This window comes from Nerophis ophidion, linkage group LG16 (genome assembly GCF_033978795.1).
Source record: "Nerophis ophidion isolate RoL-2023_Sa linkage group LG16, RoL_Noph_v1.0, whole genome shotgun sequence".
Classification (NCBI taxonomy): Eukaryota; Metazoa; Chordata; class Actinopteri; order Syngnathiformes; family Syngnathidae; genus Nerophis; species Nerophis ophidion.
This window is the reverse complement of record NC_084626.1, coordinates 52,973,341-53,037,018: the sequence shown is the minus strand read 5'-3', so window position 1 is coordinate 53,037,018 and position 63,678 is coordinate 52,973,341. Positions and strand designations below refer to the sequence as shown.

Below are 63,678 nucleotides of genomic sequence, written 5' to 3'. Positions count from 1 at the left end.
GTTCTGCCATCTTACTGTTCTGCCATCTTACTGTTCTGCCATCTTACTGTTCTGCCATCTTACTGTTCTGCCTTCTTACTGTTCTGCCATCTTACTGTTCTGCCTTCTTACTGTTCTGCCATCTTACTGTTCTGCCATCTTACTGTTCTGCCATCTTACTGTTCTGCCTTCTTACTGTTCTGCCTTCTTACTGTTCTGCCATCTTACCGTTTTGCCTTCTTACTGTTCTGCCATCTTACTGTTCTGCCATCTTACTGTTCTGCCATCTTACTGTTCTGCCATCTTACTGTTCTGCCTTCTTACTGTTCTGCCTTCTTACTGTTCTGCCATCTTACTGTTCTGCCATCTTACTGTTCTGCCTTCTTACTGTTCTGCCATCTTACTGTTCTGCCATCTTACTGTTCTGCCTTCTTACTGTTCTGCCTTCTTACTGTTCATTCAATCAACAATTGGCCTTTTTGTCAATATGTAAAGTTGGCCTATTTGTCAATGTGAACAGTTATTAGAAAAATTGAGTCAAGTATACCTGATGGCAACATGCATGCTGCATAATGATCACATTTAACGTCATTCTTTAACCTCTTGTTCCGGCCTCAAAATGATTAGCTATACTGCTTGTGTATGTTGGAGGATGCGGGACGAACTGTGGATAACATCGGACTGTCTGCCCTGCAGGATGAATTTGAGGACCAGTCATTGAAAATTTAGAGTGAAAAGCAAATTTTATTTTCACTCGCACACACAAAACATTCTAACTTGGATTGTTTCCCTGGCTTCGAGACTCTACTGAAGGACAGTGCGGCGAAGACACAACAAAGTCCCTTTTTGTCTCTCATGGACACACACCCGTTGTTGTTGACTCTGGACTGACTGGCAAGAACACCAAGGCCGTGGAACAGACACGCGGCAGTCTTACACACATACACATCCACAAAAAAATATACGCCACACACATAGCCCCCATCCAACACCCTTGACGTGAATCCCTTAGGGTTGATGGACGGCTGGGCAGCGCCTGAAGAGCTGCAGCCTGCCACCATAGATCCCACTCCCTCCCCTCTGATTCAAGTCTCCATATGTATGTTGTAATATGTACATGTGCTTTATTACGTGTTTTTTCCCCACTCCAGACTGGGCTCCAAACTAGATTGTATTTAATTATTCATCCTACCCCAGCATTTACCTTTTTCCCCATATTTTACAGGGTGTCTTGTGGCGACCTTTCAGCATTCCTTTTCTGTAACCCTGAACACTGTTTGTTTGTCTAATCTTGAACGGGTTTTTGCTGAAAACAAAGTTCTGTTGTACTTGTGCAATGACAAATACCTACCTTATACAGTAGCTACGTTTGGCCGCCATTCTGTAGTTGTTGTAGAGCTCGTCATTGAGATCTCTGTGAGAAAACTACAGATTTTGGCCATTTAGCAAGCTATGCACGTAATCTGTGAATAAAAGTAGAGCTGTGATTCCTAGTCAAAGCACAAGCGAGACATTTTGCCGCCACCAATCAAAGGAACTCTTGTAAAAAGTCTGTCCATCCATCCATTTTCTTCCTCTTATCAAAGGTTGGGTTGCAGGGGCAGCAGCCTAAGCAGAGAAGCCCAGACTTCCCTCTACCGAGCCACTTTGTCGAGTTCCTTCCGGGGTAACCCCAGGCGTTCCCAGGTCAGCCAGGAGACAGTCTTCCCAACGTGTCCTCGGTCTCCCCAGGGAGGCGTCCGGGTGGCATCCTTACCAGATGCCCGAACCACCTCATCTGGCTCCTCTCTAAGTAGAGGAGCAGCAGCTTTACTCTAAGCCCCTCCCGGATGACAGAGCTTCTCACCCTATCTCTAAAGGGACAGCCCCGCCATCCGACGGAGGAAACTCATTTTGGCCGCTTATGCCCCTGATCTTGGCCTTTCAGTCATAACCCAAAGCTCATGACCATAGGTGAAGATTGGAACTTAGATCGACTGGTAAACTGAGAGCTTTGCCTTCTGGCTCAGCTCCTTCTTTACCACAAAGGATTGATACAGTGTCCACATTACTGAAGACGCTCCACCGATTCGCCTGTCGATCTTACGATTCATTCTTCTCTCACTCGGGAACAAGACTCCGAGCTACTTGAACAGCTCCACTTGGGGCAAGATCTCTTCCCCAACCCGAGGAATAGATCACTCCACCCTTTTCCGGGTGAGAACCATTGACTAGGACTTGGAGGTGCTGATTCTCATCCGAATCGCTTCACACTTTGCTGCAAACCGATCCAGTGAGAGCTGAAGATTCTGGCTTGATGAAGTCATCAGGACCACATCATCTGCAAAAAAGCAGAGACCTGATCCTGCGGCTCCCATATCCGAGTTCTTGCCTCCGTGACCGCCAAAGCCACACATCGCTCGGCCTGTCCGCTGCCTCCGTAGTCCCATAAGCCAAAAGTACCCGTTACGACTCACTACTGGTGTCCACCAGCAGGTTTTAGGATTTCCGCCACCAACCACCTTGCAGCCAAAGCTCCAATCGGCCGCCTCAACAATAGAGGTACGCGACATGGTCCACTCGGACTCAATATCCTCTTGTGACATGTTCAAAGTTCTTCCGGAGGTGTGAATGAGAAACTCTCTCTAACAGGAGACTCTGCTACACGTTCCCAGCAGACCCTCACAATGTGTTTGGGCCTGCCAGGTCTGTCCGGCATCCTCCCCCACCATCGGAGCCAACTCCCCACCAGGTGGTGATTGGTAAAAAGCTCTGCCTCTCTCTTCACCTGAGAGTCCAAATCATGAAACTTCAAATCCAAAGACACAACTACAAAGTCGATCATCGAACTGCGGACTAGGGTGTCCTGGTGCCAAGTGCACATATGGACACCCTTATTTTTGAACATTGTGTTCGTTATGGACAATCAGTGGCGAGCACAAAAGTCCAGTAACAAAACACCTGTTGGGTTCAGATCTGGGCGGCCTTTCTTCCCAATCTCGCCTCTCCAGGTTTCATGGTCAAGGGAACAAGGGAATCGTCTGAGGGAGCACTCTCCAGTACTCCGTCGAGTGAATCCAAATAGGGTGTGTACTCTAAGCTGCTGTTTGGTGAGTAAGCACAAACAACAGTCAGGACCTGTCCCCCCCACCCAAAGCCAGAGGAAAGCTACCCTCTCGTCTACCGGGTTAAAGGGGAACATTATCACAATTTCAAAAGGGTCAAAAACAATAAAAATCAGTTCCCAGTGGCTTGTTGTATTTTTTGAATTTTTTTTCAAAATGTTACCGGTCTCGGAATATCCCTAAATAAAGCTTTAAAGTGCCTTATTTTCGAAACCACTATCCATTTCCCTGTGACGTCACACAGTGCTGCCAATGTAAACAAACAATGGGAATACCACAGCAAGATATAGCGACATTAGCTCGGATTCAAACTCGGATTTCAGCGGCTTAAGCGATTCAACAGATTACGCATGTATTGAAACGGATGGTTGGAGTATGAAAGTATTGAAGAAGAAACTGAAGCTATTGAGCGAATAGCTATTGACGCTATTCATAGCCATACCATGGCTGAATAGCTGCATTAGCATCGCCGGTAAAATGTGCGGACCAAACGATCAGGACTTTCGCATCTTGTGACACTGGAGCAACTTAAATCCGTCGATTGGTAAGTGTTTGTTTCGCATTAAATGTGGGTGGAAGGAAACGTAATATAGTTGCAAATGCATCTGCAGGTTATCCATACATCTCTGTACCATGTCTGCTTTAGCACCGCCGGTAAATAGCATGTTAGCATCGATTAGCTGGCAGTCACGCCGCGACCCAATATGTCTGATTAGCACATAAGTCAACATCAACAAAACTCACCTTTGTGATTTTGTTGACTTTATGATTGCAAATGCATCTGCAGGTTATCCATACATCTCTGTGCCATGTCCGTCATCGCCGGTAAATAGTATGCTAGCATCAATTAGCGTAGCATGTTAGCATCGATTAGCTGGCAGTCACGCCGCAACCAAATATGTCTGATTAGCACATAAGTCAACAACAAAACTCATCTTTGTGATTTCATTGACTTAATGGTTGCAAATGGTTGACTTAATGGTTGCAAATGCATCTGCAGGTTATCCATACATCTCTGTGCCATGTTTTGATTGATTGATTGATACTTTTATTAGTAGATTGCACAGTACAGTACATATTCCGTACAATTGACCACTAAATGGTGACACCCGAATAAGTTTTTCAACTTGTTTAAGTCGGGGTCCATGTCTGTCTTAGCATCGCCGGTCAAATGTGAAGACACTTTGGTACATTCAATGGGGGTCTGGCGGCAGACATTTTCGCATCTTTGGGCCAGTGGTGCAACTTGAATCCCTCCCTGTTAGTGTTGTTACACCCTCCGACAACACACCCACCAGGCATGATGTCTCCAAGGTTCCAAACAATAGTCGAAAGGACGGAAAATAACAGAGCTAAGACCTGTGTGTAATGTGTAGAAAATGAAAATGGCGGCAGTATTACCTTGGTGACGTCACGTTCTGACGTCATTGCCACCAGAGCAATATTTAATTCCCCAACATTCACCCATTTAGAGTTCGGAAATCGGTTAAAAAATAGATGTTCTTTTTCCTGCACCATCAAGGTATATATTGACGCTTACATAGGTCTGCTGATAATGTTCCCCTTTAAACTCCAATGTGCAGGCTTTGAGCCGGGGGGGCACCAAGAACTGCTACCCCAGCCCGTTGTCTCTCACTGCATGCAACGCCAGAGTGAGAGTCCAGCCCTCTCGAGAAACTGGTTACAGCCCTTGCTGTGCGTCGAAGGGAGTCTGACTATATCTAGCCGGAACTTCTCCACCTCGCGCACTAGCTCAGGCTCTTTTCCCCAAAACGAGATGACATTCCGCATCCCAAGAGCTAGCCTATGCAGCAGAGGATCGGACCACCAAGTGCCCTGCCTGCACCCGACCTCTAGGCCCCCTCTGTGAGTGGTGAGCCCATTTGAGGGGGGTCCAGGTTGCCTCTTCGGGCTGTGACCGGCCGGGCACCATGGGGACAAGCCACCAAGCCCTCGCCATCGAGCCCGGCATCAGAAGGGGGCCCCGGTGACCCGCTTCTGGGCGAAAGAACTCTGAGTCCTCGTTCTTTTTTCTTCATAAAGATCTTTGAGTTGCTCTTTGTCTGATCCCTCATCTAAGAACTGTTAGTCTTGGGAGACCCAAGACAAAATAGCTCCAAGGTTAATAAGGGCAAAGTCCTCTACCAGGATAAGGTGACAGCTCAGAAAGGTGTATAAAAAGTTGAGTTTTCCAAACTAGGTGACGACTTGTGCCAGGAGGCCAGGTGCATTGTTACTACGTGAGTCACTCAAACCGACAGCGTTTCAAAATGCAATGTTTTATTATAAGTAATGCAGGAAAAAAAGATGTTTGGAAGGCTTAAAATGACAGACACACTTGTAAAGTGTTTTAATTTCTATATATTAATAAGTAACAGCAATCGATTGTTAAATACATTTTGCAAGTCCTAGAGGCATGTGAAGGATCACTTGTAGGATATTTACAGAAACATTTTCACCGGTTTTTAGACGCTATTTTACTTCCATTTTTTTAACGCAGCAGCACGGACATTAGGTACATTTATCATGTACAAGCCTGCAACATGTCTAGTAAACAACTATCTACATGTCAAGGCAAAGCATTTTACCAAAAAAGTAAAATAACAGATTAAGGAAAAATCCTTTGTCTGTACAGTGATTCTTAAAAATCAAGTCAGAGTCATCACATCAAAAGCAAACACACACGCTAACCATTAGTGACATTCTGCCAGTGTACAAACAAGTTGTCAAATTCACCAAATCTGGGTTTTTAACGAATCTCAAAATGTACCAAAAAGACAATGACTTATAAATGTTTTTTTTTAACCATCCAAAAACGTGATGATAGTTGATGTAAAAGAAGGAAAATATACAGTGTACCTTTCTTCCCCGTGCACAATTTTGCTGCAGCTTTCATATGCCGTCTGTTATTGGACGGCCAAACATTGCACATAAAGTAGTCCATTTTCTCACCAAACATTCCAAGGAATCGAGTCCCTAAACACAGAATTCAATCTTTGGTGAGTTAGTCTGTGCTTTTTATTAACTGAGCAATGATGCAAAAAAAAATTTTACCAAAAGGACTCGTGGCAAAGTACCAAGTGTCAGCTTGGCTCCACCCTCTCTGCTCGTCAAAGTATTTGTCGAAGAGTCTTCAATAAAAGCGATGTTAAATCTTCGATATAATAATTACATGTAATATATCGTAGTTTTGGTTGTTAATTCATTAAACCTGAATTTTCATGAGTGTTACTTTCTTGTTAGTTAAAATGGTCATGCCCAATCCTGTCACAGGTGAATGATACACTGGCAGTTATTGCACAGAATTCCAAAACCAAACGGACACGAATGTCCATTTTACAGAAGGCATTAAAACATTTTAGATTTATTTCAATACATTTTTGATCATATGTCTGTCAACTTCAGTTCTAAACAAAAATACCAAACATCAAAAGTTATTGTAATTTTTTGAAGGAACTGTAATCAACTGATTCCAATGTTTTACACGAGTAAACATTGGTCTAGCATGAGTTGTTTCCCTCATTTAAAGGGGAACATTATCACAATTTCAAAAGAGTTAAAAACAATAAAAATCAGTTCCTAGTGGCATGTTGTATTTTTTGAAGTTTTTTTCAAAATTTTACCGGTCTCCGAATATCCCTAAAAAAAAGCTTTAAAGTGCTTGATTTTCGCTATTTACGATGCCACTATCCATTTCCCTGTGACGTCACACAGTGCTGCCAATGTAAACAAACAATGGGAATAGCACAGCAAGATATAGCGACATTAGCTCGGATTCAAACTCGGATTTCAGCGACTTAAGCGATTCAACAGATTACGCATGTATTGAAACAGATGGTTGGAGTATGAAAGTATTGAAGAAGAAACTGAAACTATTGAGCAAATAGCTATTGACGCTATTCATAGCCATAGCATGGCCGAATAGCTGCGTTAGCATCGCCGGTAAAATGTGCGGACCAAACGATCAGGACTTTCGCATCTTTTGACACTGGAGCAACTTAAATCCGTCGATTGGTAAGTGTTTGTTTCGCATTAAATGTGGGTGGAAGGAAACATAATATAGTTGCAAATGCATCTGCAGGTTATCCATACATCTCTGTGACATGTCTGCTTTAGCACCGCCGGTAAATAGCATGTTAGCATCGATTAGCTGGCAGTCAACATCAACAAAACTCACTTTTGTGATTTCTGTGACTTTATCGTTACAAATGCATCTGCAGGTTATCCATACATCTCTGTGCCATGTCTGCTTTAGCACCGCCGGTAAATAGCATGTTAGCGTCGATTAGCATAGCATGTTAGCATCGATTAGCTAGCAGTCACACCGCGACCAAATATGTCTGATTAGCACATAAGTCAACAACATCAACAAAACTCACCTTTGTGATTTCGTTGAATTTATCGTTACAAATGCATCTGCAGGTTATCCATACATCTCTGTGCCATGTCTGTCATCGCGGTAAATGGCATGTTAGCATCGATTAGCTGGCAGTCACGCCGCAACCAAATATGTCTGATTAGCACATAAGTCAACAACAAAACTCATCTTTGTGATTTGGTTGACTTAATGGTTGCAAATGCATCTGCTGCAGGTTATCCATACATCTCTGTGCCATGTCTGTCTTAGTATCGCCGGTCAAATGTGGAGACACTCTGGTACATTCAATGGGGGTCTGGCGGCAGATTTCTTGCCAGTGGTGCAACTTGAATCCCTCCCTGTTAGTGTTGTTACACCCTCCAACAAAACACCGTAGAGACATGATGTCTCCAAGGTCCCAAAAAATAGTCGAAAAAACGGAAAATAACAGAGCTGAGACCCAATGTTTACAATGTGTTGAAAATGAAAATGGCGGCTGTATTACCTCGGCGACGTCACATTCTGACGTCACCCCCTCCAGAGCGATAAACAGAAAGGCGTTTAATTTGCCAAAATTCACCCATTTAGAGTTCGGAAATCGGTTAAAAAAATAGATGGTCTTTTTTCTGCACCATCAAGGTATATATTGACGCTTGCATAGGTCTGCTGATAATGTTCCCTTTAAACCTAAGTCATTGGCCGATCAATAGGCCTTCAAAAGGGTAAATAAATAAACATACATGTTTAATATTTTGGTTTTGGACTGAAGTTCTAGCAAAAAAAGACGATTAAAATTGAATGTAACCAGAAGGTTAAATATGACTTCATTTAAATTTGGACTGAACCAAACTGATGACACAAACTTACTCTAAAATATTCTAAATCAACGAATCCAATTTGCTGTGAATTATTGGCTTGCAAAACTTTCCCATGATTTGTCACATTACAAACACAAACAGATTGTATTGGAATTTCATGTGAAAGATCAACACAGAATGTGCATCAGTACTCAGACAAAAGTACTCAGTCCCAGTTTCTCTAATTGCCTTCAAAAGTTGCCTGACGGTTGCTGATGAATCAAAACAGTCCACACGTCTGCAATCTCTTCTCAGTAGTGAAGTGAATTATATATTTATATAGCGCTTTTCAAGTACAGCTGCTGTGTCACAGCCTCAGAGGTTGGTTCAGAGAATTTTGGAGCGCATACAGCATTATGAAGTCCAAGGAACACACAGAACAGGTTAGACATAGAGTTGTGGAGAAGTTTAAAACAGGCTTAGGCTATAAAAAGGTTTCCATCATGGTAGACTTCCTACAAGACAAGACCATCCACCTAAACTTACAGACCGAACAAGGAGAGCACTGATCAGAAATAAAGCCAAGTGACCCACGGTGACTCTGAACCAATTGCAGTGATCCACCCCTCAGGTAGGGGAATCTGTCCAGAGGACATCTATTAGTCGTGCACTGTGCAGATGTGTTTTTTTTAATGTAAGAGTGGCAAGAAGAAAGCTGTTGTTTAAATAAAACCACAAGAGGTTTGCCAGAAGCCATGTTGGGGACACGGCACACCTGTGGGAGAAGCTGCTTTGGTCACACCAGACCAAAATTGAACTGACTGAAAAAAACAAAGCAAAATGTGTGGCAGAAAACCAACCCTGCACATACCTCTGAACACACCATCCCTACTGTCAATAATGGTGGTGGCAGCATCATGCTGTGGGGATGTTTCTTTTTAGCAGAGACAGGGAAAATGGTCATAGATGATGGGAAGATGGATGGAGCTAAATACAAGGAAATCTTGGAAGAAAACCTGTTTGGAGATTGTTACTACAACAGCCTTCTTCCATCTCGGTAATATCGCTAAAATCCGTCCCATTTTGTCCACTACGACGCTGAGATCATTATTCATGTATTTGTTACATTTTGTAAGCAACGTATTATTTTCAGGTCTCCCTTTGTCTAACATAAAAATATTTCAGTTGGTAAAAAATGCGGCTGCTAGACTTTTGACAAGAACAAGAAAGTTTGATCGTATTACGCCTGTACTGTATATACCTTTATATACATATATACATACATATATACCTATACTATGTATACCTTTATATACATATATACATACATATATACCTACACTGTATATAACTTTATATACATATATACATACATATATACCTATACTGTATATACCTTTATATACATATATACATACATATATACCTATACTGTATATACCTTTATATACATATATACATACATATATACCTATACTGTATATACCTTTATATACATATATACATACATATATACCTATACTGTATATACCTTTATATACATATATACATACATATATACCTATACTGGCTCGCCTGCACTGGCTTCCTGTGCACTTAAGATGTGACTTTATGGTTTTACGACTTGCGTAAAAAATAATTAACGGTCTAGCTCCATCCTATCTGATTGTAGTGTACCATATGTCCCGGCCAGAAATCTGCTTTCTAAGAACTCCGGTTTATTAGTGATTCCCAGAGCCTGCAAGAGTATTTTCTAGTCGGGCTCCAGTTAGAGATACTACCTCAGTGGAAGCCCCACATCTGTGGTCCCTACCAAGGCTTCTCATTGTTCCCTTTGGCTTAAGTTTTTTTCTTGCCCTGATATGGGATCAGAGCAGTGGATGTTGTTGTGGTTTATGTAGCCCTTTGAGGCATTTGTGATTAAGGGCTACATAAATAAACTTTGATTGATTGAATGGAGTCTGCAGAATACTTGAGACTGGGGTGGATGTTCATCTAAATGGAGGTCTACAAGGGAATGGTTTAAAACAAAACATTCATGTATTAGAATGGCCCAGTCAAAGTCCAGACCTAAACCAAATGAAAATATGTGGCAAGATCTGAAAACTGTTTTTCACGAATGCTCTCTATCTAATCTGACTTGAGCTTTTTAGCAAATAAGAATGGCCAAACATTTCTGTCACTACAGGTGCGAAAATTGTCTTTGTAAAAAAAAAAAAAAAGCCATACCGTATTATTTTCTTTCATTTTCAAATGGTATACTATTTTATGTTGGTCTTTCACATAAAATATATTCATGCTTGTCCTTGTGACCCCGAGAGGGACAAATGGTAGAAAATGGATTGATAGATAAGTTGTAATGTGACAAAAAATGGACAGGTTCAAGATGAGTGAATACTTTTGCAAGCCCCTTTATATCAGTGATAAACATTGTTTAGTGCAAAAGCATGATCTTTTAATATGTTTTATTTGTCTGCAAAACTTAGCAGGTTACCAAGAAAAAATCCTGTAGCTAGTTACCTTGGGTCAATAACTTTTATATTTCCTGTGATACAGGAGTGAGGAACTGAAGCTCACCTGGTAAATTATTCAACTCGGTCCATTAGAAGTTCAGAGCTGAGGGTTAAAGCTCAATAAGAGTGTGATGCCTCTCCTTCTTTGAGTGTATTGTCTTCTCATATCCAATAGTTGAGCTCGTTTTACTTTCTGTACTCAGAAAAAAACTTCTCGGGATTGGGAAATGGTCACAGAGTTGATGCAGAGGGATTTGAGATTGCTTTCAAAAAATTAGAACAACAGAGATGTCAATTAATTAATTGTGTAATTGTGGTGTGATGGTTATTTTTAGATGTGCTACCGGGTGCATTCACACTACTTTTCTGGTCTGGATCAAAAATATATTAGCCATCGATTTTGTGGGGCTCGGTTGGAGTTCAGAAAAAGTATAAAGCAAGCGTACTGAGAATGATCTCTCGTTATGTCTGGTCCCTGGTTCACGCTTCCAACCAACTGCACCCGCATAAAAACTATACTAGGGTTAGTTTTAACCCAAAATAACAAGAGTGAACAAAAATTTAATAATTGATTAAATTAATCGGATACAGGTGAAACAAAAAAAAAAAAAAAGAATATCGAGTAATGGTTCGTTCATACCAGCAATTAAGTTTACAAAATGGTACTAATATATGACATAAGCTCATAACATGCAACTCAAGATATTTCAAGACTTTGTTTGATTTAATTTGAATGATTATGGCTTATAATTTGGAAAAAACTCAAATTGAAAATTGTGGGTTGTCAAAACTGTAAACGATGATCATCAAAATGATTAAAAAAAAAAAAATTAACCCAGCAGGCACAAGACATTGATACAGCGTTGATTATACATACCATATTTTTCAGAACATAAGTCGCTCCAGAGTATAAGTCACACCTGCCGAAAATGCATAATAAAGAAGGAAAAAAAAAAAAAAATATATATATATATATATATATATATATATATATATATATATATATATATATATATATATATATATATATATACATATATATATATAAGTCGCACTGGAGTATAAGTCGCATTTTTGGGGGAAATCTCTTTGATAAAACCCAACACCAAGAATAGACATTTGAAAGGCAAATTAAATTAAATAAAGAATAGTGAACAACAGGCTGAATAAGTGTAGGTTATATGAGGCATAAATAACCAACTAAGAACCTGCCTGCTATGTTAACCTAACATATTATGGTAAGAGTCAGTCAAATAACTATAAAGTTAAAGTACTAATGATTGTCACACACACACTTGGTGTGGTGAAATTTGTCCTCTGCATTGATCACCAGCTGGGAGGTGAGGGGAGCAGTGGGCAGCAGCGGTGCCACGCCTGGCAGTCATTTATGGTGATTTAACCCCCAATTCCAACCCTTGATGCTGAGTGCCAAGCAGGGAGGTTATGGGTCCCTTTTTTATAGTCTTTGGTATGACTCGGCCGGGATTTGAACTCACGACCTACCCATCTCAGGGCGGCCACTCTAACCACTAGGCCACTGAGTGGGTTATAATATATAAAACATGCTATACGTTTACAAAACAATCTGCCACTCCTAATCGATAAATCCCATGAAATCTTATACGTCTAGTCTCTTACGTGAATGAGCTAAATAATATTATTTGATATTTTACGGTAATGTGTTAATAATTTCACACATAAGTCCCCCCTGAGCAAACTATGAAAAAAAACGCAACTTGTAGTCCAAAAATACGGTACATGTCCTTTAAAACTGACTTTGAAACAACACTGCAAAATAGTTGTATTTGTAAATTGAGACAATGCTGATGTTCAACGTTGGATTGACGTTGTTGGTCGGGAAGAACCAAATGTCAATGTTCAATTTAAAGTCTCAACCTGACATTAAATAAACATTGTCAAAAAGCATGTTATTTCAACTTTGTCTTTGTGTTATTGAATACTGGTGAGCAAAAGACCAAAATTCAACAGTCAACTCACCATCAGAACCCAACTTGGAAACGTGGACAAAAAGCATGTTGATCCAATGTTAAGTTTTGAGTTGTTTGAAACGTTGTTTCAATGTCTTGTTCCTGCTGGTGAAAAGCTTGACATACTTCACTTTGCATTTAATGAGTTTATCGCACATTTTAACATTTGAAGTCAAATTTTTACATGAATGGACTTTTACACAACATTGTAATCTTTTATATTTCACCTGTACTCAACGGTTTAGTTTTCTGGAAATCCGGTAACTGTCCCTTTCTTAGGTTTGGAATGAAAGAAAAAGAAAAAAAAAATTCACATTAATGAGGAAACCGACCATAAAACAAAAAGCAGTCACGATTCAAAATTGACAAATTTGTGTTTTTTCCCAATCATACTGTATTTTTCCTGCTGATTGCATTCAAAATCCACCTGACTTGGAGTCATTATTCAAACGTGTCTGTGATCAAGTCAAAAGGTTGACAGCATTTTGGGGTTTGAGTATGGAAAGGACATGAAGTCAAAGTGAAAGAGGTGGAGATTTTCCATGGAAAGTTTAGATGGAAAGTTCAACAAAGCGGCTCAAAGCGACCATAAAAGTCAAGAAGGTGTGGAAGGAAGCAAGGGGTCGTGAGGGTCGGATAAGTCCAATCAAACCTAGTGCATCCCAAAACTGAACCTGAGATGTTGAACAATCCATTTAGTCCTGAAATAAATAAGCAAATAAACTATTTTCTCTTCCATATTCCCAAAATTCAAGGAAAAACCCGACAGTGACAAGCAACAGCAGTTCAGCTTAAACTGCTAAGAGCACCAGAGAGGAGGTAACGGATGACACCTGAACCAGTGTCACCACACAGACTCTCGTCTTGAGTCTGAGAAATCCCACACAAATGTAACCGTTCAGTTTCCACTACTTCTTAATAGCTGCTGAGGCACTGGATCAAAGTGCATTCAGCACTAAAGATGCTACACAACACTTTTCCACTGGCATTGGTCTGAGTACCTTTCAGTGGAAAATCTGTATTGATGTTTGTTGCAATTAGCATCAAACCAATCAGAGGAACTTCTCCAGTGGATTTGACTACCAGGAAGTGACAGCAAATAGCCAGTGAGATGTCTCCCAAACTCAAGACTCTGCACTGGGCTCAGTCGCCTGGAAAGAGGACAAACCGGCGTTTAAAGTTTAACACGCACACAAACATCCACACTCATCTCAGAAAGCTCTCAAGCTAGACACATTTGAGCTACTTCAAGGAGGAATGAAGGAGAGTTTAAGGCTTGCTGAAGAGAAAAGTGCCATGTAGAACATTTGATGGTCCAGAAAATGTGCTGGGCTCAGTAGAAGAACCCAGACATCCTTCCATCCTGTCACTCTGGAATCTGTAAGGCCATCACTGTGGGCTTAATCTTGAAGTATTGGTTGAAACGCAACACAGCGTACCTGCGAGACAACAAAGCAACCAGGTCTCAGATCAAAACGTGGGAGATTTGAAACGCAGCTGGAAATGAAATACAAATGCATGTTGTAGCAAATGTATCGTCTCTGATATGCTGAGATCAATGTACACAAACCTGGATTTATGAACCCCTCGTTGTACAAACTTTTTTATTTACAAACAACCAATCGCATACATTTTTCTTTGTTATACAAACCTTGTCTCAGGGTAGGAACGTTTCCTCCACCTTTTATATGATTGCGGCACTTCCAATGTGGCAGAGCTTATCCATTAGCTACTTTGCCACTAATTTCTCTTTTGTGTGCTTTCTTAAGTGATTTTCAGCTTTTCTAAATTTGCAAGCTCAATATCAGTCCAAAGAAAGCTATGGACAATCAATGTTTTACCTTTTTTTTTTTTACCATTTTATGCATAAGATTGAGGAAGTATCCACAGCGTTATTGACACTGCCTTTCCCCCAAAGTGGATTTGATGTTTTATTCTTGATCATTGTAGCCACCTGGCTGTTAAAAGTTAAGGACAAACTGTAAGTGCACAACAGGGCTAGTGAAAGTGTGTGTGCGTGTCAGTAGGGGGACTGCATAGAACAGGGGTCGGGAACCTTTTTTGGCTGAGAGAGCCATGAAAGCCAAATATTTTAAAGTGTATTACCATGAGAGCCATATCATATCTTTTAACACTGAATACGACTAAATGCATGCATTTTTTAAGAAAGACCAACATTTTTAGAGTATAATAAGTTTTTTTTTTTTATATCATTTTTATTCTGAAGCTAACCAATAATAAATAAAATACTTCTTACTATTGATGCGACTTCTTGAACAGGTGCGGTAGAAAACGGATGGATGGATTAAAATGCATGATACTGTTTTATATGTTGTACGTTATTTTTAACACTGATTACCAGCGGAATTATTTATTACTAATCGTGTTAGGCAGGTCTGGGCAATTATTTTAACTCGGGGGCCAAGATTTAGAGAAAAAAATGTGTCTGGGGGCCGGTATATCTGATTTGTAGGAACACTAATACAAAAACTCACAATAATGTCTGATTGAATGCTAAAAAAAGTTATGAGAGACTCTCTTAAAAAACAGAATGGAATTTTACATTTTTTTCACTGAACGAGACACTCAGAATGTACATGAAAATAAAGAATGTGGGATTTACAATATTAACTATGAATGATAAAACAAGGAATATTGACAACACCATCTTTCAATCGACATGTTTTACAATCAAGCAAAACGCAACAAAAGTGCAACAAACACATCAAAATATGAAAGTGGGGAGGAAAAACCTCACTTACAATCTGATATATCTGATATATATCACTAAGCTTTAGAACTTTGTTGTAAAAATGTATTTCCGCATCTGTCCCTGCATTTCAGGTTGACTGCTCTCTGTGGAAACGCTCCCCACCCACACTGCTTGGTCCCTCATCAGAGTTGCCGTGACTTACATTACCATAGTAACAAATTAGATTAGCATAGTAACTAATTATATCACCATAGTAACTAGTATATCATGCAAAAGAGCAGATTCCAACCATTGAATCACTTTGTATAGTTCAAGATTCAGGGTCATTAGAAAACATGAGTGCACATCATGACGGCAGCTACAATTTACATCTTGAAGATCTGAAAAAATTATTTGGGAATGTCCGGTGGTCCTGATTAAAAAGCATAACGCATGTGGCCCCCGGGCCTAATTTGCCCAGGTCTGGTGTTAAGCAATATCAGCTATGATGTATCTGAGAGCCAGATGCAGTCATCAAAAGAGCCACATCTGGCTCTAGAGCCATAGGTTCCCTACCCCTGGCATAGAAGGACAGTTCTACTAGTTGTTGTTTTGATTTTGTTATTAAATATTAAGTTGATCCATCACCCCTTTGGTATGTTTGTTGGATATACAGTACTGCTTTATATTGTGTTCAGAGGGTACAAATCTTTACTAAAATATGGACTTTAGTCAAGGCTGGAACCCATAATCAATGTTTACATTTGTTTATGGAGAAATTTACTTCAATACACAAACTTTTATAGATTGTGCTTTGGCCAAATCGATGGTTAGTATCTACTAGTTAGGCAGTTAAGATTCATAAATCGCGGTGCCATTGTATCTACTATACAAGTTGAGAGAAACTCAGCGTAGGTTTCCACTAATTGGATTCATTTTTGTAATTCAACCGACCAGCCACAGCAAGGGTTTGGGGAAAAAAAAGTCGATTTAATCGGTTTGAAAATGTTGCGATATCGATTCACAGAGCACGATATTGATTACCTTCACTTCGCCCTCCTTGATGGTCTAGTGCAGGGGTGTCAAACTCAAATACAGAGTGGGACAAAATTTAAAACTGAACAAAGCCGCGGGCCGAGGTTGAAAAATTAATCCTTTAATAGGGACCCAAACAAGTTTTGCATTGAATATTGACCTAATAAGGCTTATATAACTTTATAGTGACATGCAAAATCCAGTTTCAAATAGTAATAATGAAAAAATATCAATGGCATATCAAATAAAATAAAAACACAAATTTAATGCCTTTTTTCGGCGGCCGGTTTGAGTTGGGGCGGGGTTTGGTGGTAGCGGGGGTGTATATTGTAGCGTCCCGGAAGAGTTAGTGATGCAAAGGATTATGGATATTTGTCCGGTTGTGTTTATGTTGTGTTACGGTGCGGATTTTCTCCCGAAATGTGTTTGTCATTCTTGTTTGCTGTGGGTTCACAGTGTGGCGCATATTTGTAAGAGTGTTAAAGTTGTTTATATGGCCACCCTCAGTGTGACCTGTATGGCTGTTGACCAAGTATGCCTTGCATACACTTGTGTGTGTGTGTGTGTAAGAGCCGCATATATTATGTGAGTGGGCCGGCACGCTGTTTTTATGGAAGAAAAGCGGACGTGGCGACATGTAGAGAACGCCAAAAGCAGTGCTTTTACGGCCCGCCCCCAATATTATTGTCCGGGTGGAAATCGGGAGAAATTCGGGAGGGGCACTGAACTTCGGGAGTCTCCCGGGGAAATTGGGAGGGTTGACGAGTATGAGTATTAGCGGTGAATGTGGTGCTACGGCGGCGGGCCAGCTCTAATGTTAATTTGATATTGCCTCAAGGGCCAAATGAAATTACACGGCGGGCCAGAGTTTGACACCCATGGTCTAGTGTGTGAAGCTGCAGCAGTGTTACATTATGGATTATGCTAACGTTAGCTGGGGGAAAAAGAAAGTGAGGGATGGCACTGGCCTTACCACCTGATTCTCTCCGGGCTTTCGCGACTTTTGCAAACAACTGACTGAAACTGTTACTTTTTTTTATCATATTTGTAAAATATTTCATTTCATTTAAAAAATACATCGTTTGACATTAGTTTTGTGTAATGCGGTTGCGTGAGTGTTAGACAAAGTGGAATTTACAGACCCAGTCAGACAGGTCGAAGGAGAAAAAATAACTTGCAAGCATGAAATACCAAAAGTCAGAAAAAAAAATTCACAGAGTGAAGAAGACTAGTTTGTCCTTCGGTTCTGTGAATACCAGAATGTATAGAAGCGGGCTTGGGATTTTTTTCGCATCACATGTCCATTCCTAACACACATAGACAGCCACTTACTTACCCGAGGAAGTCAAAGTCAATGGAGGAGTATTTAGCCTGAATGAGGGCCCAGAAACCCCAGAAGAAGTGTGAAGCCTTAAAAAAAAAGACACATTTCAATTTCAGTTGCGTGACAAACATATATGGTGTGTGTTAAAGGGGACATATTATGAGTTTTTTGTAAATTAAAAACACTTCCTTTCGGTCTAAATAACAATTACTGGTGTTTTTTCGTCAGATTTTTGGTTAGATTATGTTTTATAGACCACCTTCAAACTTCTTTCTGACTGTCTGTTCAGTAATGACCTGTTTTGTTGGCACTCTTATTTACATGCCTGCACTTTGACAGCGTCTTATTCAGGTCACCCGCGTTATATATAAATGATAAATGGGTTGTACTTGTATAGCGCTTTTCTACTTTCAAGGTACTCAAAGCGCTTTGACACTACTTCCACATTCACACACACATTCACACACTGATGGAGGGAGCTGCCATGCAAGGCGCTAACCAGCACCCATCAGGAGCAAGCGTGAAGTGTCTTGCTCAGGACACAACGGACGTGACGAGGTTGGTACTAGGTGGGATTTGAACCAGGGCCCCTCGGGTTGCGCACGGCCACTCTTCCACTGCGCCACGCCGTCCCCGTTGTAGTTTTGTTTTTTTCTTGACATCCAGCATAAGCGATTTCTATCCATTACATCATATTTACATACATCATTAATATGTTGTCTGCCCTAAATGTCAAAATATTTGTTTACATCCCAACCATACCCCCTACGCCCCCCAAAAAAGAAACAAAAAAAACAAAAAACAAAGTAGTATCTACAAATACATCAATTAAATAAACAAAAAATAAGTAAGACTACATTAATAATAATAAACAGAAATAAAATAAAAAAAAAACAGAAATAAAATAATAAAAATAGAAAGATGCATATATATTAGGGCTGCGAATCTTTGGATGTCCCACGATTCGATTCAATATCGATTCTTGGTGTTGCAATTCAATTCTAAATAGATTTTTTGGATTCAACGCGATTCTCGATTCAAAAACGATATTTTTCCGATTCAAAACTATTCTGTATTCATTCAATACATAGATTTCATCAGGATCTACCCCAGTCTGATGACATGCTAGCAGAGTAGTAGATTTCTTTTTAAAAGCTTTTATAATTGTAAAGGACAATGTTTTATCAACTGATTGCAATAATGTAAATTTGTTTTACCTATTAAACGAACCAAAAATATGACTTATTTTATCTTTGTGAAAACATTGGACACAGTGTGTTGTCCAGCTTATGAGATGCCATGCAAGTGTAAGCCACTGTGACACTATGAAAATAATAAAAAAGAACAATAAATGTCTAATGATAATGTCAGTGAGGGATTTTTAATCACTGCTATGCTGAAATGATAACGAATATTGATACTGTTGTTGATAATATTCATTTTTGTTTCACTACTTTTGTTTTGTTCTGTGTGGTGTTTGTGTCTCCTCTCAATTGCTCTGTTTATTGCAGTTCTGAGTGTTGCTGGCTCAGCTTTGGTTTTGGAATTGGATTGATTGATTGATTGATACTTTTATTAGTAGTTTGCACAGTACAGTACATTTTCCGTACAACTGACCACTAAATGGTAACACCCCAATAAGTTTTTCAACTTGTTTAAGTCGGGGTCCACGTTTATCAATTCATGGATTGCATTGTTATGGTATTGTTGTGTATTGTTTTGTTGGATTGATAAAAATAGATTCTGAATTGCACAACGTGAAAATAGCGATTCAAATTCCAATCGATTTTTTCCAACACCCCTAATATATATATATATACATACATACACATATACACATACGTACATAAGGTGTAATCTTTTTTTATTTTTAAGCAGTACAATCACTAATTCGAAAAATTAAAGCCAGGCTTATGGGGCTCTACTCAACTCATGTTGTAGTTTTTAGCGCATACATAGCGAGTCTACCAACAGATAGAAGTTCAAACTGTACGCTATATTGTATTAGAAATGGCAAAAGCGGAGGATACATGTGCATGTATGAGCCAGTCTGCCCCACAACAAGAGAATAGAGAAAAAGAATGAACTTACTGACTACAGCGTCAGACTACAATAGCGGACTTGCACAAAGCTTTTCGGGTGAATAAATACCACGCATGGAGATATCCGCTGACGTCACAATTGGGAAAAATGTAGCAAATTCCAAACGGCTCGTGTGAGGGAAGCATGAGGAAGGCAGGAATAATCTATAAATATCTATGCCACGCCTCCATGGTTTAATTTTCGGGATTTATGCAGATCCCAAATACACAAAAACAGGTACCAGTAGGTGAAAACAATTGGTTTAGCATAATAGGTCCCCTTTAATGTGTGCAAATAATTGTGTCTTTCTTACCAAAGCAAACTTGTTGACCTGCACGTACAGTGTCTCAAGCTCTTGGACACTGACCTCCTCAGTTTTCTTAGTGTAAAGTTTATAAGCTTGCAGGTAGATTTTGAGCCAGTCCATCTGAATCTCCCGACTTGGGTACAACCCATAATCCAGCTCTGCCATGCCTAATTTCACACACAAACACACACACGACACAAGGCTATTAGAAATTGCGGTCCGCCAACCTTATAAAAACTTAAGCATAAAAGCCAAGTTTGATCACAAGTTCTAGTAAATGTACTTCAATCAAAGGAAATCTTACATAACATTTTCGCCCCAAAGCATTTCATAATAAACAGATGACATAGTCCGCCTCTCCTGTGGTGTTATTGGGTCAGTATTATTTTTGACAGCAGTTTTTAATGTAGTTCTAGTCAGTCTTTTGACAAAAATCTATTTTATTTTAGTCATATTTTAGTAATCTAAGATCATTTAGTTTAGGTCAGCTAAATTCCTTAACATTTTAGTCGACTAAAGTTACAGTAAATTTTATTAGCTAAAATAAAAAGTACAAGGTAACACATCTTTGACGTTGTCTTGAAACCACTTTATAAAGGTTGTTGCAGAGCATCTCCAAAACAACAGTCACAAAGAGACTTGCACTCCATGAATATATCATTAAGTACATTTCACACTAACCGTACTGTGTGTTATTTTAGCTGAAATTAAGCTTTTTTTTTTTTTTTTTTAAATGTTGAATAATATATGAAATGATGGTCAACTGAAAAAAAAAATTGTTTTATTCAATACTGTGTGGCATATTCGCCACTATACTGTTTAAATACAGTAACCAGTGTTATAGCTCTAGAACAGTGGTTCTGAACCTTTTTTCAGTGATGTGACCCCCTGTGAACATTTTTTTAATTCAAGTACCCCCTAATCAGAACAAAGTATTTTTGGTTGAAAAAAAGAGACAAAGAAGTCAAACACAGCACTATGTCATCAGTTTCTGATTTATTAAATTGTATAACAGTGCAAAATATTGCTAATTTTTAGAGTTTTTTCTTGAACTATTTGTGGAAAAAAGATATAAAAATAACTAAAAACTTATTGAACAATAAACAAGTGATTCGATTCTAAATGCAGATTTCTCCACATAGAAGTAATCATCAACTTAAAGTGCCCTCTTTGGGGATTGTAATAGAGATCCATCTGGATTCATCCACTTACTTCTAAACATTTCTTCACAAAAAAATAAATCTTTAACATCAATATTTATGGAACATGTCCACAAAAAATCTAGCTGTCAACACTGAATATTGCATTGTTGGATTTATTTTCACAGTTTATGAACTTACATTCATATTTTGTTGAAGTATTATTCAATAAATATATTTATAAAGGATTTTTTAAATGTTGCTATTTTTACAATATTTAAAAATACATCTCACGTACCCCTTGGCATACCTTCAAGTACCCCCAGGGGTGCGTGTACCCCCATTTGAGAACAACTGATCTAGAACATATGTACACACACACACACACACACACCCACACACATACAAATACAAATACAAATACACAAACACAAACACACACACAGGTTATCATTTGGAATGGGGACCAACATTGCGATCATGATTTGTGGGGACCACCCTTTGTACAGGTTGTGGAGGCATAAAAAAAATGAGGTAAAATGGCCACTGCCCAGTTAGCTCATACACGTCTTTAAATCTCCGAATTGATGACGTAATGTGCTGATCATTCTTACTGGGGACCCTGGGGAAAAAGAGTTCATATGGTTCATGGGGACCAAATGTAACAAATTTTGCATTATTCACACAAATTTGTACGAGGATACTGAGGACCATTTCGAAAAAAACATTCAAATGATATATGACACGATCCTCAGAATACAGCACTACAGCTGTCCTCTAATAGGAAGTTTCACCACTTAAAGGGGAACATTATCACAATTTCAAAAGGATTGAAAACAATAAAAATCAGTTCCCAGTGGCTTGTTGTTTTTTTTGAAGTTTTTTTAAAAATTTTAACGGTCCTGGAATATCCCTAAAACAATCTTTAAAGTTCTTGATTTCCCCTATTTGCGATGCGACTGTCCATTTCCCTGTGACGTCACACAGTGCTGCCAATACAAACAACATGGCGGTTACCACAGCAAGATATAGCGACATTAGCTCAGATTCAGACTCGGATTTCAGCGGCTTAAGCGATTCAACAGATTACGCATGTATTGAAACAGATGGTCGGAGTATGGAGGCAGATAGCGAAAACGAAATTGAAGAAGAAATTGAAGCTATTGAGCGAATAGCTATTGACGCTATTCGGCCATAGTGTGGGTGTACCTAATGAAGTGGCCCATAGCATGGCTGCCTTATTAGCATCGCCGGTAAAATGTGCGGACCAAACGATCAGGACTTTCGCATCTTGTGACACTGGAGCAACTTAAATCCGTCGATTGGTAAGTGTTTGTTTAACATTAAATGTGGGTGTCTAGTTTCAAATGTACATACAGCTAGCGTAAATAGCATGTTAGCATCGATTAGCGTAGCATGTTAGCATTGATTAGCTGGCAGTCATGCCGTGACCAAATATGTCTGATTAGCACATAAGTCAAGAACATCAACAAAACTCACCTTTGTGATTTGGTTGACTTAATGGTTGCAAATGCATCTGCAGGTTATCCATACATCTCTGTGCCATGTCTGTCTTAGCATCGCCGCTCAAATGTGAAGACACTCTGGCACATTCATTGGGGGTCTGGCGGCAGATTTCTTGCCAGTGGTGCAACTTGAATCCCTCCCTGTTAGTGTTGTTACACCCTCCGACAACACACCCTACCAGTCATGATGTCTCCAAGGTTCCAAAAAATAGTCGAAAAAACGGAAAATAACAGAGTTGAGACCCGGTGTTTGTAATGTGAAAATGAAAATGGTGGGTGTGCCAGTGGTGCAACTTGAATCCCTCCCTGTTAGTGTTGTTACACCCTCCGACAACACACCCACCAGGCATGATGTCTCCAAGGTTCCAAAAAATAGTCCAAAAAACGGAAAATAACAGAGCTGAGACCCGGTGTTTGTAATGTGTTGAAAATGAAAATGGCGGGTGTGTTACCTCGGTGACGTCACATTCTGACGTCATCGCTAAAAGACCGATAAACAGAAAGGCGTGTAATTTGCCAAAATTCAGCCATTTAGAGTTCGGAAATCGGTTAAAAAAAATAAATGGCCTTTTTTCTGCAACATCAAGGTATATATTGACACTTACATAGGTTTGGTGATAATGTTCCCCTTTAAATGTTAAAGCAAATCCTGCATCTTCTGTGACATTACTGAAAATGCTATTTAGTAGTAATGAAGTTGTTTGCAACTCCAAGTACCACATATTGAAGGATGGAAATCACTTAGGCATCTTCAGAATGGATCTGACTATCATTTAAAAAGGTTTCCCTTTAGGGGACCTGTTTTTTTGTCCCCATACCGTCAGATGTCCCCATAAGGTGACTGTGTAAACAGAGCATTGTCCCCATTAAGTAAGCATTGCCAGAACAGACAAACACACACAGTGTGTCAAGGTATACAATTAACTGAGGACATCCATAAATGCAATGCACAGGTATCTTGTTGATTAAATTGGCAGACAAGTTCGCCTATGGTGTACAACAAAAATAGCGTTAAGTAGGCAGTCCCGCTCCTGCTCTACCGTCTTTACCTATAACAGTTATTCGGTAAATTACTAAGAGTAATTTCGAAATATTAGCTTCGGCATATTCACTGTTGCGGAGATGTACTGATGATTAGCCTGCAGACGGCGCTTTAAGTGCTTGTATTTTTAAACGGGAAAACTCCAGCCACAGGGTTTAAAACATGTCTCGGCATTGGTAAAGTGCATCCATATGTGCTCTCCTCTCTTTCTTTCAGGTGTAGAAGACATACTGTATTAAGGTGTGTTATAATAGTCTTATTCTCCCAGTGGGAAATCAAAACAGCATGCCTTACAAAGATAGTACTTCTGATTGGATGCCCTCCATGATTCACCCTGGTCTCCTCCCCCACATGCAACCATGAGGAGATAGATTCTAATCCCTCTCACCTGCCTGAAGACAAAATTAAATATGACTGAATTTCATTTCGCTTCTTTGTTGACTAAATTGTTAATTTGTGTCGTCATTGTTTTAGTCAACGTGCATTTGTTTTGATTAGTTATCATCCTATTTTAGTCAGGGGAAAGTAGGTTGTTGACGATAACTAAGACGAACACTTTTAGTCAACAAAATGAACACTGTATTGGATAGACCATAGGGTACATTAAGTATGTCATTCAATCCAGTTTTGCAAACCTGCAAATTCATTGAAGTGGTTTCCAATGTCGAAGGCCTGGTAGTTGTAACTGGAATATTCGTAGTCTATAAAGCGGACATGAGCTGAAAAACAAACAAAAAAACATGACAATTGAAAATAACATTCATCCACAGATGATCAAAACTACAAATAAAAACACTTGTTTGAGTTGCAGCAGTGTGTCTTGGCAGATTAAGTAAAGCTCACACAAACCCCGTTTCCATATGAGTTGGGAAATTGTGTTAGATGTAAATATAAACAGAATACAATGATTTGCAAATCCTTTTCAAGCCATATTCAGTTGAATATGCTACAAAGACAACATATTTCATGTTCAAACTCATAAACTTTATTTATTTATTTTTTGCAAATAATTAACTTAGAATTTCATGGCTGCAACACGTGCCAAAGTAGTTGGGAAAGGGCATGTTCACCACTGTGTTACATCACCTTTTCTTTTAACAACACTCAATAAACGTTTGGGAACTGAGGAAACTAATTGTTGAAGCTTTGAAAGAGAAATTCTTTCCCATTCTTGTTTTATGTAGAGCTTCAGTCGTTCAACAGTCCGGGGTCTCCTCTGTCGTATTTAACGCGATCGGAGACAGGTCTGGACTGCCTGCGGGCCAGGAAAGTACCCGCACTCTTTTTTTACAAAGCCACGCTGTTGTAACACGTACTGAATGGGGCTTGGCATTCTATTGCTGAAATAAGCAGGGGCGTCCATGAAAAAGACAGTGCTTAGATGGCAGCATATGTTGTTCCAAAACCTGTATGTACCTTTCAGCATTAATGGTGCCTTCAGAGATGTGTAAGTTACCCATGCCTTGGGCACTAATGCACCCCCATACCATCACAGATGCTGGCTTTTGAACTTTGCGCCGATAACAGTCTGGATGGTTTGCTTTCCCTTTGGTCCGGATGACACGATGTCGAAAAGTTCCACAAACAATTTGAAATGTGAACTGGTCAGACCACAGAACACTTTTCAACTTTGCATCAGTCCATCTTAGATGATCTCCGGCCCAAGAGAAGCCGGCGGCATTTCTGGATGTTGTTGATAAATAGCTTTTGCTTTGCATAGTAGAGCTTTAACTTGCACTTACAGATGTAGCGACCAACTGTATTTAGTGACAGTGGTTTTCTGAAGTGTTCCTGAGCCCATGTGGTGATATCCTTTAGAGATTAATGTCGGTTTTTGATATACTGCCGTCTGAGGGATCGAAGGTCACGGTCATTCAATGTTGGTTTCCGGCCATGCTGCTTACGTGCAGTGATTTCTCCAGATTCTCTGAACCTTTTGATGATATTATGGAGCGTAGATGTTGAAATCCCTAAATTTGAGAAAGGTTGTTCTTAAACTGTTTGACTATTTGCTCACACAGTTGTGGACAAAGGGGTGTACCTCGCCCCATCCTTTCTTGTGAAAGACTGATCATGAAGCTGTTTTTATAGCCAATCATGGCATCCACCTGTTCCCAATTAGCCTACACCTGTGGGATGTTCCAAATAAGTGTTTGATGAGCATTGCTCAACTTTATCAGTATTTATTGTCATCTTTCCCAACTTCTTTGTCACGTGTTGCTGGCATCAGATTCTAAAGTTAATGATTATTTGCAAAAAGAAGAATTTTTATCAGTTCGAATATCAAATATGTTGTCTTTGTAGCATACTCAACTGAATATGGCTTGAGAAGGATTAGCAAATCATTGTATTCTGTTTATATTTACATCAAACACAATTTCTCAACTCATATGGAAACGGGGTATGTACTTGGCTCAGAGGAACATTGCAGTTGTGTGCAAGTTTTGATGTATTCATGCTATGTGCTCATTTGCAAATTAAATACAGAACATGATTGACACCATGACTCATATCATGTTTGGCAGCTGCTAAATATCTTCTAGCCTTGTCAGGCTGTGTTTGCTGCAATAAACTAGTCAAGAAGATCGGTGGTGTCCTAAGCACAGCTGCTACCGGAGCTTTTACTTTCACATGTCAATAGCAAACACAAACCGTGGTACAAATAAAAGTCTACTCAGATTTACACCTCCAGTCCGAGGACCCAATGCTGGAAAACTCAGCAAAGAACTGACCTTCCTGATCAACTAATGAACCTCATGTAATATAATAAAGAGCATTTGTCATGCGATTAACATTTCATATTAGTCTATAAGGACGGTTGATGGAGATAAACATTAATTATACATATGTATCATATCATCACAATGTGTAATCCAATGCATTCAATTCCTGACTCTAATATATGAACTACCAAATTAAATTCCTGACTCTTATATTGAACTTTTCCCTGTTCTACTTAAAATAGCACAAATGCAAGACCAGGGATAAAAAGGATTGTACCAACATTCTGGACTAATAAATTATTAATTATCCCAGGGTGTACCTGCCTTCCGCGCGAATGCAGCCGGGATAGGCTCCAGCACCCCCGCCGACCCGAGAGGGACAAGCAGTAGAAAATGGATAGACGGATGGATGGACATTCGTGCTATATTGAGTGTTCTGCCGCAAAATCGTTTAGAAAGTAATTTTTTAACCATCCTCATGGGCCAACTCCAGCATGCCGGCCACAAGTTAAATAGTTCAACGTACATACCTGCTTTGTCTCGCCTCGAGCTTTAACATCGTCTTTGTGCTTTGTCAGAGTTAAACTGCTTGCTGGGTTGCAATAGTTTGATGCTTTACAGGACTGTCTCAGAAAATTACAATATTGTGATAAAGTCCTTTATTTTCTGTAATGCAACTAAAAACATGAAAATGTCATACATTCTGAATTCATTACACATCAACTGAAATATTGCAAGCCTTGTATTATCTTAATATTGCTGATTGTGGCATACAGCTTAAGAAAACTCAAAAATACTATCTCAAGAAATTAGAATATTTCCTCAGGCCAAGAAAGACACCAGACCCAATAATGCAGATGAGCTAAAGGCCGCTATTGAAGCATCCTGGGCATCCATAAGACCTCAGCAATGCCACAGGCTGACTGCCTCCATGCCCCGCCTTGATGCAGTAATCCCTGCAAAAGGATTCCCAACCAAGTACTGAGTGCATTAATTGACATTTTCAAATGTTGGATTTTGTTTTGCTAATCTAAATCTTTTTTTTACTTGATCTGAGGAAATATTCACATTTTTTGAGATAGGATTTTTTAGTTTTCTTAAGCTGTATGCCATAATCAGCAATATTAAAATATTGCAATATTTCAGTTGATGTGCAATGAATACAGAATGTATGAAATGTTATTGTTTTTGTTGCATTACAGAAAATAAAGGACTTAATCACAATATTCTAATTTTCTGAGACAGTCCTGTACGCTAACCAGCTGCACTCATCGCACTTTGGCGGTACAAAAGAGTAGCCACGGACTTTTTTTTCAATGACACTTCGATCGCGAGCTTAATAACACATTCCGAAAATATTTAGGTGTTATTTTCACGACTTCATTGACAAATTTGAGTATATTATATCCTCACAAAAATGTCGCACTCAGTCGGGATGTCGGCAGACGAATTTCAGCTAGTGTTGTTCAGAATCCGTAAGAGTAAGCAGATATGTAAATTATGTCAAATGAATGTGACCAAAGAGAAAAACTACCCTCAGCTCTTAAATCTTACTAAACTGCGCTAACTCCACAGACAGGACATAATGAACTATGCATATCCCATCTAATAACAATGCATATCCCATCTCATTCTAAGCATACGTGTAAAACACTTTTACAAACAAATAATGTGTGCTTAATTCAAAGTTCGAAATAACGCGGCCTTGCGGCCCATAAAATCCCGATGGCATTATTCCCAAACATATACAACTTTTTTTATTTATTTATTTGCCAATTTTTTTCCAAAATATTATAAAATAATCCCGATTTATGAGGGTTTCACATTTACCAAGACAAACTGGTTTAAGTTTGTGAGTTCCTGTCTTAAAATTGTTGGAATCTTTCGCTGCGTCGTGATTCATTCTTGATTAAAGGGGCTGTTTGCAACATTTACACACATGCCTAGAGGATGCCAATTTTCCAATGTACAAAACCCGTTTACATATGAGTTGGGAAATTGTGTTAGATGTAAATATAAACAGAATACAATGATTTGCAAATCCTTTTCAAGCCATATTCAGTTGAATATGCTACAAAGACAACATATTTCATGTTCAAACTCATAAACTTTATTTTTTTTTGCAAATAATCATTAACTTCAGAATTTGATGCCAGCAACACGTGACAAAGAAGTTGGGAAAGGTGGCAATAAATACTGATAAAGTTGAGGAATGCTCATCAAAGACTTATTTGGAACATCCCACAGGTGTGCAGGCTAATTGGGAACAGGTGGGTGCCATGATTGGCTATAAAAACAGCTTCCCAAAAAATGCTCAGTCTTTCACAAGAAAGGATGGGGCGAGGTACACCCCTTTGTCCACAACTGTGTGAGCAAATAGTCAAACAGTTTAAGAACAACCTTTCTCAAAGTGCAATTGCAAGACATTTAGGGATTTCAACATCTACATCTAGGGGAAGCGAACCATCCAGACTGTTATCGACGCAAAGTTCAAAAGCCAGCGTCTGTGATGGTATGGGGGTGCATTAGTGCCCAAGGCATGAGTAACTTACACATCTGTGAAGGCACAGGTTTTGGATCAACATATGCTGCCATCTAAGCGCCATCTTTTTTAATGGACGCCCCTGCTTATTTCAGCAAGACAATGCCAAGCCACATTCAGCACGTGTTACAACAGCGTGGCTTTGTAAAAAAAGAGCGCGGACACTTTCCTGCCCCGCCTGCAGTTCAGACCTGTCTCCCATAGAAAATGTGTGGCGCATTATGAAGCGTAAAATACGACAGCAGAGACCCCGGACTGTTGAAGGACTGAAGCTCTACATAAAACAAGAATGGGAAAGAATTCCACTTTCAAAGCTTCAACAATTAGTTTCCTCAGTTCCCAAACGTTTATTGAGTGTTGTTAAAAGAAAAGGTGATGTAACACAGTGGTGAACATGCCCTTTCCCAACTACTTTGTGTTGCAGCCATGAAATTCTAAGTTAATTATTATTTGCAAAAAAAAAATAAATAAAGTTTATGAGTTTGAACATGAAATATGTTGTCTTTGTAGCATATTCAACTGAATATGGCTTGAAAAGGATTTGCAAATCATTGTATTCTGTTTATATTTACATCTAACACAATTTCCCAACTCATATGGAAACAGAGTTTGTATTTTACACAATATATCCCGCCCTCTCATTGTTTTCTCCTAAATAATGATATAATTACTTACATACCACATGCACGCGAATTAGCTTTAGGTGTTGTTAGGTAATAATACTAATTTGGATAGCTAGCGTTGGCTATCATTGAATGTAAATTCTATCATGACAACATGACTGCAAATTGTTCATTGCTTTTCTTGGATTGCTTTTGTTTGTGTGCACACAATCCCTGCGTGTACGTGTTGACGAGACCAGGTGAGAGGATGCTATAAAAAAAAAACAATTATTTGGGCCGATGAAATGTTTTATTACATAAACTTTGTAATTGTGAAATACATTAGGCAGCTGTGATAGGCTCCAGCACCCCCCGCAACCCCAAAAGGGATGACCTGTAGAAAATGGATGGATGGATAGACAATTTTTTAACCAATGTGTTCTGTGAAGCTACTAATGGTAACATAAGGTGATGTTCTTGTTACATATTTTGTAGGGCCGCGAATCTTCGGGTGTCCCACGATTCCATTCAATATTGATTCTTGGGGTCAAGATTCGATTCAAAATCGATTTTATTTTTTTAATTCAACACGATTCTTCTATCAAAAACAATTTTTTTCCCGATTTAAAAGGATTCTCTATTCATTCAATACATAGGATTTCATTAGGATCTACCCCAGTCTGCTGACATGCTAGCAGAGTAGTAGATTTAAAAAAAAAGCTTTTATAATTGTAAAGGACAATGTTTTATCAACTGATTGCAATAATGTCAATTTGTTTTGACTATTAAACGAACCAAAAATATGACTTATTTTATCTTTGTGAAAACATTGGACACAGTGTGTTGTCCAGCTTATGAGATGCCATGCAAGTGTAAGCCACTGTGACACTATTTTTATTATTTTTATAAATGTCTAATGATAATGTCAATGAGGGATTTTTAATCACTGCTATGCTAAAATTATAACAAATATTGATTTAAAAATAAATTTTTTTTAAAATGAGGATAGATTCTGAATCGCACAACGTGAGAAACGCGATTCAAATTCGAATTGATTTTTTCCCACACCCCTAATATTTTGCTTTGAAAAATGTTACTGTGAGGAAGTTGCAAACAGCACTTTTTTTTTTTTTTTACATGGAGACTGCATAATTCTGTCTTGTTGCAGGTGTACGGATTTTTTTTTTTTTCCCCGAAGAGGACACGCATCAATTTTACGCTTCAGAAAAGACGACAAAAAGGCTGGTTTTCATCTTGATGCAGAAAGGCGAAAGGAAAAAAAGAGCCCAACAAATATGAACACGGACGGCATCTTGAAAGTGAACAAACATATCTCGCCTGTCAATGTTACGCTTCAGAAACGACAACAAAAAGGCTGTTTTTCCTCTTAGTGCAGAAAGGCGAAAGGAAAAAAAAGAGCCCTACAAAACTGAACACAGACGGCATCTTGAAAGTGAAGAAACACATGTCGCCTGTGCTGTACGTCACTGCCGACAAACGGCGAGTGTTGGTGATGATAACAATGACGTAAATGGCTGATTGTGCTCCAACGTCACAGAACGGGGTGAGCACTATCCACCAGAAAGTCGATACAGAATTGATAGTCAATAATTCAGTGAAAAACAACGCGGTGTAATCTGGTGGACAAAAAAACGGGCAAAAAAATGACCGCGTTTTGTGGAACATAGCTTTATATCGAACCGCGTAATATCGACCTTTACATGTACACAGTATCTAGAACAGGGGTGCCCACATTTTTTCTGCAGGCGAGCTACTTTTCAATTGACCAACTCGAGGGGATCTACCTCATTTATATATATCATTTATATTTATTTATGTATGAAAGAGACATTTTTGTAAACAAGTTAAATGTGTTTAATGATAATACAAGCATGTGTAACACATATAGATGTCTTTCTTTCACAAAGACAAGAATATAAGTTGGTGTATTACCTGATTCTGATGACTTGCATTGATTGGAATCAGACAGTAATGATGATAACGCCCACATTTTCAAATGGAGGAGAAAAAAAGTTGTCCTTTCTGTACAATACCACATGAAAGTGGTTGGTTTTTGGCATCTAATTCATCCAGCTTCCATACACTTTACAAGAAAAACATTGGCGGCAAATTCCGTAGCTTGCTTGATTGACATTCACGGCACCCGAGGGTCTTGTGAGATGACGCTGGCTGCTGCCAGTTCATTATTATGAAAAAATGACAGAGAGGAAGGCGAGAAACACTTTTTATTTCAACAGACTTTCGCGCCGTCCCTTCCGTCAAAACTCTAAAGGCCGACTGCACATTTCCTATCTTCACAATAAAAGCCCTGCTTCATGCTGCCTGCGCTAACAAAATAAGAGTCTCGGAAAGCTGGCGTGCACAAGTGATGTGCACGCCAGCTTTCTGAGGGATCGCTTGTGCACGCCAGTTTTCCGAGACTCTGTATTTAGTTAGCGCAGGCAGCATGAAGCAGGGCTTTTATTGTGAAAATAGGAAATGTGCAGTCGGCCTTTAGAGTTTTGACGGAAGGTACGGCGCGAGAGTCTGTTGAAATAAAAAGTGTTTCTCGCCTTCCTCTCGGTCTTATTTTCATAATAATGATCTTGCAGCAGCCAGCGTCATCTCACAAGACCCTCCAGTACCGTGAATGTCATTTAAGTGACGTCTTGGTGAAGATTGATGATCACTCATTTTTAGGTCTATTTTTTTTTAAAAGCCTGGCTCGAGATCGACTGACACACCCCCCGCGGTCGACTGGTAGCTCGCGATCGACGTAATGGGCACTCCTGATCTAGAACACACATGACTATTTCAATATTACTCTCTAGCCGGTTCAAATTCTTTTCATCTCAGTGCTACAATACAACTTACATACCCTCTTTGCTGTTGTGAATAATGTTCTTGCAGAGCAGATCGTTGTGACAGAGCACCACAGGGGAACCCAGTGTAGAAAGATGCTCTTTCATCCACACAATTTCCTGCTCCAGCACCTCCTTGCTAGGCACTTCCTTCTGGATTCTAGACGCGGGGGTCACAACAAGGAAAACATTGACCATCTTGTGGGAAATGTTGTCCGTCAATTTAGCAAAGAGGAACAATCAGAGTTACGCAGTGAGTCACTATAAAGGGAGTATACTGTATATGGTTAAGATGATGCTAAATCACTTGAGCCATCCAGACGCCATGTTGACTTGAGACTTGTAATGGGATTATGGGAGTTAATCATAATCAGCCACACCGAGACACACGTATTCCGTTGGTTCATTCTCTTCAACTGTGGCCTGCTCTGTGAACTCCCACAGGGACTGAAACTCATGCATGTCTTGATTAAGCACCTGGTACACCTTGCATGGCATTTATTATGTTTCAGCTTCAGGCAGTTGTGCGGCAAAGGGTCTGCTCTTTGTGCATCTATCCAGAAAACAGGCTGTTCTCGTTACTAGGGAAAATAATAAAGTGACTTTATAGGCTGAGCTAAGCAAACAACTGCTGTGCTACCGTTCTATTCCGGTTAGGTTTGATTGTTACAATTACACAAGCATCCAGATGGGCAGCTTTAAAGGGGAACTGCACTTTTTTAGAATTTTACCAATCGTTCACAATCATTATTAGAGACAAGAACATACAGCTTTTTTTCCCCCAGGATTTTAAAGATCATAAAAAACGTTTGCAAGATGCAGCTAAAAGGAGTTATCATTATAGCCTTCAAAGACGTCAAATATATCTTAGAAAACCCTTCAACATTTTATATACACGCTGCAATTTATATATATATATCTATATATATCTATATATAGATATATATATTAGGGCTGGGCAACGATTAAAAATTTTAATCGAAGTTAATCGCACTATTTCTCTGATTAATCGCGATTAACTGCATTGTATACACAAAGCCCAATAATGAATTCAAAAGTAGTGTGTAGTGCACCTTTATTGGAATATTCTCCCACATGAACAAAAGCGCCAAAACATTTGTTGTGCAAACACAATTTAAATCAGTCCTTGTTAAACAGTAGCAGTTAAATAGCATATTTGATGAAAATCAACTCCAAAAATGTAAATACAAACATTTAAGCTTATTGCCACTGCCAGGGTATTTAAGTTATCCTGTTTGTTATGGAAAATAAATATAATCTACATACAAATCTCTGAGCCACAATCATAACATCTGAACAGGCAATTTCTGAGGTAACAGCAGAAACATTTTTTTTATCAGGGATCTTATGTTTAAAAAACCTATATTATAGGTAGTGGGCTGTTTTAGGGAATTTTTGATCAAATTATCTGTAGTAGCAATATTAATAATGTTGTGTTTATTCTGCGTAGTGCACTTAAAATAATTATGACCATATCTAGGAATTGATATGATGGGAATTTTCCGATTGTTTGATGTTATGAGCCAACGAATAAAATAACTGCCATACCCAGCATGCAACAGGAGTGAGGAGCATGTATAGGTTGTGTCGCCATGACAGCATCTTGTATGTTGTGATATGCACGCTCTGAAAGCAAAGGTTAAGAACTCAGCCAACACTCCTGGTCTGCATTATTCATAAATAGACAGACAACACATATACTCCGCTGCTTCACAGGCCGCTGGATGTAGCCGGCAAAGTATTCCCATGCTAGCTAGCCGCTCTAGCAAGCACGCCTCATTCAGTCCAAAACGGCCCGATCTATCCACATCCAGAATTGTCTGGCGGTCGTAAGTGATCCCGGAGTGACCACGCTGTAAGCCAGCCAGGACATTTGCAGAATTGTCCGCTATTTTTGCCAAATGTTGCATCTTTACCAAGAGCCCCTCCACGCCGGGCGACGCCATCTTGTTAAGAAAAGGCGTTAACAAAATAAAAGCATGTAAACAACATACGCAAATGTGCGATAAAATAATGGTCGGCGTTAATAGATTGATGAGTTAACTCATAATTAACGCATTAATTTGCCCACCCCTAATATATATATATATATAATATATATATATATATATATATATGTATTGTCATACATATTCATAACAATATGTAATATGTACAACAGTTACTATATTTTTGGTCATTTTAACCAAAACCGGAACGTATTTGCTTAGCGTATTTATTTCAGTTTGCCCAGCACACTTCCAACTTCCTGCATCAAATGTGTGCTCCTAATTCCGGAAACAAAGGCGAATGTGTTCTCATCGTAGCACACTTGGTAACAGACAAAAAAGATGATCATTTTTTGGACAAATGAGGATTCACAACCTTATCGTTTTGAACTTTAATATGATGATGATGATGATGTAACGCACTTTACATTTGTTACAACCTCAAAGTGCTACAAAGTATATAAATTTAAATTAATAAAGAAAATAGAAAGTTAGAATATAAGGATGACAAACTGCTGGTTATTGAAGTGAGCAGGAACAGAGGCTGAAATGTTGGAACGAATGGAAGACGAGAATGAGGTCGACGTGACTTCACGCTGCAAATGTGGAGCTTGGAGATAAGCTATGCTTAAATAAATGGCGTGCTTACCCAAAACCACCTGGAAAATGTCGCCGCCCAACTGGATCAAGAGGAAAACTGTCCATTGAGTGAGTGACTATAATATTGATGATGAGACATGCAGGACATCATGCTTGTTATCACAACTAAAAACGCTGTCGAGCTAATAAAACATGAAGTGTGGGCTAGTAATAGGATTGTTCATATTTTTCAGTCAGTACAGATTGGTGTCCTATCTTGCGATGGCATGCTACGCTAGAAAAAGTTCCTCAGTTTTTTCTCTTACAATAACAATGTCTCTACAGCTTGGTTATCATACAGATTGCTGAACGTTAATGAAGTATTGTTGACAGTTTTTAGGTTAATTTTCAAGGATATTTAGAGGAATGGATTGATCCCATTAGCTGTATTGCTAGCCACAATGAAAAATAACATTATTACAAATTAGAATGCGAAAAAAAATCATTTTGTCTTCTTGTGTCTTATAAGGATTGTGCAGTTTTGCTTAAAGCCTGCCTATCTTGGGCATTTCCAACTCAAACAATGTATTTTCTTGCCCACTCCCCAAAAACAATAGATTAAAGATTCAAAACAATTATGAATTAGAGCAGGGTCACTGAGGAGGAGCAACATCTCACCTGATGTTGGATGCTTGTTCTGTGAACTCTGTAGCCACAAGTGAAAAGTATTTTCTCATTTTAATCCAGAGGTTGGGTTTAGGGATGCATCCATTATGTGCATGGATTGCATGGATACGAGCCATCTCCTTCGCTATAAGTCTGTAATGTAGGAAGACATGTGGATGTAAATAAAGTTTTAGTATGTTTCCCATTTTAGCTTCAGTCCAACACAAATTGCATTCAATTACCTAGTTTGCTTGTGCATTACACACAGTTTATTTTATTAAATCTTTAATTCAAACTGTTAATTATAAGTAGCCCCACAATGTTTGCCGGTCCTAACCTGAGTAAAGAAGGATCCCTGACGTCTTGTGTCCCAAGAGCATCCCCCTGCATGAATTCGTAGCAGATGCCATTTTGAAAGGTGCAGTACAGACGAGGAGCACAACCGTTTGCATGCAGCACCTGATGGATAAACAACATTCAAATCAGAAGGTTTTGGAAACCCGTTTGACACTTGGATGAATTAAACTTCTACCTGAAAGCTTTTGAGCTCATTGTCTCGGTCGACAATTAGCTCAGTCTTGTTCCCGTATACTCTGACGAGGACCACGTCTTCCGGACTGTCCTCCACATAGCAGCCTACCAGTTTGTTGGTTGTCCCATCAGTGAAGAACTGAAGTAAGAAAAAAGATCATTGGTTTCAAGCCTTTATGTAGATGATTGACAATGAGGTTCAGACAGCTCAGGTCACAAATGACAGTTTTGTGGAGTTCTAAACCACTAAGAACATAATTTAAATTCATCTGCATTATGAATATCAACTAAAAGGTTATTAGTGTTAACAAAATAATAGCTAATATGCAAGAAAGAGACAATTTTACACTTGTGTAAAATGACTCAAAAGCACCAGTACTAAGGGTACTAAAAGGCATAGACGTGTCAGTGGAAACCTGTCGGGCAACACAGCTCACCACAATCAACACAACAGACACACATGGGCTATACACTGTATCTCATCACAGACGCTCGCTCACTCACACATATCTGGCATTCCGTGCATGGCCAACCACAAAGGTGGGCGTGCAGTCATCCCTGTTATGACCATAGACAAACTGGCAAAAACACACTTGTCTACTACACGTCTGATCCCCTCCGCATGCCAAACAATACGCCGCTAAAACCGGTGACCAATACATCGATGGACAGCAAAAAGTTTGGTCCCAGACAGACACAAACATTGAGCCAGGGTTCACGCGCAGGCTAGGAGGGTGTTTCAGCTCTCGGGGACGGTAACTCCATATATCCGAAGGGGGTCAATTAAAGCATGTGTTTATTTATTAAAAATAACCAGGACTTAACTTACACACTTCCTGTCATTTAAGGATTAGGTTTACTGAACTCAAGAGTTACCGTATTTTTCGGACTGTAAATCGCAGTTTGTTTGTTTTTCAGTTTGGCCGGGGGTGCGACTAATACTCAGGAGCGACTTATGTGTGAAATTATTCACACATAATCCTAAAATATCAAATATTATTTAGCTCATTCACGTAAGAGACTAGACATATAAGATTTCATCGGATTTAGCAATTAGGAGTGACAGATTTTTTTGGTAAATTTATAGCATGTTCTATATCAATCAATCAATCAATCAATCGTTTATTTATATAGCCCCAAATCACAAATGTCTCAAAGGACTGTACAAACCATTACCACTACGACATCCTCGGAAGAACCCACAAAAGGGCAAGGAAAACTCACACCCAGTGGGCAGGGAGAATTCACATCCAGTGGGACGCCAGTGACAATGCTGACTATGAGAAACCTTGGAGAGGACCTCAGATGTGGGCAACCCCACCCCCTCTAGGGGACCGAAAGCAATGGATGTCGAGCGGGTCTAACATGATACTGTGAAAGTTCAATCCATAGTGGCTCCAACACAGCCGCGAGAGTTCAGTTCAAAGCGGATCCAAGACAGCAGCGAGAGTCCCGTCCACAGGAAACCATCCCAAGCGGAGGCGGATCAGCAGCGTAGAGATGTCCCCAACCGATACACAGGCAAGCGGTCCATCCTGGGTCCCGAAGAGCGTTCCATCCTGGGTCTCGACTCTGGACAGCCAGTACTTCATCCATGGTCATGTTATAGTTATTTGAATGACTCTTACCATAATATGTTAGGTTAACATAGCAGTTACCTTCTCAGTTGGTTATTTATGCCTCATATAATGTTAACTTATTCAGCCTGTTGTTCAATATTCTTTATTTATTTTAAATTGCCTTTCAAATGTCTATTCTTGGTGTTGAGTTTTATCAAATAAATTTCCCCCAAAAAATGCGACTTATACTCCAGTGCGACTTATATGTTTTTTTTCCTTCTTTATTATGCATTTTCGGCTGGTGCGACTTATCGGAGCGACTTATACTGCGAAAAATACGGTAACCTTTATCATTTAAAGTAGATAAGAACACTCAATGTTGGATTGTTCAAACAAATGACAGAGGAATCTCTTTAAATGCTCGGAATTGTCTGTGTCGCATTCAGCAGGAGGAAGTCCACATGGATGCAAATAGTAATGTTGCTCTTGAGTAGTTTTATGGTTGACACGAAATAGACCACACAACCAGCTAAGTAGCGCACTCCATTTTGCATCAGATGTTAGTAACATAACTAAAATACTACGGCATATTTTGATGAAACTTTCAGTCAATGTTTGAAATGGGATAAAGAACAAGTCATTAGACTTCAGGGGTCAACTCTATGCGTGTATGCTAGCAGCACAAGCACGACAGAGACAAAGAGAAGGGGTTAAATCTGTTCATGATATTTCTCAGAGTGAACACCCTTGCAGCTTGTTGGGAAGCAACAGAACAACAAAACAAACATGCATGCACATGGCAATTGTATTTATTCTTGAATGCATTAGTTTGTTAGGAGACTATGTATTCACTCTATGTTAGTTAGCAACTCGGCTCAAAAAGTTATGGACAGAGTTTAATTTAACTTTCAGAAATCCCAGGACACGTTGGGGAGACTATGTCTCCCGGCTGTCAATCAATCAATCAATCAATGTTTACTTATATAGCCCTAAATCACTAGTGTCTCAAAGGGCTGCACAAACCACTATGACATCCTCGGTAGGCCCACATAAGGGCAGGGAAAACTCACACCCAGTGGGACGTCGGTGACAATGATGACTATGTCCTAGGAACATCTCGGGATCCCCCGGGAGGAGCTGGAGGAAGTGACTGGGGAGAAGGAAATCTGGGCTTCTCTGCTTAGGATGCTACCCCCGCGAACCGACTTCGGATAAGCGGAAGAAGACGGATGGAAATTTGGGGAGATTGGATAAGGAACAAGGTATTAGACTTTAGGGATGATCCGGATGACTGTCTAGATTCAGGATTTTTAAAATGATTTCTTTACTATTAGGCGATAGGGTCTGGCGGATATCTGCACTTTCCGAGTTTCAAACAGTGATTGATCAACAACCATCCCAACTAGGGCTGGGCGATATATCGATATATACCATATATCGCGGGTTTGTCTCCGTGCGATATAGAAAATGACTATATCGTAATATTCAAGTATACGTTCTCACGCAGTTGCTTTTAGCTGCGGGCGTACACTTCAAGTTCTTCTCGCTCTTTCCTGTCTTTCCTTCTAACAGACAAGCAGGCGCACATTCTTACATACGTCACAAACTGTCACGTCATGCGTCACATACATGTCCACCCTCGCAGAGCAGGGAGGTAGCAGACTGGGCTACGTTAGCTGCTAACGTAGCCGTACGAGAGAAAGAAGGTGTCGATCCGGTAACAAATGAAGGAAGACTTAATTCCCAATAAAAACAGCAGGGTTTCCATTGTCTGGCGGTGGTTTGGCTTCAAGCGGGAATATGTCGAACAGACAGCCGTAATTTGTCAAGTGTGGGGGGAAAAAGCGTTGCTATAAAAAGTAGCATTACTGCTAATATGTAGCATCATTTGAAAAGTCACTCGCTAGAGAATGAAGAGAATTTCATAACCGTAGTAACCTACCACATAGTGAAGGACGAATACTATTTGATTTCCTATTATGCAACATTTTTTATTTGACACTTAAAATGTTTCTGACAATCTTGCACTTTCTGTTTCGGAAATGTCTTAAATGTTTGTGCCATTGCTTAATAACTTTTGGTCAATTGACTTAGTTGTGATTTCCCTCTCTGCATGAAAGTTTAAAAGTAGCATATATGAATGCAGTATGGAGAAACATGTTTTAATGTAGACACATAGAATCATCATACTGCTGTGATTATATGCATCAAGTGTTCATTCAAGGCCAAGGCAAAATATCGTAGGCAATATCGCAGAGCCCTAATCCCAACACAAATTGACAAGATTCCCAATGATCAATTAACAAATTAATCCGGATCTCCATCAAAACTCTTAAACCATACAATTATTCAATCTTTTTTGGCAAGAAGCAAATTAGACACAAGACACAGGCTTATCTCCACTATCTGCTGGAATCTAGCTACGCCCAAACTGTCAGACAAAAGAATGCGTTGAAATGGGACCAAAAGCCTGTCTCTGTAGTTGCCGTTCAGAAAAGCTCTGCATGTCTGACCTGGGAGAGATGGCGGTAAGCACTTTAGAACACCAGCTGCAAGTGAGGAAATCGGCGTGCTGTCCACAGAGATCTGACAGCAGGATATGGATGCTGCAGCTGTGGCTAAGCGGTCATAGGAAGTAGAACAGTTCATAGTACATGTTTTGCTAATGACAGGCACACCATTTTTACATGGTTGATGACATAACAGGACATCAAGGATTGCTCAACATATGCACAAATTCACTCAACAATGTAGAGTAGGGTGTATGCACATGTTGTTTTATTGCCTACCCTGATGTGTCAGGATGACAAGGGGATAGTTGATCAACCATTTCTATATTGCCAAAACAAAACAGCTAACGGTTACCTTTGCAGATCAACTATCGTGCTGCTTGGGCCAACATCCACATTCACAGCCTTACGGAAATAAAAAATAAAAAATCATAAAACGCTTTAACACGACACATAACTGCCAGATTGCTTAAAGTATCCTTGTTAAAGGATTTTCTCAGATGAAAGCCACAGTAAGAACTAAGGAGTGTAGTGGTTTTATGTTTATGATGGAAAGGTTGCTACTGTAGTTGTTTGATTGGAGGACCAGAATCAACACTTCGGCTGTACGATTAAACGATATCAAGGTTTTAATTAGTGCGATAAATAACCGCAAGAGGTTGATTTCCAGCCCCCACTCCTATCTCTCTCTTTTCAGTCATTCACATGCTTGGTCCCAGACAGGAAGGACACGCAGCCTCCCTACTCGCCAATGAGAAGTGTGGCAAAGTAACAACAATTAGGAGAAAAAAAATATTGTGGTGGGAATATTTCAGCTTCAAATAGATTGGGGATGTATGCCCATCAACATGGAAGAAGGAGCAAGAATCCCGTGCTCGTGTGATGGCAATAAACAAAAAGATGTCTTTGTATTTATAACTGTAGGATGTTCAATATTAATTTAAGTTTAAATATTTGCTTTCAGGAATGAGTCCATATAATTTGTTTTGTTGGTTTATTTGGTATAACAGAGTTATTTACCTTCCAGTTACAGCAACAATATGTGAAACAAAAGCTCAGAATCTGTATAAAGTAAAATATTTTTGGAAAGTAAATTATTGCATATTGTTCTAATACAAAATGATTGATTGAAACTTTTATTAGACAATAATTCAGACAATAATATGTTGATTGACAGTCTAAAAGCAACACGTCTCTCTTCACTCATAATTTTTATCAGTTTTATGCATTTTTAAGTTGGAAATATATATATATATAAAACCAATGGCAAATCCATCCATTTTCTAGCACTTCTCCCTTTTGGGGTCAAATCGCAATTTTGGAGAGAAAAATCGCAGTTAGGGTTTTCTGAATATCTTGCAGTCCCAATCAACACTTCTCTTACTTCTTCTATTTACTTCTCCCAATAAACCACAGGGATAAATATCTCCTTTTATTACAGGATTATTTAATCCTTCTGCCTTTATGTATACATTTTATATCCTGTATACTGTGTAATTTACATATATTTTCAGACTTACACTCGATCGACTACTTGTATGCCGGGAGTTGTCAATCTGATTTTTTTTAATATCATGCATATTTAATACCATTGAAAACTGTTTTTTGTTCTCAACTGTAGACAGAAGTCCCACTCTCTCTTTCCGGACACAGGCTTGACAATATTGTACAGATGGAATCAAAATGTTCATGCATTACAAAAATAACACAGCACGCTACAAGTCAGTAGAATCCATATTATTGTCTTTCCCCCTGGAACACAAACGCCAAATTGGTTTTCGAAGAGCGCCTGATTGTTTGCATAATCCAGCAATTATGCACACGGGGTACATGATTGATTGATTAGACAATAAATGAGACAGTAATATGTTGATTGACAGTCTAAAAGTAACACGTCTTCCATTATTCGTTATTTTCTCAATTTTATGCATTTTTAAATTGAAAATATAATAAATAAAGCAATGGGAAATCCATCCATTTTCTACCGCTTGTCCCTTTCGGGGTAGAATCGCAATCTCAATTTTGGAGAGAAAAATCGCACTCAGGGTTTTCTGACAATCTTGAAGTCCCAATCAACACTTCTCTTGCTTCTTCTATTTACTTCTCCCAATAAACCACAGGGATAAATACCTCCTTTTATTAAGGGGTTATTTAATTCTTGTGCCTTTATGTTTACATTTTATATCCTGTATACAGTGTAATTTAGGTAAATGTTCAGACTTACACTCGGCCTACACTAGTTTTATGTCTGGAGTTGTCATTTATATAAAAAAATGTGTGCATATTTAAGAATACCATTGAAAACGGTATTTTGTCCTCAACTTCATGTATTGTAGACAGAAGTCCCACTCTCTCTTTCCAGACACAGACTTGACAATATTGTACAGATGGAATCAAAATGTTCATGCATTACAAAAATAACACAGCACGCTACAAGACAGTAGAATCTATAATATTGTCTTGCACCCTGGAACACAAACGTTAAATTGGTTTTCGAAGATGTGCCGCAAAGAGAAAGGCGTTAACCCTGATTGTGTGCATAATCCAGCAATTATGCACACGGGGTACATGATTGATTGATTAGACAATAAATGAGACAGTAATATGTTGATTGACAGTCTAAAAGTAACACGTCTTCCATTATTCGTTATTTTCTCAAGTTTATGCATTTTTAAATTGAAAATATAATAAATAAACCAATGGCAAATCCATCCATTTTCTACCACTTGTCCCTTTCGGGGTAGAATCGCAATCTCAATTTTGGAGAGAAAAATCGCAGTCAGGGTTTTCTGACATTCTTGAAGTCCCAATCAACACTTCTCTTGCTTCTTCTATTTACTTCTCCCAATAAACCACAGGGATAAATACTTCCTTTTATTAAGGGGTCATTTAATTCTTGTGCCTTTATGTTTACATTTTATATCCTGTATAGTGTAATTTAGGTATATGATCAGACGTACCCTCGGCCTACACTAGTTTTATGTCTGGAGTTGTCATGTATATTTAAGAATACCACTGAAAACTGTATTTTGTCCTCAACTTCATGTATTGTAGACAGAAGTCCCACTCTCTCTTTCCAGACACAGACTTGACAATATTGCACGGATGGACTCAAAATGTGCATGCATTACAAAAATAACAGCAAGCTACAAGACAGTAGAATCTATATTGTCTTGCCCCCTGGAGCCCAAACGTCAAATTGGTTCTCAAAGATGTGCCGCAAAGAGAAAGGCGTTAACCCTGATTGTTTGCATAATCCAGCAATTATACACACACGGTACATAATTATGTACCGTGTGTGTATAATCAATCAATCATTAGACAATAAATGAGACAGCAATATGTTGATTGACAGTCTAAAAGTAACACGTCTTCCATTATTCGTTATTTTCTCAAGTTTATGCATTTTTAAATTGAAAATATAATAAATAAAGCAATGGCAAATCCATCCATTTTCTACCGCTTGTCCCTTTCGGGGTAGAATCGCAATCTCAATTTTGGAGAGAAAAATCACACTCAGGGTTTTCTGACATTCTTGAAGTCCCAATCAACACTTCTCTTGCTTCTTCTATTTACTTCTCCCAATAAACCACAGGGATAAATACCTCCTTTTATTGAGGGATTATTTAATTATTGTGCCTTTATGTTTACATTTTATATCCTGTATAGTGTAATTTAGGTATATGATCAGACGTACCCTCGGCTTACATTACTTGTAATGTATATTTAAGAATACCACTGAAAACTGTATTTTGTCCTCAACTTCATGTATTTTAGACAGAAGTCCCACTCTCTCTTTCCAGACACAGACTTGACAATATTGCACGGATGGACTCAAAATGTGCATGCATTACAAAGATAACAGCCAGCTACAAGACAGTAGAATCTATATTGTCTTGCCCCCTGGAGCCCAAACGTCAAATTGGTTCTCAAAGATGTGCCGCAAAGAGAAAGGCGTTAACCCTGATTGTTTGCATAATCCAGCATTTATGCACACGGGGTACATGATTGATTGAAACTTTTATTAGACAATATTCAAGACAATAATATGTTGATTGACAGTCTAAAAGTAACACATCTCCCTTCATTAGTTATTTTCTCAGTTTTATTAATTTTTAAATTGGAAATTTATAAATAAACCAATGGCAAATCCATCCATTTTCTTCCGCTTGTCCTTTTTGGGGTAAAATCACAATTTGAGAGCAAAATCGCAGTGTTTTCTGAAAATCTTGCAGTCCCAATCAACACTTCTCATGCTTCTTCTATTTACTTCTCACAATAAACCACTGGGATAAATATATCTTTTTATTACGGGATTATTTTATATAATACGTTGATCGCGAGCTACCGGTCGATCGTGGAGGGTCTGCCAGTCGATCGCAAACCAAGCATTAAAAAAATAAACCTAAAAATTTGCGATCGTTAATCTTTACTACGTCACTTTCGTCACTTGATTGACATTCACGGCACCCGAGGGTCTTCTGAGATGACGCTGGCTGCTGCGAGATCATTATTAAGAAAACATGACCGAGAAACACTTTTTATTTCAACAGACTCTCGCGCCGTACCTGCTGTCAAAACCCTAAAGACAGACTGCACAGTTGCTGTCTTCACAATAAAAGCCCTGCTTCATCCTGCCTGGGCTAACAAAATAAGAGTCTCAGAAAGCTAGCGTGCACAAGATGGCAAGCTACGGAGTTTGCCGCCAATGTGTTTCTTGCAAAATGTATAAAAACGAGTATAGAAGCTGGACAAATAAAATGCCAAAAACTAACCACTTCCATGTGGTATTGGACAGAAAGAAGGACTTTTTTTCTCCTCCATTTGAAAATGTGGATGTTATCAGCACTACTGTCTGATTCCAATCAATGCAAGTCATCAGAATCAGGTAATACACCAACTTATATTCTTGTCTTCATGAAACAAAGGAATCTATATGTGTTATGTGGGCGGCATAGCTCGGTTGGTAGAGTGGCCGTGCCAGCAACTTGAGGGTTGCAGGTTCGATTCCCGCTTCCGCCATCCTCGTCACTGCCGTTGTGTCCTTGGGCAAGACACTTTACCCACCTGCTCCCAGTGCCACCCACACTGGTTTAAATGTAAAAAAAAATTAGATATTGGGTTTCACTATGTAAAGCGCTTTGAGTCACTAGAGAAAAAGCGCTATATAAATATAATTCACTTCACTTCACTTACACATGCTTGTGTTATTATTAAACACCTTCAACATGTTAACAAAAACGTCTCTTTTATAAATAATTAAATATAAATTATATATATGAATGAAGTAGATTCCTTCGACTTGGTCAATTGAAAAGTAGGTCGTCTTCAGAAAAAGTGTGGGCACCCCTGCTGTATACAGTGTAATTTAGGTATATGATCAGACTTACACCCGGCCTACATTACTTGTACGTCTGGAGTTGTCATGTATATTTAAGAATACCTTCGAAAACTGTATTTTGTTCTCAACTTCATGTATTTTGGAGAGAAGTCCCACTCTCTCTTTCCAGACACAGGCTTGACAATATTGCACAGATGGAATCAAAATGTGCATGCATTACAAAAATAACAGCAAGCTACTAGACAGTAGAATCTATAATATTAACACACTAATCAGTAGAATCTATAATATTAACACACTAATCAGTAGAATCTATAATATTAACACACTGAGTGAGGCCCTCTACAAGAAGTGACAGAGCCGCCTCTACTTCCTCAGGAGGCTAGGATCCTTCAACGTCTGTACAAAGGTGTTGAAGATGTTCTACGAGTCGGTGGTGGCGGGCGCCTTCTTGTACGCCGTGGCCTGCTGGGGCTGCGGGTTAAGAGTGAGGGACGCAAACAGACTGGACAAGCTGGTAGAGAAGGCCAGTAACGTGGTGGGAGTGGAGCTGGACTCTCTGGCGGTGGTGTCAGAGAGAAGAAGTCTAGCAAAACTCCTAGCCATTATGGAACACACCTCCCACCCACTACACTCGGACTTTGTGGAGGGAATAAGCCCGTTCAGTGGAAGGCTCAGACTCCCAAAATGCAACATGGAACGACACAGGAGGTCCTTCACAATGACAGCCATCAGACTGTATAATGCATATGTTCCTTGACTGCACTTAAATGTAGAATATATTTATACTATTCATATACTATATACATATATATAATATAAATTATATTATTATACATTGTCCATGGTTCTCTCCCGGAAAAGGGTGGAGTGCCATCTCCGGGTTGGGGAGGAGACCCTGCCCCAACTGGAGGAGCTCAAATACCTAGGAATCTTGTTCACGAGTGACGGAAGAGTGGATCGCGAGATCGACAGGCGGATCGGTGCGGCGTCTTCAGTAATGCAGACGTTGTACCGTTCCGTTGTGGTGAAGAAGGAACTGAGCCGGAAGGAAAAGCTTTCAATTTACCGGTTGATCTACGTTCCCATCCTCACCTATGGTCATGAGCTTTGGGTCATGACCGAAAGGATAAGATCACGGGTACAAGCGGCCCAAATGAGTTTCCTCCGCCGTGTGGCGGGTCTCTCCCTTAGAGATAGGGTGAGAAGCTCTGTCATACAGGAGGAACTCAAAGTAAAGCCGCTGCTCCTCCACATCGAAAGGAGCCAGATGAGGTGGCTCGGGCATCTGGTCAGGATGTCACCCGAACGCCTCCCTAGGGAGGTGTTTAGGGCACGCCCAGGGAAGACCCAGGACACATTGGGAAGACTATGTCTCCCGGCTGGCCTGGGAAAGCCTCAGGATCCCCCGGGAAGAGCTAGACGAAGTGGCTGGGGAGAGGGAAATCTGGGCTTCCTTGCTTAGGCTGCTGCCCCCGCGACCCTTTTTATTAGTCAATATTCAAGACAATAATATGTTGATTGACAGTCTAAATAAATTGTCAAAAAATTGCGTCACACGCCACTATTCGGCCTTGTTTTTAATTCATTCCACCGAAGGCCGAATGTGGCTTTTTTTGCCATATTCGGCCGAATATATTCGGTTACCGATTCATCGGTGCATCCCTAATTTTGAACAGATGTGATAGAAAATGTATGGTTGGATTAAAACGCATGAGAATGTTTGATAATTTGAATGTTATTTTTAACACTGTGATTACCAGCGGGGGCTTCACGGTGGAAGAGGGGTTAGTGCGTCTGCCTCACAATACGAAGGTCCTGCAGTCCTGGGTTCAAATCAAGGCTCGGGATCTTTCTGTGTGGAGTTTGCATGTTCTCCCCGTGAATGCGTGGGTTCCCTCCGGGTACTCCGGCTTCCTCCCACTTCCAAAGACATGCACCTGGGGATAGGTTGATTGGCAACACTAAATTGTCCCTAGTGTGTGAATGTTGTCTGTCTATCTGTGTTGGCCCTGCGATGAGTTAGCGACTTGTCCAGGGTGTACCCTGCCTTCCGCCCAATTGCAGCTGAGATAGACACCAGCGCCCCCCACTACCCCAAAAAGGGAATAAGCGGTAGAAAATGGATGGATGGATTACCAGCGGAATTATTAATTACTTATCGTGTTAAGCTAAGATGTATCTGAGAGCCAGATGCAGTCATCAAAAGAGTCATAGGTTCTCTACCCCTGCACTAATCTTTCATCCTCGCTCAAATTAATTGTCGCTTTCTCGCTGCTGGTGGCCATGATTGTAAACAATGTGAGGATGTGAGGAGCCCTACAACCCCTGACGTCACACGCACGGCGTCTGCTACTTCCGGTACAAAAGATGGCAAAAATATGGCAATATGGCAAAATGATGAAGTATGACACGTAGAATGGAGCTGCTATCCCCGTTTAAATAAGACCATCTCATTTCAGTCGGCCTTTAAGGGCCAGACAAGCTGTCTAAGCCGCCTGGCCTAGCACACGCCGGCCAGCTAGCTCCCCACTTGGCGTACCTTGGTCTTGACGCGGTCCTTCCCCCACGCAGGTCTCAGCTCTTTAACGAGCTTCATCGCGCCCTCCGTCACGTTGTGCTCGTCCACAAAAATTGGAATTCTTCGTATGAGCGGCGAGCCCACCGGCACACGGATCTGCGTCTCCATCCCGCCGCCGTTTACCCGCGAAGTGTCCGTGGGCGCTTCTAGAAACAAATGCAGCATACAAGTGTTGCTCGGCTCGCACGTCCGATAGCGTGTCGATAAATATTTCAGGGTGACAAAGTGTGTTGCCTGGTCGCTGTTCTCTCACTCCTCCAGCGGCGAAGAAAGTGATGAATGACTCGATATTCGACGCCGGTTCCTACAAGCTGTCAGCGGCTGTTAGCGCTTCCTCCTACTTAGCTCCGCCCATCCGGGATCATCCGATTGTACCAGCCATTTGAGACCACACAAGCCCGTCGAGCTCGTGTGTTTCCGGAGACACCCGAACTTTGCCGAAGTCTTCTAACGCAGGGGTCAGCAACCTTTTTGAAAGCAAGAGCTACTTCCTGGGTACTGATTCATGCCAAGGGCTACCAGTTTGATACACACTTCAATACATTGCCAGAAATAGCCAATTTGCTCCATTTACTTATGTTATTATTAATAATTAATGATATTTATCTTTGTGGAAACACTGATCATCTTAATGATTTCTCACATTAAATATAAAGTGGGGCAATAAAGTATTTAGTCAGCCAGCGATTGTGCAAGTTCTCCCACTTCAAATGATGACAGAGGTCTGTCATTTTCATTATAGGTACACTTCAACTGTGAGAGACAGAATGGGAAAAAGGAATTCACATTGTAAGAATCTTAAAGAATTTATTTGTAAATGATAGTGGAAAATAAGTATTTGGTCAAGCATTCAAAGCTCTCACTGATGGAAGGAGGTTTTGGCTCCAAATCTCACGATACATGGCCCCATTCATTCTTTTCTTAACACGGATCAATTTGTTGAATATTCAACATTATTGTCTTTGAGGTTCCAAATGTGTTTGCTGAGTTCTGTAGAATTCCGCAAAGTCTGGTTTCTAAAGGAGGCCTTGTGATTATTCCATCTGGTTTTAAACACTCCTTCGGTTAATCCTACGTACGTGTTGGTTGTGTTAATGTCCTTGCGTGTTACCTTTGCTTGGTAGTGAAGTGAAGTGAAGTGAATTATATTTATATAGCGCTTTTTCTCTAGTGACTCAAAGCGCTTTACATAGTGAAACCCAATATCTAATTTTTACATTCAAACCAGTGTGAGTGGCACTGGGAGCAGGTGGGTAAAGTGTCTTGCCCAAGGACACAACGGCAGTGACGAGGATGGCGGAAGCGGGAATCGAACCTGCAACCCTCAAGTTGCTGGCACGGCCGCTCTACCAACCGAGCTATACCGCCCCCTTACGACTGATGTCTGTAAGCACCCTCCGTTGAGAGGGCAATCAGGTTTCTTGCGACAGTTACATTCCTTATTAGTTTCAGAGTTGTTTAGTCTGGGGGTAGGCAGTCCTTTTGCAATTGCTTTGTTGTGGTTTGAAATGATTTGTTGTATGTTATTCATACAGCTGTAGCTCAATTTAATGTTGTTCTTGTTGAATATTTTTCTTAGGGTGTTGCCTTTGGGGAAGTGTTTGTCGATCAGAGTGAGGAACTTGTGGCCGATGTTGGTTGAGACGTCTTTGCTGAATGGGGGGTTGTACCAGATGATGTTGTTTCGTTTTCTGCTCTTTTTTGGTTGGTTTCCTGGCGTGGGTTCATAGGTGAGGGTGAAGTTGTACCCGCTTTCATTAAGTGCTTTCTGGTACGGGGGGGGGTTGCTTGGTCCAATTCAGCTTTGCTAGATGACAGCATCGATAGCCTTTTATTAATTCCGGTAGGTATTCTTTTGGTGGTGGTGGGTGGGTGGTTGCTGTCGTGGTGCACGTATTGGAGTGTTGTGTTGGGTTTCGTGAATGGTTGGTAGCTGTTATTTCTCAGGTTGAAGGTGACGTCGAGGAAGTTGACGGTTTGCTTGTTGGCTTCAATCGTGATCCGTAGGCCGTTTTCTTTGAAGATTTGGCATATGCGCTTCTTGGTGTTCTCGCTGCTCCTTGGCGAGGGCGGCACACTGCCAGTCCGTCATCACGGTAAATACCAAGGTTCAGGTTGAGGCTAGCAAGCTGGGAGAGGAGGAAACTCCCAATGAGTTCGCACGTTTCTGCTCCGTCACACTTCCCCAAAGGCAACGCCCTAAGAAAAATATTCAACATGAACAACATTAAATTGAGCTACAGCTGTATGAATAACATACAACAAATCATTTCAAACCACAAAAAAGCAATTGCAAAAGGACTGCCTACCCCCAGACTAAACGACTCTGAAACCAATAATGAATGTAACTGTCGCAAGAAACCTGATTGCTCTCTCAACTTAGGGTGCTTACAGACATCAGTCGTTTACCAAGCAAAGGTAACACACAAGGACATTAACACATCCGACACGTACGTAGGATTAACCAAAGGAGCGTTCAAAACAAGATGGAATAATCACAACGCCTCCTTTAGAAACCAGACTTTGCGTAATTCTACAGAACTCAGCAAACATATTTGGAACCTCAAAGACAATAATGCTGAATATTCAATAACATGGCAAATCCTTGCATCCAGCACACCTTACAACAGTGGTAATAAAAGATGCAACCTATGCTTAAAAGAGAAACTGTTTATTATATATCACCCAGACCTGTCATCCCTCAACAAGCGCAGTGAAATCATTCCAACATGCCGCCACAGACGGAAACACCTCCTAGGTAACACATGAGCCAATCACCACACCCTACGCCTGCCTGTACCCACCCACTCTGTGCCCTATATAAACCATTGTATGTGAATGCTTCCATTAAAATCTGATGATTGAGGGAAGCCCTCATGAAACAGTTCTGTAGAGATGAAGTAGTCTTGTGATTTTTCCCACACCTACATATTGCGCTCTACCACGGTATCGAGCACTATTCTCTGGATAATCCAATCAAAACATATATATATATATATATACATGTATATACAAAATATTTGCCTTGTTTTTAACTACTATTTGGGCCTACTACACTACTGTGTTTCTTTGTTGGCCATTATAGCGGTACTTGGAGAGCCAAAAGAGGTGGAAAAAGTTGGAGCGTCACTGTTTTAAGATGTCATTCAGGTCCCAACCTGCCAGATAGGACCGCTTGTACTTCCCACTGTGGACCAGATGGGGGCAGTGTGGCGTCATCACGCCGCATTCAGGCCAAAGTTTGTCCCCCCCAACTTGAGGACAACAATGACCACGTTGCTTTTTGTCACAGTTTAAGTTTGTTTATGGCGAGTGTCTCGGGGGGCGGTGGGCTTGGTGGAAAAGACAAGACAAGTTGTAAGTCATGTTACTCAGCACGTTGTCAGGGAGTCGGCTGAAGCTTTTTGGGGCCCCCTGCCTCCCCGTGTTCCTGCTTTCACGGGTTTGCACAGCTTTATTTATACAAGCACGCCTCTTTGTCCCTGCAGCTCAACTCTAAGTAGGAAGCGAAATGTCGAGATAAACTTGTTTCATTTCTAATAATAAAATGTCCCAAAAATATATTTTGGCTTGACTCTTCAACCAAGTTCCTAACTGTTGACTACAAAATCAAACATAATTTCCAGTTTCTATCCTATAAATGATAAATAAATAAATAAATAAATGGGTTGTACTTGTATAGCGCTTTTCTACCTTCAAGGTACTCAAAGCGCTTTGACACTACTTCCACATTCACACACTGATGGAGGGAGCTGCCATGCAAGGCGCCAACCAGCACCCATCAGGAGCAAGGGTGAAGTGTCTTGCTCAAGGACACAACGGACGTGACGAGGTTGGTACTAGGTGGGGATTGAACCAGGAACCCTCGGCCACGCTTCCACTGCACCACGCCATCCTATAAAATTAAACACTAACAATTTGCTTACTCAGCAACAACACAAAGCTGAGATGAGAGCTGTTTTCACCGTCAAAATGTTTGCCTGCACAGCATTTTTTGACCTGCATTGCATTGGTTTGAAATTCTGATTGAATAAACAACGGTGCAAAACATACTTGGCAACCTTGAGACCTCCGATTTCGGGAGGTGGGGGGTAAGGGGGGGGGCGTGGTTGGGGGCTTGGTTAAGAGGGGAGGAGTATATTTACAGCTAGAATTCACCAAGTCAAGTATTTAGTATATACACACATATATATATATATATATATATATATATATATATATATATATATATGTATGTATTTAATTTATTGTATATACTGTATATATGTATATATATATATATACATATATATATATATATATATGTATATATATATATATATATATATATATATATATATATATATATATATATATGTATATATATATATATATATAAATAAGTAAGGGGCTTCACGGTGAAAGAGGGGTTAGTGCGTCTGCCTCACAATACAAAGGTCCTGAGTAGTCAGGGTTCAATCCCGGGCTCAGGATCTTTCTGTGTGGAGTTTGCATGTCTTCCCCGTGACTGCGTGGGTTCCCTCCGGATACTCCGGCTTCCTCCCACCTCCAAAGACATGCACCTGGGGATAGGCCCCTCCCACCTCCAAAGACATGCACCTGGGGATAGGCCCCTCCCACCTCCAAAGACATGCACCTGGGGATAGGCCCCTCCCACCTCCAAAGACATGCACCTGGGGATAGGCCCCTCCCACCTCCAAAGACATGCACCTGGGGATAGGTTGATTGGCAACACTAAATGGTCCCTAGTGTGTGAATGTTGTCTGTCTATCTGTGTTGGCCCTGCGATGAGGTGGCGACTTGTCCAGGGTGTACCCCGCCTTCTGCCCGATTGTAGCTGAGATAGGCACCAGCACCCCCCGCGACCCCAAAGGGAATAAGCGGTAGAAAAATGGATGGATGGATAAATAAGAGAAATACTTGAATTTCAGAGTTCATTTATTTACACACACACACATAACACTCATCTACTCATTGTTGAGTTAAGGGTTGAATTGTCCATCCTTGTTCTATTCTCTGTCACTATTTTTCTAACCATGCTGAACACCCTCTCTGATGATGCATTGCTGTGTGGCATGCACAAAAGTGCTTTCATCAAATGCACTCGAGTCTGGAATCTTCCATCTCTCCCTAGCATTGCCAAAAACCGGTCAATCTTTACTACCTGAGGAAGATCTTCACTGCCAAGCACTTGGTAGTCCACTACTTCTTCCCGGAGGCTATCCAGGTCCAATAGCAGCTGCGGCTTGGAACTTACAAGCGTATTTCTTCATCTTACTCGTCGTCAGTGTCGCCATGGCTGTATCTTCCTCGTTCTTCTGCTTCGTCTCCTTGTGGTATGCGCATTTGTGCACTGTACTCTCTAAAAGCCGTAGATGTTATCGTCACATATGCATGTACAGTAGATGGCAGTATTGTCCTGTTTAAGAGTGTCACAACATTGCTGTTTACGGCAGACAAACTTCTTTACGGTAGACAAAAACGTAACTGCTGTTGTTGTGTGTTGTTACCGCGCTAGGAGGACGTTAATGAAACTGCCTAACAATAAACCCACAAAAGAAACCAAGAACTCGCCCTCGATCATTCTACAGTTATAACGTCATTGGGCAGACACTCTGTTTGTATTGTGGGAAAGCGGACGTGAAAACAGGCTGTCCTCACTCAGGTCCGCATGGAGCTGGAGGGGGCGTGGCCTCCATCTCCGCCTGAATTTCGGGAGATTTTCGGGAGAAAATTTGTCCCGGAGGTTTTCAGGAGAGGCACTGAATTTCGGAAGTTTCCCGGAAAATCCGGGAGGGCTGGCAAGTATGGTGCAAAATGTCAAATAAAGTGGCCTTCTGCGTTCTTCATATTTTCTGTGTGAAGAAAGTACGGACAATCCTGATTTCGACTGATATCTACTGATATCTGGTTTTGGTATAATGTCCTCTGCAGTGCACATTTGTTGTTTGATAGAATATCTTCTGCAGTGGACATTTGTTTTTGGTTTAAAAGTTGGCCCTGAGATGAGATGGCCACTTCTCCAGAGTGTGCACTGCCTTCCACCTGATTACAAACTGAATAGACTCCAGCCCTGCCCTCCGTGAGAACATGGATGGACAACATTGGATGGATCTCATGAGAACCAGTTTTCTCTGCAGTGGACATTTGTTTTTGATCTATGAGAAGCCAATGTCCCCTGGAGTGGAAATTTCTTTTTGATCTATAAGAGGGTTGGGGAGGAGACCCTGCCCCAAGTGGAGGAGTTCAAGTACCTAGGAGTCTTGTTCACGAGTGAGGGAAGAGTGGATCGTGAGATCGACAGGCGGATCGGTGCGGCGTCTTCAGTAATGCGGACGTTGTACCGATCCGTTGTGGTGAAGAAGGAGCTGAGCCGGAAGGCAAAGCTCTCAATTTACCGGTCGATCTACGTTCCCATCCTCACCTAAGGTCATGAGCTTTGGGTCATGACTGAAAGGACAAGATCACGGGTACAAGCGGCCCAAATGAGTTTGGGTCTCTCCCTTAGAGATAGGGTGAGAAGCTCTGCCATCCGGGAGGAACTCAAAGTAAAGCCGCTGCTCCTCCACATGGAGAGGAGCCAGATGAGGTGGTTCGGGCATCTGGTCAGGATGCCACCCGAACGCCTCCCTAGGGAGGTGTTTAGGGCACGTCCAACCGGTAGGAGGCCACGGGGAAGACCCAGGACACGTTGGGAAGACTATGTCTCCCGGCTGGCCTGGGAGTGCCTCGGGATCCCCCGGGAAGAGCTAGACAAAGTGGCTGGGGAGAGGCAAGTCTAGGTTTCTCTGCTTAGGCTGCTGCCCCCGCGACCCGACCTCGGATAAGCGGAAGAAGATGGATGGATTGGTAATATCTAATGAGAAAGCAACGTCTTCTGCAGTGGACATTTGTTTTTGGTCTGGAAGATTGGTAATATTTCATGGGAACCAAAGCCCTTTTCAGTGGAAAGTTTTTTGGATTTATGAGAAACATACGTCCTCTGCAGTAGACATTGGTTTTTGGTCTATGAGAAAGCAACATCCTCTGAAATGGAAATTATTTTTGGTCTTTGAGAAAGCAACATGCTGTTTGCTTTTCAAGCTTCACAATGGACTGGCACCTCATTATATCTCGGACCTCATTCAAATTTAAACTCCTGCGCTCGCTCTGAGGTCCGAGAGTCAGCTCCAGCTCGTGGTGCCCAAGACCAGACTTAAAACCAGGGGGGACAGGGGCTTCTGTGGTCGGCCCTAAGCTCTGGAACACTCTGGCCCTCCATGTTAGAACTGCTTCCACAGTGGTTTCTTAAGTCTCGTCTTAAGACCCACTTTTATTCTTTGGCTTTTAACACTACGTGAGTTGTGTGGTCCTCTGTGTTTTTAAAATTGTGATTTGTATTTATTGTTTTCATTGGTTTTGCCCTTTAAAATTGTTTTCAATCATACTTATTTTTATATTTATTTATCCATCCATCCATCCATTTTTCTACCGCTTATTCCCTTTTTGGGGTCGCAGGGGGCGCTGGCGCCTATCTCAGCTACAATCGGGCGGAAGGCAGGGTACACCCTGGACAAGTCGCCACCTCATCACAGGGCCAACACAGATAGACAGACAACATTCACACACTAGGGACCATTTAGTGTTGCCAATCAACCTATCCCCAGGTGCATGTCTTTGGAGGTGGGAGGGGCCTATCCCCAGGTGCATGTCTTTGGAGGTGGGAGGGGCCTATCCCCAGGTGCATGTCTTTGAAGGTGGGAGGGGCCTATCCCCAGGTGCATGTCTTTGGAAGTGGGAGGAAGCCGGAGTACCCGGAGGGAACCCACGCAGTCACGGGGAGAACATGCAAACTCCACACAGAAAGATCCCGAGCCTGGGATTGAACCCAGAACTGCAGGACCTTCGTATTGTGAGGCAGACACACTAACCCCTCTGCCACCGTGAAGCCCATATTCATTTTTTTTATTGGTTTATTTATTCAGTCTTCGGTGGAGCAATATTTAAATATACTGTTTTTAGTGTTGTTGTGCAGCACTTTAGAAACATTCCTGTTGTTTTAAATTTGCTACAGAAATAAAGTGGATTGCATTGGATAAATTGCCAGGAAGGCATATCATCAATCAACCAATCAATCAATATTAATTTATATAGCCCTCAATCACAAGTGTCTCAAAGGGCTGCACAAACCACAAAGACATCCTCGGGTACAGAGCCCACATAAGGGCAAGGAAAAACTCACCCCAATGGGACGTCGGTGACAGTGAAAATGACGACTATGAGAAACCTTGGAGAGGACCGCATATGTTGTAACACGTGACTTGGCATTGTCTTGCTGAAATAAGCAGGGACGTCCATGATAACGTTGCTTGGATGACAACAAATGTTGCTCCAAAACCTGTATGGAGAAACATTAATGGTGCCTTCACAGATGTGTAAGTTGTGAAGTGAATTATATTTATATAGCGCTTTTCTCAAGTGACTCAAAGCGCCTTACATAGTGAAACCCAATATCTAAGTTACATTTAAAGCAGTGTGGGTGGCATTGGGAGCAGGTGGGTAAAGTGTCTTGCCCAAGGACACATCGGCAGTGACTACGATGGCTGGAGCGGGAATCGAACCTGCAACCCTCAAGTTGCTGGCACGGCCACTCTACCAACCGAGCTATACCGCCCATTACAAGTTACCCATTCCTTGGGCACTAATACACCCCCATACCATCACACATGCTGGCTTTTCAACTTTGCGTCGATAACAGTCCGGATGGTTCGCTTCCCCTTTGGTCCGGGTGACACGATGTCATATATTTCCCCCAAAAAATTGAAATGTGGACTCGTCAGACCACAGAACACTTTTCCACTTTGCATCAGTCCATCTTAGATGATCTCAGGCCCAGAGAAGCCGGCGACGTTTCTGGATGTTGTTGATAAATGGCTTTCGCTTTGCATAGTAGAGCTTTAACTTGCACTTACAGATGTAGCAACCAACTGTAGTTACTGACAGTGGTTTTCTGAAATGTTCCTGAGCCCATGTGGTGATACCCTTTATACACTGATGTCGGTTTTTGATACAGTACCGCCTGAGGGATCAAAAATTTTCGATGATTTTACGGACCGTGGATGGTAAAATCCCTAAATTCCCTGCAATAGCTCGTTGAGAAATGTGGTTCTAAAACTGTTCGACAATTCGCTCCGACTCTGTTGTCTTCATGTGAATGTCGGACTTGAGCGCTCTGCCTCTACATACCTGCAGCCACTTGCCCGATATTTGCTCTCTAGAAAGTCCTTCAAACTCTTCAACGAGTCCGTGGAATGCATTTCGCCACGTCTTACGAGTACAGTATTTGCGAAACGCTGCAAATTAATTCGCATAGCTAACGCTCGTGTCTGCAGGGGGAAAAAAAAAAAGCTCAAAGGTTGAGTCGCTGTATAACTCAGGAATGTTTCAATTAGCGTGGACAAACAACAAAGGGCTTTTTGCAACTTTAACGCTCATAAATCACATCCCATTGAAGGCGTTAAACTCTGCTCCGCTTCTAACCTACTTCTTCATGTCAAGGCTGATGTTGACACACTCCTCATCAATCACCCAGCGCATGATTAGCGTGTTTGGGCGAAAGGCGAGAAGAGGGAGGGGTTTTTTTTTTGCACACACACCTTCTTTACATCCACGCACGTTGGCAAAAAGGATGTTGTTGTGTGTTGTGTGACCACGCTGACGGACGTCCGCAGTGCCGCCAACAATTCACCGCACGAAAGCAGTAAAGTAGGAACATTGTGTGAATGGTAAATATAAACAGAATATAATGATTTCCAAATCATTATATTCTGGTTATATTTAACACAATTTCCCAACTCATATGGAAACGGGGTTTGTAAACTAATAATACATCTAAGACAGCCCTAAAAAGAAATGTATACCACCAAATCAAAGCGTTGACTGTTGGAAGACACCCCTCGTCGACATCGATATTTGAATGGATCCCCCAACATGAAAATGACGACAGAGTTTGGATCGTGGTGTGTCGCCGCCATGCTTTTGACCAACCCTCGTAAATACCTTGAGTGAAACCGGGGAACCAAGGTATCAGTCGGTGACGCTTCAAAGTGCACGAGTCCATTTGTCTTTCTGCCGGCCCTCAGATGAGCATATGGCAGCCGGCACAAAGCCCAATCCCTCTGCTCTCTTAAAGGGGAACATTATCAGCAGACCTATGTAAGCGTCAATATATACCTTGATGGTGCAGAAAAAAGACCATCTATTTTTTTAACCGATTTCCGAACTCTAAATGGGTGAATTTTGGCGAATTAAACGCCTTTCTGTTTATCGCGCTGGAGGCGATGACGTCAGAATGTGACGTCACCGAGGTAACACACCCACCATTTTCATTTTCAACACATTACAAACACTGGGTCTCAGCTCTGTTATTTTCCGTTTTTTTGACTATTTTTTGGAACCTTGGAGACATCATGCCTGGTGGGTGTGTTGTCGGAGGGTGTAACAACACTAACAGGGAGGGATTCAAGTTGCACCACTGGCCCCAAGATGCCAAAGTGTCTGCCGCCAGACCCCCATTGAATGTGCCAGAGTGTCTGCCGCCAGACCCCCATTGAATGTACCAAAGTGTCTGCCGCCAGACCCCCATTGAATGTACCAAAGTGTCTGCCGCCAGACCCCCATTGAATGTACCAGAGTGTCTGCCGCCAGACCCCCATTGAATGTACCAGAGTGTCTGCCGCCAGACCCCCATTGAATGTACCAAAGTGTCTGCCGCCAGACCCCCATTGAATGTACCAGAGTGTCTGCCGCCAGACCCCCATTGAATGTGCCAGAGTGTCTGCCGCCAGACCCCCATTGAATGTACCAAAGTGTCTGCCGCCAGACCCCCATTGAATGTACCAAAGTGTCTGCCGCCAGACCCCCATTGAATGTACCAGAGTGTCTGCCGCCAGACCCCCATTGAATGTACCAAAGTGTCTCCACATTTGACCGGCGATGCTAAGACAGACATGGCACAGAGATGTATGGATAACCTGCAGATGCATTTGCAACCATTAAGTCAACGAAGTCACCAAGGTGAGTTTTGTTGATGTTGTTGACTTATGTGCTAATCAGACATATTTGGTCGCGGCGTGACTGCCAGCTAATCGATGCTAACATGCTACGCTAATCGACGCTATCATGCTATTTACCAGCGGTGCTAAAGCAGACATGGCACAGAGATGTATGGATAACCTGCAGATGCATTTGCAACGATAAAGTCAACTAAATCACAAAGGTGAGTTTTGTTGATGTTGACTTATGTGCTAATCAGACATATTTGGTCACGGCGTGACTGCCAGCTAATCGATGCTAACATGCTACGCTAATCGACGCTAACATGCTATTTAGCGGCGATGCTAAGACAGACATGGCACAGAGATGTATGGATAACCTGCAGATGCATTTGCAACGATAGTCAACGAAATCACAAAGGTGAGTTTTGTTGATGTTGACTGCCAGCTAATCAATGCTAACATGCTACGCTAATCGATGCTAACATGCTATTTAAACCAGACATGGCACAGAGATGTATGGATAACCTGTAGATGCATTTGCAACTATATTACGTTTCCTTCCACCCACATTTAATGTGAAACAAACACTTACCAATAGACAGATTTAAGTTGCTCCAGTGTCAAAAGATGCGAAAGTCCATACCGTTTGGTCCGCACATTTTACCGGCGATGCTAACGCAGCTATTCGGCCATGCTATGGCTATGAATAGCGTCAATAGCTATTCGCTCAATAGCTTCAGTTTCTTCTTCAATACTTTCATACTCCAACCATCTGTTTCAATACATGCGTAATCTGTTGAATCGCTTAAGTCGCTGAAATCCGAGTTTGAATCCGAGCTAATGTCGCTATATCTTGCTGTGGTATTCCCATTGTTTGTTTACATTGGCAGCACTGTGTGACGTCACAGGGAAATGGCCAGTGTCTTCGCAGAGAGCGAAAATAAGGCACTTTAAAGCTTTATTTAGGGATATTCCGAGACCGGTAACATTTTGAAACAAAATTTAGAAAATACAACAAGCGACTGGGAACTGATTTTTATTGTTTTTAACCCTTTTGAAATTGTGCTAATGTTCCCCTTTAAAGCCGCAGGGCCTCACTCCTCCTCCCAGGGGTGAAGGATCGGCCACTTGAGTTTGTTTCTGGGATTACGCCGACTCACAAAGCTTCCGACCCCCCTTTTCTTATTTATAGCCACTTCAGAGACCCCCGTCCTTTCATTTTCAGATAAGCTCTTTTCACTCGGAGCAGGCAGCAGCTGAGAGGGCGGCAGAACGACAGCAGGCCGGATGCTGAGCTGCTCCCAAACTGATCATTAAACTCCCTGTTTTTTTAGAGCCCATCATTATAAAAGACTCTATCAAAAGTATCGATGTCAGTGACTGCTTATACGCGACTGTCGGTAAATGTATTTCCACCAACAAACGCAGTGAGCTCTACAAAGTGGAATGCATGCGGCGCAGGCCGGTCTGGTCTGGTCATGCCCGGGTGAGTGTTTCCCCAAATAAAATCTTTGTTTTGGCTGTCAGACGGATGACAGGAGGTGAGGTCAGGGCGGAGAGAGGTGTTTAAACACATTTACTTTAAGGGGATGTACTTGCTGAGACTCTCACAATGCAGCCAGATGTATTTGCACCAATGGGTGGAGTCAGTGGGTGGACCTGGGACTTTGTTTCCTCTAAGGCAGGGGTAGGGAACCTATGGCTCTAGAGCCAGATGTGGCTCTTTTGATGACTGCATCTGGCTCTCAGGTAAATCTTAGCGGACATTGCTTAACACGATAAGTCAGTGTTTTTCAACCTTTTTTGAGCCAAAACACATTTTTTTCATCGAAAAAATTCTGAGGCGCACCACCAGCAGAAAACATAAAAATCATTAAACTCAGTAGCCGATATTGACGAATAAAAATTGTTCTCGCAATAGCTCTTGTCTCTATGTAGGTGTACTGTCAGGCCTTAACTTATTGTGAGTTTTTTCGGTGTTTTCCTGTGTGACTTGCGCTCCTATTTTGGTGGCTTTTCTTCTTTTGTTGGTATTTTCATGTCCTCTTTGAATGCTATTCATCGCACCTGCTTTGTTTTTACAATCAAGACTATTTAAGTTGTGTGGACGCACTCCTTGATTGTCACGCCATGTACGGATGTACTTTGTGGACGCCATCTGCTCCACACACAGTAAGTCTTTGCTGTCGTCCAGCATTCTGTTTTTGTTTACTTTGCAGCCAGTTCAGTTTTAGTTTTGTTTTGCTTCAATGCCTTTTCTTACCCCCACTCGCCTTTTGTTTATTTTTAGTATAAGTGTTGGATACCTTTTTACCTGCATGCTGCCTCCCGCATATTGTGATCATGACATACCATGTTCCTGACATCTACAAAAGCAATTAGCTACCTGCTGCCACCTACTGATATGGAAGAGTATTACACGCTTACTCTGCCGAGCTCTAGACAGCACAGACACTCAATAACAGCACATTTTTGAATTATAGTTACAGGTTTGCAAAAAAATATTATCAACCCAATTAGGTGAAATTACATAATCTCTCCAACGACACACCAGACTATCTCACGGCCGCGGCACAGTGGTTGAAAAACACAGCGATAAGTAATGAATAATTACTTAGTGTTAAAAATAAGGTTCAAAATATAAAACATTCTCATGCATTTTAAATCCATCCGTTTTCTACCGTTCCTGTTCAAGAAGTCGCATTAATGCTAAGAACTATTTTATTCATTAGCTTCAGAATAACAATGTTATTAAAAAGAAGAAGATACTTATTGTCTTCTTAAAATGTTGGTCTTACTTAAAAATGCACACATTTATTTGTATTCAGTGTTAAAAATTATGATATGGCTCTCATGGAAATACATTTTGAAATATTTGCCTTTCATGGCTCTCTCAGCCAAAAAGGTTCCCGACCCCTGCTCTAAGGTTACTGCGATACTGGAGATTTTAGTATCGTTCCGATACCAAGTGAATGTGGCTCCAGTATTTCTAATACCGGTGCTTTTATTACATACCGGATTTCCTTGAATTGCCGCCGGGGCGCTAATTAGTTTAAAACCTCTTCTTACTCCGGCGTTTACCATGCGGTAAATTTAGGCCTGTGCTTAAAAATTTGAGTGTGATGTAAGGATAAATGAATAAATGGGTTGTACTTGTATAGCGCTTTTCTACCTTCAAGGTACTCAAAGCGCTTTGACACTACTTCCACATTTACCCACACATTCACACACTGATGGAGGGAGCTGCCATGCAAGGCGCCAACCAGCACCCATAAGGAGCAAGGGTGAAGTGTCTTGCTCAGGACACAACGGACGTGACGAGGTTGGTACTAGGTGGGATTTGAACCAGGGACACTCGGGTTACGCACGGCCACTCTCCCACTGAAAAGCACATTTAATTAAAAAAACATTATTATGGTCTTACCTTTACTTATAAATGAAGTCCATGCCAGCTCCTTCTGATCAAAAGCATGGATAACTTGTTTGTAGAAGTCTTCCTTATCTTTCTTCAGTTTTAAAAGTCTCTCTGTCTCGATGGAGATCTTCCTTTATTACCTCCTGCTTCCATTGAAAGTCCAGTTTAGAAAACTGCTATCAGACCGCTGCTATCAGTTAGCTCGCCTCCTCAAGTGCGGGCGACGACAGAATTATCCTCGAACAACTCCCCCTCCCGTTCTGCTGCGTGCGTGATCTCTTTATCCCACCGCTGCCACCATGAAGTGTTATTGTATGAATAATACACTGGGTATTTAGGACTGGAACATGCCTGGTTGTTTACATAGCCAGCATAGTAGTAGTGGTGTTACATCCTAAAAGGTCAGTGGTGCACCATAATTGTTCCCAGCACATATCACGTCACTCCTTGTCACTTCTTCTGCAGCCGAGTAGTCGCAAGAAGGATCACTAGCGCCCTCTACCACCAGGAGGCGGGAGTCATTTAATGACTCATATTCGACAGATGCAGCTACGATATTGTGACGGTCTCAAGCCGTCGTCTTGCGGGTTCCCAGGACCACCAAGGAAGGACATGGCTTGAGCAGTTTGACTTGGTTTATTTTTCAACAAAACCTCAGTCCAGGTCGCTCTTCCGCTCGCTCGCCGTCTCCTTGCCTGTCTGTCCGACCGTCGGCTCCAAAGGTATATTAATAAAACATAACTGCTTACTGAGTGGGGGAAGAGTGGATGGTGAGATCGACAGGCGGATCGGTGCGGCGTCTTCAGTAATGCGGACGTTGTATCGATCCGTTGTGGTG

At 40.9% G+C, this 63,678-nt stretch overlaps 1 protein-coding gene and 1 long non-coding RNA gene across 3 annotated transcripts; both read right to left on the bottom strand.

The window, feature by feature from the left end:
- Window positions 1–5,346: 5,346 nt before the first annotated feature.
- On the bottom strand, window positions 5,347–11,698 carry LOC133535574 (uncharacterized). Its single transcript, XR_009802249.1, has 2 exons — window positions 6,138–11,698; window positions 5,347–6,059 (listed from the first exon to the last, which is right to left on the bottom strand). It is a non-coding gene; the product is annotated as an uncharacterized LOC133535574 (long non-coding RNA).
- Window positions 11,699–13,108: 1,410 nt separating this feature from the next.
- On the bottom strand, window positions 13,109–48,775 carry etnk2 (ethanolamine kinase 2). Of its 2 annotated transcripts, XM_061875515.1 has the most exons (10): window positions 48,624–48,775; window positions 48,351–48,535; window positions 36,400–36,537; window positions 36,205–36,326; window positions 35,880–36,020; window positions 32,631–32,773; window positions 24,521–24,604; window positions 20,185–20,345; window positions 17,802–17,875; window positions 13,109–14,177 (listed from the first exon to the last, which is right to left on the bottom strand). In XM_061875515.1, the coding sequence occupies exons 2-10, from the start codon at window positions 48,495–48,497 to the stop codon at window positions 14,105–14,107; spliced, it is 1,083 nt and encodes a 360-aa protein (XP_061731499.1). In that variant the 5' UTR covers window positions 48,498–48,535; window positions 48,624–48,775; the 3' UTR covers window positions 13,109–14,104. The 2 variants fall into 2 exon arrangements, with proteins under 2 accessions (XP_061731499.1, XP_061731498.1); XM_061875514.1 differs by having other exon boundaries at window positions 48,351–48,765.
- Window positions 48,776–63,678: the final 14,903 nt, after the last annotated feature.

Coding starts and splice junctions, on each gene's coding strand:
- etnk2 (XM_061875514.1), bottom strand. CDS start 48,554: ATGCTGCATTTGTTTCTAGAAGCGCCCACGGACACTTCGCGGGTAAAC. Junction 36,327..36,399: donor ATGAGCTCAAAAGCTTTCAG/GTAGAAGTTTAA, acceptor TTTATCCATCAG/GTGCTGCATGCAAACGGTTG. Junction 24,605..32,630: donor TATTCACAACAGCAAAGAGG/GTATGTAAGTTG, acceptor TTTGTTTTTCAG/CTCATGTCCGCTTTATAGAC.